The following is a 72089-nucleotide window of genomic DNA, read 5'->3' on the forward strand; positions in this document are numbered from 1 at the left end:
GGTTTTGAACCTAACCTTTATTATTAAATAAAAATAATTAGATTCAAAATGAAGAACTTTAAAAAAGTCAGCCTCCATTGAGTCCTAATAGAGTGCTGGGATACTTTAAATGGCCAATACTGGATGCCAAGCTCAGCCAGTGATTCCTTGGTGCTGAGGTCTCTTAGGCTTAATTGACCTATGAAGCTAAGCAAGGCTGGGCCTGGTCTTTTCCTGGATGGGAGACCATGCTGCCTTGCTAGGAGTTCAAAGCTTTTTAACCAAACCTTAATTTCAAAACTCCACTATCGATACAGTTAAAAGAAGTTCATACTGTGTGACTAACCAGAAGGCTTAAGACAGCAAATAGGAAGTCTGCATGTCTTTGGTTATACATTCTACTGAATTACTTTACAAGACCTGTATTGGCTTCCAGCTTCAGCCAGTATATACAAATCTATGAGAACCCTTGGTTTGGTCTCATGTCAGTAACTAAGCCATGTGGTCAGGGCTTGTATTGAAAATTAACTGACATTAGAAGTTGCGGTCAGGTTTTGACCCTAACCTTTATTTTGAAATTAAAATAACTTAATTCAAAATGAAGAACTTTAAAAAAGTCAGCCTCCATTGAGTCCTAATAGAGTGCTGGGATACTTTAAATGGCCAATACTGGATGCCAAGCTCAGCCAGTGATTCCTTGGTGCTGAGGTATCTTAGGCTTAATTGACCTATGAAGCTAAGCAAGGCTGGGCCTGGTCTTTTCCTGGATGGGAGACCATGCTGCCTTGCTAGGAGTTCAAAGCTTTTTAACCAAACCTTAATTTCAAAACTAACCTATGGATACAGTGAAAAGAAGTTCATACTGTGTGACTAGGCACAAGGCTTAAGACAGCAAATAGGAAGTCTGCATGTCTTTGGTTATACATTCTACTGAATTACTTTACAAGACCTGTATTGGCTTCCAGCTTCAGCCAGTATATACAAATCTATGAGAACCCTTGGTTTGGTCTCATGTCAGTAACTAAGTCATGTGGTCAGGGATTGTACTGAAAACTAACTGACTTTTGAAGTTGCAATCAGGTTTTGAACCTAACCTTTATTATTAAATAAAAATAATTAGATTCAAAATGAAGAACTTTAAAAAAGTCAGCCTCCATTGAGTCCTAATAGAGTGCTGGGATACTTTAAATGGCCAATACTGGATGCCAAGCTCAGCCAGTGATTCCTTGGTGCTGAGGTCTCTTAGGCTTAATTGACCTATGAAGCTAAGCAAGGCTGGGCCTGGTCTTTTCCTGGATGGGAGACCATGCTGCCTTGCTAGGAGTTCAAAGCTTTTTAACCAAACCTTAATTTCAAAACTCCACTATCGATACAGTGAAAAGAAGTTCATACTGTGTGACTAGCACAAGGCTTAAGACAGCAAATAGGAAGTCTGCATGTCTTTGGTTATACATTCTACTGAATTACTTTACAAGACCTGTATTGGCTTCCAGCTTCAGCCAGTATATACAAATCTATGAGAACCCTTGGTTTGGTCTCATGTCAGTAACTAAGTCATGTGGTCAGGGATTGTACTGAAAACTAACTGACTTTTGAAGTTGCAATCAGGTTTTGAACCTAACCTTTATTATTAAATAAAAATAATTAGATTCAAAATGAAGAACTTTAAAAAAGTCAGCCTCCATTGAGTCCTAATAGAGTGCTGGGATACTTTAAATGGCCAATACTGGATGCCAAGCTCAGCCAGTGATTCCTTGGTGCTGAGGTATCTTAGGCTTAATTGCCCTATGAAGCTAAGCAAGGCTGGGCCTGGTCTTTTCCTGGATGGGAGACCATGCTGCCTTGCTAGGAGTTCAAAGCTTTTTAACCAAACCTTAATTTCAAAACTACCTATGGATACAGTGAAAAGAAGTTCATACTGTGTGACTAGGCACAAGGCTTAAGACAGCAAATAGGAAGTCTGCATGTCTTTGGTTATACATTCTACTGAATTACTTTACAAGACCTGTATTGGCTTCCAGCTTCAGCCAGTATATACAAATCTATGAGAACCCTTGGTTTGGTCTCATGTCAGTAACTAAGTCATGTGGTCAGGGATTGTACTGAAAACTAACTGACTTTTGAAGTTGCAATCAGGTTTTGAACCTAACCTTTATTATTAAATAAAAATAATTAGATTCAAAATGAAGAACTTTAAAAAAGTCAGCCTCCATTGAGTCCTAATAGAGTGCTGGGATACTTTAAATGGCCAATACTGGATGCCGAGCTCAGCCAGTGATTCCTTGGTGCTGAGGTATCTTAGGCTTAATTGACCTATGAAGCTAAGCAAGGCTGGGCCTGGTCTTTTCCTGGATGGGAGACCATGCTGCCTTGCTAGGAGTTCAAAGCTTTTTAACCAAACCTTAATTTCAAAACTCCACTATCGATACAGTGAAAAGAAGTTCATACTGTGTGACTAGGCACAAGGCTTAAGACAGCAAATAGGAAGTCTGCATGTCTTTGGTTATACATTCTACTGAATTACTTTACAAGACCTGTATTGGCTTCCAGCTTCAGCCAGTATATACAAATCTATGAGAACCCTTGGTTTGGTCTCATGTCAGTAACTAAGTCATGTGGTCAGGGATTGTACTGAAAACTAACTGACTTTTGAAGTTGCAATCAGGTTTTGAACCTAACCTTTATTATTAAATAAAAATAATTAGATTCAAAATGAAGAACTTTAAAAAAGTCAGCCTCCATTGAGTCCTAATAGAGTGCTGGGATACTTTAAATGGCCTATACTGGAAGTCAAGATCAGCCAGTGATTCCTTGGTGCTGAGGTATCTTAGGCTTAATTGACCTATGAAGCAAGGCTGGGCCTGGTCTTTCCTGGATGGGAGACCATGCTGCCTTGCTAGGAGTTCAAAGCTTTTTAACCAAACCTTAATTTCAAAACTAACCTATGGATACAGTGAAAAGAAGTTCATACTGTGTGACTAGGCACAAGGCTTAAGACAGCAAATAGGAAGTCTGCATGTCTTTGGTTATACATTCTACTGAATTACTTTACAAGACCTGTATTGGCTTCCAGCTTCAGCCAGTATATACAAATCTATGAGAACCCTTGGTTTGGTCTCATGTCAGTAACTAAGTCATGTGGTCAGGGATTGTACTGAAAACTAACTGACTTTTGAAGTTGCAATCAGGTTTTGAACCTAACCTTTATTATCAAATAAAAATAATTAGATTCAAAATGAAGAACTTTAAAAAAGTCAGCCTCCATTGAGTCCTAATAGAGTGCTGGGATACTTTAAATGGCCAATACTGGATGCCAAGCACAGCCAGTGATTCCTTGGGGCTGAGGTCTCTTAGGCTTAATTGACCTATGAAGCTAAGCAAGGCTGGGCCTGGTCTTTTCCTGGATGGGAGACCATGCTGCCTTGCTAGGAGTTCAGAGCTTTTTAACCAAACCTTAATTTCAAAACTCCACTATCGATACAGTTAAAAGAAGTTCATACTGTGTGACTAGGCACAAGGCTTAAGACAGCAAATAGGAAGTCTGCATGTCTTTGGTTATACATTCTACTGAATTACTTTACAAGACCTGTATTGGCTTCCAGCTTCAGCCAGTATATACAAATCTATGAGAACCCTTGGTTTGGTCTCATGTCAGTAACTAAGTCATGTGGTCAGGGATTGTACTGAAAACTAACTGACTTTTGAAGTTGCAAACAGGTTTTGAACCTAACTTATACTTTGACAAGAAAATAATTAGATTAAAATGAAGAACTTTAAAAAAGTCAGCCTCCATTGAGTCCTAATAGAGTGCAGGGGTACTTTAAATGGCCAATACTGGAAGCCAAACTCACCCAGTGATTTTTTGGGGCTGAGGTCTCTTAGGCTTAAGTGACCTATGAAGCTAAGCAAGGCCGAGCCAGGTCTTTTCCTGGATGGGAGACCATGCTGCCTTGCTAGGAGTTCAAAGCTTTTTAACCAAACCTTAATTTCAAAACTCCACTATCGATACAGTGAAAAGAAGTTCATACTGTGTGACTAGGCACAAGGCTTAAGACAGCAAATAGGAAGTCTGCATGTCTTTGGTTATACATTCTACTGAATTACTTTACAAGACCTATATTGGCTTCCAGCTTCAGCCAGTATATACAAATCTATGAGAACCCTTGGTTTGGTCTCATGTCAGTAACTTAGTCATGTGGTCAGGGATTGTACTGAAAACTAACTGACTTTTGAAGTTGCAATCAGGTTTTGAACCAAACTTATACTTTGAAATAAAAATAATTAGATTCAAAATGAAGAACTTTAAAAATGTCAGCCTCCATTGAGTCCTACAAGAGTGGTAGGATACTTTAAATGGCCAGTATTGGAAGCCAGCCTCAACCAGTGATGCAAAGGGGCTGGCTACTCTTAGGCTTTGCTGACCTATGAAGCTGTGCATCGCTGCGTCAGGTCAGTGATTGGATGGGAGACCATGCTGCCTTGCTTGGAGTTTGAAACTTTTCAACCAAACCTTTATTTCAAAACTAAACTATGGATACAGTGAAAAGAAGTTCATACTGTGTGACTAAGCAGAAGGCTTAAGACAGCGAATAGGAAGTCTGCATGTCCTTGTTTATACATTCTACTGAATTACTTTACAAGACCTGTATTGGCTTCCAGCTTCAGCCAGTATATACAAATCTATGAGAACCCTTGGTTTGGTCTCATGTCAGTAACTAAGTCATGTGGTCAGGGATTGTACTGAAAACTAACTGACTTTTGAAGTTGCAATCAGGTTTTGAACCTAACCTTTATTATTAAATAAAAATAATTAGATTCAAAATGAAGAACTTTAAAAAAGTCAGCCTTCATTGAGTCCTAATAGAGTGCTGGGATACTTTAAATGGCCAATACTGGATGCCGAGCTCAGCCAGGGATTCCTTGTGGCTGAGGTATCTTAGGCTTAATTGACCTATGAAGCTAAGCAAGGCTGGGCCTGGTCTTTTCCTGGATGGGAGACCATGCTGCCTTGCTAGGAGTTCAAAGCTTTTTAACCAAACCTTAATTTCAAAACTCCACTATCGATACAGTGAAAAGAAGTTCATACTGTGTGACTAGGCACAAGGCTTAAGACAGCAAATAGGAAGTCTGCATGTCTTTGGTTATACATTCTACTGAATTACTTTACAAGACCTGTATTGGCTTCCAGCTTCAGCCAGTATATACAAATCTATGAGAACCCTTGGTTTGGTCTCATGTCAGTAACTAAGTCATGTGGTCAGGGATTGTACTGAAAACTAACTGACTTTTGAAGTTGCAATCAGGTTTTGAACCTAACCTTTATTATTAAATAAAAATAATTAGATTCAAATGAAGAACTTTAAAAAAGTCAGCCTCCATTGAGTCCTAATAGAGTGCTGGGATACTTTAAATGGCCTATACTGGAAGTCAAGATCAGCCAGTGATTCCTTGGTGCTGAGGTATCTTAGGCTTAATTGCCCTATGAAGCAAGGCTGGGCCTGGTCTTTTCCTGGATGGGAGACCATGCTGCCTTGCTGGGAGTTCAAAGCTTTTTAACCAAACCTTAATTTCAAAACTAACCTATGGATACAGTGAAAAGAAGTTCATACTGTGTGACTAGGCACAAGGCTTAAGACAGCAAATAGGAAGTCTGCATGTCTTTGGTTATACATTCTACTGAATTACTTTACAAGACCTATATTGGCTTCCAGCTTCAGCCAGTATATACAAATCTATGAGAACCCTTGGTTTGGTCTCATGTCAGTAACTAAGTCATGTGGTCAGGGATTGTACTGAAAACTAACTGACTTTTGAAGTTGCAATCAGGTTTTGAACCTAACCTTTATTATCAAATAAAAATAATTAGATTCAAAATGAAGAACTTTAAAAAAGTCAGCCTCCATTGAGTCCTAATAGAGTGCTGGGATACTTTAAATGGCCAATACTGGATGCCAAGCACAGCCAGTGATTCCTTGGGGCTGAGGTCTCTTAGGCTTAATTGACCTATGAAGCTAAGCAAGGCTGGGCCTGGTCTTTTCCTGGATGGGAGACCATGCTGCCTTGCTAGGAGTTCAGAGCTTTTTAACCAAACCTTAATTTCAAAACTCCACTATCGATACAGTTAAAAGAAGTTCATACTGTGTGACTAGGCACAAGGCTTAAGACAGCAAATAGGAAGTCTGCATGTCTTTGGTTATACATTCTACTGAATTACTTTACAAGACCTGTATTGGCTTCCAGCTTCAGCCAGTATATACAAATCTATGAGAACCCTTGGTTTGGTCTCATGTCAGTAACTAAGTCATGTGGTCAGGGATTGTACTGAAAACTAACTGACTTTTGAAGTTGCAAACAGGTTTTGAACCTAACTTATACTTTGACAAGAAAATAATTAGATTTAAAATGAAGAACTTTAAAAAAGTCAGCCTCCATTGAGTCCTAATAGAGTGCAGGGGTACTTTAAATGGCCAATACTGGAAGCCAAACTCACCCAGTGATTTTTTGGGGCTGAGGTCTCTTAGGCTTAAGTGACCTATGAAGCTAAGCAAGGCCGAGCCAGGTCTTTTCCTGGATGGGAGACCATGCTGCCTTGCTAGGAGTTCAAAGCTTTTTAACCAAACCTTAATTTCAAAACTCCACTATCGATACAGTGAAAAGAAGTTCATACTGTGTGACTAGGCACAAGGCTTAAGACAGCAAATAGGAAGTCTGCATGTCTTTGGTTATACATTCTACTGAATTACTTTACAAGACCTATATTGGCTTCCAGCTTCAGCCAGTATATACAAATCTATGAGAACCCTTGGTTTGGTCTCATGTCAGTAACTTAGTCATGTGGTCAGGGATTGTACTGAAAACTAACTGACTTTTGAAGTTGCAATCAGGTTTTGAACCAAACTTATACTTTGAAATAAAAATAATTAGATTCAAAATGAAGAACTTTAAAAATGTCAGCCTCCATTGAGTCCTACAAGAGTGGTAGGATACTTTAAATGGCCAGTATTGGAAGCCAGCCTCAACCAGTGATGCAAAGGGGCTGGCTACTCTTAGGCTTTGCTGACCTATGAAGCTGTGCATCGCTGCGTCAGGTCAGTGATTGGATGGGAGACCATGCTGCCTTGCTTGGAGTTTGAAACTTTTCAACCAAACCTTTATTTCAAAACTAAACTATGGATACAGTGAAAAGAAGTTCATACTGTGTGACTAAGCAGAAGGCTTAAGACAGCGAATAGGAAGTCTGCATGTCCTTGTTTATACATTCTACTGAATTACTTTACAAGACCTGTATTGGCTTCCAGCTTCAGCCAGTATATACAAATCTATGAGAACCCTTGGTTTGGTTTCATCTCAGTAACTAAGTTATGTGGTCAGGGCTTTTATTAAAAACTAACTGACATTAGAAGTTGCAATCAGGTTTTGAACCTAAGCTTTACTTTGAAATAAAAATAACTTTGATTCAAAATTAAGTGTCCTGGTTGTTTGTAGTCTTAGATCGCGATTTGCTGGCCGCTACCGGTTATTGACTTTATAATATGTGGATTCACGTTCTCTTGCGGTTTTCATAGGGAATAAGAGAGTCATATTTCTCTCCTCGTCGATTGATGTTCAAGTTAGTTAGACACAGTTTTCTTTCAATGGCTTTTTTTTCACCACATTGGCAATGCCCATGAGCATAACTTGTTTTCTTTTTACTTCGCGTCATTTTTAAACCTCTGAGAACAAGCAATGTGTTATGTAGCTTTGTCTCAAAAATAGCTTTTCTTTGCTTCCGCAACTAAACTATGGATACAGTGAAAAGAAGTTCATACCGTGGGACTAAGCAGAAGGCCTAAGCCAGCAAATAGGAAGTCTGCATGTCCTTGGTTATATATTTTACTGAATTACTTCACAAGACCTGTATTTGCCTCCTGGCTTCAGCCAGAATATACAAATCTATGAGAACCCTTGGTTTGGTCTCATGTCAGAAACTAAGCAATGTGGGGCTGAGTTAGGGCTTGTACTGAAAACCAACTGACATTACAAGTTGCAGTCAAGTTTTGAGCCTAACCTTCACTTTGAATTAAAAATAGCATTGATTCAGAATTAAGAACTTTAATAAAAATCAGCCTCTATTGAGTCCTAATAGAGTGGTGGGACACTTTAAATGGCCAATACTGGAAGCCAGCCCCAACCAGTGACTCTTTGGTTCTGGGAACCCTTAGGCTTGACTGACTGGATCGGAGACCATGCTGCCTTGCTAGAAGATTAAAGCTTTTCAACAAACATTTACACATACAGATCTCTGATCTCAAGATTAATCCAGTTTAAGGCCTATTTCACACAAAGTTCTTTTGAGTGACAAGAGCGATGCGGCAACAGCTTGTATACGGTGGCCATTCACACATTCACCGTCTGGCAGCTTCATTAAAACCACTTCCTTTCTACAGTCATTGTCCATTTTATCAGCTCCATTTACCATGTAGGTGCCCTTTGTAGTTGCACAATTACAGACTGTAGTCCATTTGTTTCTTTGCATATATTGTTAGCTCCCTTTTTTCCCTTTTCTTCAAAAGTCAGGACCCCCACAGGACCACCACAGATCATTTGGGTGGTGGATCGTCCTCCGCACTGCAGTGTTAGTGTATGTTGTGCTGGAACAAGTAGATCAGGTACAGCAGTGCTGCTGGAGTTTTAAACACTGTGTCCACTCACTGTCCACTCTTCCAGACGTCCCTATTTTCTTAGGTCACCCTGTAGATGTAAAGTGAAAGACGATAGCTCTCATTACAGATATTTTTGGTTGGTTGACTACACTTTTAAACATCCTTGACAGTTTTCACATAAAAAAGTGCACTTGGCCAAGAGACATAAAGACTTTGAGCTGGCTCAGTCTTCTACAGTAAAGAAAGATGCTGACTCCACATGGACTGCATTTCCCTTGAGTTTTGTGCGCACAGGGACATAAAGCTGAAACGAGAAATATGAATTAAACCTTGTTTAAAAATTATATTGTTTATAAAAACATATATACATTTGTAAATTTAAATTTCCAAGCCAAAAGCAATCACAGCACACTGTTAAAAAGCTAAGTCCGTGCTGAGGGCAAATGATTGCGTGGAACAATTTATTCCCCAATATTGAAGAGAACACATCCCCCAGCCCCCCCCTTAAAACCTAGGCCTATGGGCCTTATATTGACCACTGATTAATGAGGTAGAGTTTAAACTGTGCATGGCTACAGAGCTACAGTCTGTAATTGTACACTTTTTAATACAGGAGAGAACTGGTAGGTGTGGTGGAGCCTGTGGTGTAAATATCTAAATAAATCAGAAAACAGTAGAAATCTCAGAGCCACAATTAATGCTCTAAAGTAATATGTTTATTGAAAACTCTTGGCCAAGGAGACGCTCTTAGAAGTTACCCAGAGATCTCCAAAGTCAGACCAAAATTACAAAGGTTATATATCCCCTATGTAGGGTGTTGTCACTTTTCATTGGTTAACAGAGAACAAAGAAGTTACAATTCATTGGTTAAAACTAATTGTGATATAAATAAACATGCAAACATATATGCATAATTAATGACAAGGAAGGAAGCTCTTATATGGTCAAAAAGTCTTCTTACACCTGGTCTCTTCTAGAAGGATCTAGCCTGCAACCTCAAGGCCACTGAACAATGATTCGCGGTAACTCCTGTCAGCCAGCTAGGCCTCAGGAAAGAAAAACATGAGATAAAGCCTGGGCAAAATGTGAGGAGTAGACTATTTGTCTTTTCCCTGCACCCAGTGATAGTCCACCCTAAATTTTCCGAGTAACATATATTTAATCTAAAGCAAAAATGTACCATTAGGATATAAGCATCAGTAGTGTGACTTACTATATAAGCTCTATATATCAATAATGAGATTACTGAATACATATCTCAAGGGTGAAATTTTGTTTATAAAAACCAAAAGCCTTTACCCAGAGATGAGATGTATTGTGACTACCCTGCCTTCTTCCACCTGTCTGGGGACTATTCTTTTAACAGGTAAAAAGTAATACGATTGCTTGTTAATCTTGTGAAATAAATAAATTAATAAATAAAAAACAACTTGGCTCCAATTGTGTCCAGCATACAAAGATGGTCTTGATTTGCTAGGAGTCACGTTGTTGTGGTTGTGCAACTCAGTCACTAGCTTTTTCTTTTTTTTTTGAGGTGTTGAAACTACTTAACTATTAATTTTTTCACTGTACATATTTTGTATTGATGTAAAACTGTCTGTCCTCTCCTGTTTGTCTCTTGTATAGATATTTTACAAGAACAATATTCGAGTTCCAGTTTCAGAATGCACTCTGCAAGGAAGCTGGCCACACTGGCCCACTCTACAGGTGTGACATAACCAACTCCACCACAGCAGGAAAACAAACTCAGGTATCCAGAATGCTTTGCTTTCATGGCTAAACAGATTGAGAAATGTCTGTATTGAGCTCCAATATGCCAAAGTACACTAAAAGTTCATTTTGTTTACCGACAGGCAGATGCTTGAGCTAGGCCAGTCAAAGTCTTGGACACATGCTTTGGAGCAGATTTTGGGGAAAACCAAGATGGATGCCCAGCCTCTGCTGAGCTACTTCAGTACTCTGTACATCTGGCTCAAGGATGAAAATATGAAGTACAACAGGGAACAAGGATGGAATGTGGCTGTTGATCCATGCAGGTGCCAAAACCTATTCAGGTCAAAACACTAAATGGACCACTTTTGGACTCCTTACAGAACCTTTCAATTAATAATTATTTAAAGACCTCAGTTGAAACTACTCAGTTGAAACTACTCAATTGAAACGTTCTTTAGGGAGAACAATTACTAAAAAAATTCTGTATGTAATTTGCCTTCTGTCATAGACCAACCTGGGGTACCCCAAAGGTGTTCTATTGGATAAAAATCTGGTGACTAGGAAGGCCACTGAAAAACATTGAACTTATTGTCATCTTGAAACCAGTGGCATGTAAGCCATGATTTATTGGCATTGATGAGCCCAGAGTGTGCCAAGAAAACATTCCCCACTCCATTACACCACCTCCACCAGCCTGGACTTCTGACACAAGGCAGGTTGGGTCCATAAATTTATGCTGTTGGTGCCAAATTCTTATCCTTCCATCTGTGTGATTCATTAGACTAGGCTAAGTATTTCCAGTCTTCAAACTGTCCAGTTTTGATGAGCCTGTGCCCAAAGCAGCCTCAGCTTCCTGTTCTTGGCTGAGTGGAACCCAATGTGGCCATCTGCTGTTGTAGCACATCCGCCTCAAAGTTTGACGTGTTGTGGATTCTGAGATGCTTTTCTGTTCATCACAATTGTACAAAGTGGTTATTTGAGTTATCGTAGCCTTTCTGTCAGCTCAAACCAGTCTAACCATTCTCTCTTGACCTCTCTTAGCAACAAGGCATTTCAGTCTGCAGAACTGAGACTCACTGGATGTTTTTTCTTTGTTGCACCATTCTAAATATATCTACAGTGGTGCTTTAAAGTTTATGACCCTTTAGAATTTTCTAGATTTCTGCATATATTTGACCTAAAACTTCATTAGATTTTCACACAAGTCCTAATACTAGAAACAAAGAACCAAATTAAACAAATAATAATTAGACTTGGTCGTTTATGTATTGAGGGAAATGATTCAGTATTACATATCTGAGAGTCACAAAAGTATGTGAACCTTTAGGATTAGCAGATAATTTGAAGGTGAAATTAGAATCAGATATTTTCAATCAATAGGATGGCAATCAGGTGTGAATCACCACCCTGTTTTGTTTAAAGAACAGTGATCTATCACAGTCTGATCTTCACAACACATGTTTGTGGAAGTGTATCATGGCATGAACAAAGATGATGTCTGAGGACCTCAGAAGAAGAGTTGTTGATGCTCATCAGGCTGGAAAAGGTTACCATCTCTCAAGAGTTTGGACTCCACCAGTCAGAGAAATGGTGTACAAATAGATGAAATTTGAGACCATTGCTCCCCAGAAGCAACCGAGATCACACCAAGAGCAAGGTGTGCAATAGTCTGCGGGGTCTCAAAGTAACCCAGGGTAATTTCTAAGCAATTAAAGGCCTGTCTCACAGTGGCTAATGTTAATGTTCTTGAGTCCACCATCAGGAGAACACTGAACAACAATGGTGTGTATGGCAGGGTTGCAAAGAGAAAGCCGATGCTCTCCAAAAGCATCCGTCTGCAGTTTGCGGGTCACGTGGACAAGCCAGAAGTCTTCTGGAACAATGTTTTATGGATGGATGAGACCAAAATAGATCTTTTTGGTTTAAATGAGAAGCGTTATGTTCGGAGAAAGGAAAACACTCAAGCAAAAAATCCTTATCCCATCTGTGAAACGCAGTGGTGTTAGTATCATGGTTTGGGCCTGTTTTGCTGCATTTGGGTGAGGATGGCTTGCTGTCATTGATGGAACAATGAACTCAACAATGAATTATACCAGCAAATTCTAAAGGAAAATATCAGGACATCTGTGCTTGGGCTGAAACTCAAGAGAATGTGGGTCTTGCAGCAAGACAAAGACCCTAAGCACACAAGATGTTCTATCAAAAAATGGTTAAAGAAGAAGTTTATGTTTTGGAATGACCAAGTCAAATTCCTTACCTTAATTTTACAGAACTGTTGTGGAAGGACCTGAAGTAAGCTGAAGTTCTGATGTGCAGGACTGATCAAAAGTTACCCGAAACGTTTAGTTGCAGTTATTGTTGCACAATGGGGTCACACCAGATACTGAAAGCAAAGATTCACATACCTTTACCACTCATAGATATGTAATATTGGATCATTTTCCTCAATAAATAAATGATCTAATTTTTATAAATGGTCTAATTAAAATAAATGGTCTAATTTTTTGTCTTACTTGTTTAGTTTGGTTCTCTTTATTCACTATTAGGACTTGTGTGAAAATCTGATGAAGTTTTAGGTCAAATTTATTCAGAAATATAGAAAATTCTAAAGGGTTCCCTAACCTTTAAGCACCACTGTTAGAAACTATCGTGCATGAAAATTCCAGGAAATCAGCAGTTATACAAATCAAACCAGCCTGTCCAATACCAATAATCATGCCACGGTCAAAGTGGAGACAGCTATCTGGTGAGACTTGATCTGCACATGGTTGATGGTTGCAGATAGCAGCAAATTGTTGCAAAAATAATTGTTTCAATTATAATGCAATCTGCTGCAAGTCCAGGACTATCCTGTAAGACATCATAAAATAATGCTGATCTAGCTCAGTCATAGCAGATATATTTTGGAATTTGGGTTATTCCCTAATTCAGTGGGAAAATTCTTGAGGTTTTGCAATTACAGTAGTCACTGCAAAAAAGTGAGTCGGTGGTTCACTAATGGGACAGTTTGACTTTATGTAGCATGATATGTTGTCCATACAGGATGTTTAGAGGACGACGTATTTGAGTTTGAGAGTCTGCAGGCCACCTTGGCTCCCCCTGCTGAGCAGCCAGTCACCATTTGGCTGGTTGTGTTTGGAGTGGTGATGGCCTTGGTGGTTTGCGTGGGAATTTACCTCGTTGTCATGGGGGCAGTGAATAGAAGGAGGTAAGCGTGGCAGGGAAAGCACTGATAAGCATGAAGTCTGAGTCATCACTGAGAACTGAAGCAAGACAACCATATTATCTTTTTTTGACAAACCGATCTCATCTGTTTGTCACTGTGTTGAAGCTGTAGCCAAAACCAATACAACATGGCTTTCATTATAAGCCTTAACCCCTTAAATGGACACTGTCTGCCAGTGGGCCCAATGTTTTATTACACACTTCCTATATTAAGAATAGCTAAACCAATTGTCATTGAAGTCCCTGAAGTTACTGAATAAGAATTTTTTTATATGTAATAAGCATGGGATTTTAAGGGGTTAAACTTATATTCACTCAGAGTTCTAATTAAAGAATGCAGAAGAAAAGCCTTTTTTATTACATTTTCAGCACTAGCACACTGAAGATTTAGGCCCAATCCCATGTCACCCCTTGCCCCTACCACTTAGCCCTTAGCCCTCTGTTTTTCACGTTCACATCTAGGGGGAAATGTGTCCCAATTTTTGTTGAGATAGAGGGGTGGGGTGAAGTGTTAGGGCTACATGGCCCTTTAAACGAAGGTTTTTCAGAGGCACGCTCCAAACGAAGTGTTATGAGAAAAAAAGAAACACCGGCAAGATGGCTGCACAAGCGACCAAAGACACCACAAATGTAAGTATTTTCTTCATTAAAAAATTATGATAACCACTGTATTATCTCAGTTTAATTATGGTCTTTTTCTTCATAACAAGCATAAAAATAGTATGCAAATATCTCGGTAGCTAGCTAGCTAACTTTCCTGTTCCACCTCTTTGAAGGCGTAATATTCCCTAAATTTAACTAAAGCCCAGCAACGAGGTTGCTGAGTTTTACTCTCCTCTACTATCACAAGATGGGCCAGGTTCCCTACAGAGCACCACTAGTAGCCTGTTAATGAAGCAATGTGAGGGTTGTCCCATTTCATAGGAGAAGATTTCAACCACTACCCCTTGTAACTCAGTTGAGCAAGGTGACCCTTGAAAACAAGGTGTAGGGGTAAAAAGAAGAAATGGGATTGGGCCTTGGTAACACTTTACTGCTACATAACACTGACACAATCATGCCATTAGCTAGTCATGGAAAATGTGATAGGCTGTCATTAGTTGTCATGAAAAATACTGTCCAGTAATATAACAGTGCCATGTTACCATTACCTATAAATGTCATAGCAGATGCCATAATGCCTCAGTGTTTGATGTCATGATGGCTAACTGGAGACAAAGTACAAACTAGAGACAAAGTCCAAAGTCCTAGTTAGGAAAGTCTGTTCACTCAATGGCCATCTTTGCAATGCTGCCGGGCAGTTATTTCCAGCCATTCAAGACCCAATTCCTACCTTTCTGAATAGGGAGAGACCTATAAACTCAGAACTGAGGGCCAAATTACAGCTTAAAAACACATTTGAGGCCATAAAAGTTGGTAGGGCTTGGCTCAACAAAGCACAAAAAACATTTTTTTTTAAGTTGTCCCGACTACTGCGCTTGTGCAGATATACACAACTAGGGGAGGCTTTTTACTGAAAGGCAATACAGACGTCATGTTGAGCGCTCTCATTCATATTTCAACCAGTGATTTATGTCCTCCTTTATAACATCTCTGCTAGAGTACACTTAGCAAAAATGAACATGTGGCATTTAAGCAACTGAGCACAAGTGAGGGTCAAGAATAACATTACAACTGTAACAGGCGGGAATTGAAGGCGAGTGCTGTAGATCACTACAGCTGTGATTGTGATTGTGTGTTTGTGATAACACAAATAGTATTAGGTCTAAAGGAAACCACTTTTTTCTACAAGAGATTTGATATGATTTGCCTTCTTTTAGCTAAATATGAGAGAAATAAAATTATAAAGACATCTGCGTTTGGCACTTTGTCTGCAATGACCACTGCTTAAAAACTAATGCTGCAATAACCTGCGTTTCTGAACCATTATGTTCACGATAATAAAGAACGGACATTTTTGAAATACATTTGACTGTAGTTGTTTTGCTGTCTTCTCAGGAGCAAGAAAATATCATGTCTTTCAACTCTCCAGCTGCTTGTTTGAATTTTCCCGTTCCACCTTAAATGGTGCCACAGTTCAGAATGTAACTGCTGCAACATTTAAGGTGGAACAGGAAAGCGTGAACAAGAAGCTGGTGAATGTCCTGAGCAAATGTCCTTAGATAATGTTGCCAGCTTGAATAATAAAATAATTAAATAATAATGGGAAAATAGGAAATTTTGTTAGCCTAAATTATCTTATCAAGGGGTCAGCAGTAATATTAGTCTCTACTGAATTAGCCTGAATGCAGGTAAGTTCGTAAAGCTTTCAAATCGAACTGAGCACAGAATGGAAAGATCTGTCGTGTTTCAGTTTTCTGCCCTCAGTCTGTACATGGAAATAAGCTACATGTAGCAATATTCATATTTTGACTCTTTAACAACCTTGTAATTCAGAGGATCCAGTGATATTCAGGAGAGCATGAGAGCATATGTTCATAGGATAAAATGTATCCGGCTCTGAACATTTTTATCTACCAGGCGGTGCAACGGAGGCGATTTTTCAAAAACCCTATTCATTCTGGCCATAGAGAAATCAAGCTTGGACCCAGAGTTCCTAATATGGGCGTAAGAGAACAGCGCCGACTACAAAATGACGACACAACTACAGTGGTCTCTAGAGTGAACCACTTCACACAGCCAACAAGCTTAACTGCTCACCAACCAATCAGCACATATTTGCAGTAATGTCAAGTCAAAGTTGATTTATATAGTGCATCTTCACAATAAAAAATCCGGGTCCGAGCCCCCACGAGCAAGCCAATGGCAGAAGTGGCAAGGAAAAATTTCCTATCTTATAAGAGCAAGAGAAAGGAACCTTGAGAGAAACCAAGACTCAAAAAGGAAAACCATCCTCCTCTGGTCGACACCGGAAAGCAAACAATAACAGCAAAGTATAAGGTTTGACCATTAGTATATTGAAGTACCATCACTGTGTGCTTCAAGCAAAGTAGCAAAGTGATTTATGTCTTAAGTTATACCTTATTATAAATACATTAATAATATTCCATAATTTTAACTTTTATAATGTAAACACTAAAAGGCAAACTATTTACCAAACAAGTTCATGAACACAGACACATTTTTAGAGTTTGAAACTTTTATTTAAAAAATGTTTAAAAAGTACAGCAAGAACAATTGGAAGGTACAAAAATGACAAGGATACACATAGCACTTGTAACATCACAATTTAGTTTAATACAATTCAACAATGTAACCACCTAATTTATAATCAATACAAGAAACCTGAGGAGCCTGAAAAGCCATATAATGAAGCATCTGAGGATATACCAAAAAAAAGAGAGCGACAGTGAGCAAACAGGATTTTAATGAACTGACCAAAAACAGACTACCAACCCTCACACCACAAAAACAGTATTACCAAGAAATTATTACAGCAACTGAAAGAAAATCTACAGCTATTGTAACATTCATAAACAAATGAAGATATTTTTGTGTGAAAATCTTACAATGCACTGCAGTTTTATATATAAAAATAAAGACAATATAAAATTCTTAAATTGTGTAAAAACATTATATGTAAATATTCTGTTTATCAGCATTATAGATATTGAAAAAAAACTTTTTTTTTCATTTTAGTAGTATCAAAACAAAATGAAGATTTCTGCACATTGGCACAAAAGTAATGTGACTTTTCATACTGAATAAATTTGTTTTATAAATGCGAAGTGTTGTAGCTTACAGCAAAGAGCACAGAAGCTTATAAAGATGAAAGAAGCGTTCATTAAACAAAGGAATGAAAACCAATCAATTGTGGTATGACACATAACTACTTGTTTCTGCAATGGCAGTTAAAATTTGTACCTCAGCTTTTAACCAGCTTTGGGTAGAAGGTGCCTTTTGATCTCTATCTATCAAAAGATAAAGATATGTAAGTTTGGGGGACCTCTCTGGACAAATGATCCAAATGAAAACTCACTTAAAACTCGGTGAAGGTTGTGTCTTCTAGGGATGTTAATGATCTACTACTGTCATTAAGTCTTTATCATTTTAAATTAATAAATTGAGCTTATAGGGAGACCATATTTTAGCATGTTTTGTCCTGACTTAGCAAAGCAGCCTGTTTCAGTTTTAACAAAAAAGAACTTGCAAACTGTGGCTTAAAAAGAATATTTACACCAAAAATGGCACTGTATCTTATAATGAATGAAAGTAAGTGAGAATCATTAATACTGGTGAGGTTAATATTACTCTGTGACGAATATAAAGTATTTGACAAGTCAGTGTCAAAGGGAAACTTCAACCCCTTTGCTACTCCTGATTTATACTAACAACTGTGATATTTTCAGTCAATTCACATTTACAGAATTAATTAAATTCAACTCTGAGCCCCATGTGGATTGGAATGTTGAATTAGCACTGACTCTCTTGGAAAAAGATGACCTCACAGTGATGTGGAGGACTTGGAGGAAATGACGAAATAGAAGCTCCCACTGTTTTGTTCTGTTCTATTTTCCATAACCACAGGGATTTTAGGATATGTAGTCTGGATAAACCAACCTTTGTGTGCAGCTGACTCGAAGTGTTGTGTGCTGTCCTTCACAGTCGTGAAGTAGAAGACAAAAGGCCACGTTTGCTCGTTATCCTTACAGATTTTCTGCAGCTGTCTTTCATCACAGCACTAAAATATCCAATATAATAAGTTTAGTTAGACCACAATTCAAGAAGGAGACAAACAGCTCTCCCATACTGAGGGCTTTAAAGACTGAATAACAAAATGTATGCAATGAATTAAAACAGAATTAAACTGTGAGAACAAGTAAACGATGAAGGGACGATGAAGAGTGCCATGGATATTCACTCATCCTCAGTTTTTAAACCGCACTCTACAGATCACCTGTAATATTTTTATGTTTATTTCTCTACCAGTAGCACTCTTTTGTGTTTGTACTTTTGTGGAATTAAACAGTGTTGTAGTAATTGGGACTGGACAAGGGGTCTCCAGTCCTGGAGGGCCAGAATCCTGCTCAAATACACATGATTCAACTCAGCTTTTTACTGTCAGGTTTAGTAGGTGTTTTTGAGCAGGGACATTGTCAAACTGTGTTGAATTCTGGCCCTTCAGGACCAGACTTTTTACTTAATAATAGTTTGGTGTAATGGGAGCTTGAATCATGATATTATTGGTTAATATTAATTTTCTTGGTCTGCTGGTGCACAGTGACGTAGCCAAATAATACAATAATGCTTAATATGGCCAGGGACATGAACTATCAATGTCTAAAGCTTTTGATTTCAAGTTGATTTTAAGCTCAAAAACTCCTGACTAATATGTAGTATAACACCACACCACTGGTCAGTGTTGATGATCAGATTGACAAGTTTGACTGAACTGCTATGCATAAATTTGAAGACAAACACTTCAACAAATTACAACTTACCTCAGTTTTTAACACTACTTTCCCACTCTCCAATGTGCATTTCAGGAACGTATTAGAGCCAGTGAAGTTCAGTACAACAGGGACACCTCTACCAAGATCTGGTAGTATATTTGAGATGTAGTAGTTGATAGTGATTTTCGCTGAAAGACAAACAATATGCGTATGTGTCACGAAATGTGCTTTATATCATTCATCTTGAAAAACAAAAAAGTAAAAGAGAAGGTGATGTAACAGTTTTTATGAAAACTGCAGGGTTTGCAAAAAAAAAATGCATTATTCTGTGTTTAGTCTTTAGCCCTGTTAATCCATGTCCTTGTGAGCTTTCAGTGAAGCCTAGATTTTGTACTGTTTAGATGGAGCAACTTGGCTCGCTACTTGGCAAGGCAACAAAAATCGCTTGTAAAATGATATAATATGAATGTGTGCTGACCTGAGAAGAAATTTTGTGGGTTTAACTCTTGTACAAGCCTTATCCAGTGTTGTTTTTTGGCAAACTTCTTGATGTATTCCCTGCCAACTGAAAAAACAAAAGTTCAGTGGTCTCTACCACAAGATCACCAGGTATTAATACATTGTATGCATAGCTCATAAATGTAACTATATATATATATATATATATATATATATATATATTATGATAAAATACAATAGTGTGTGGGGAATCACACTTCCTGAAATGACGTTTTGCTTAGACTGCTATCTGAGTTGGTGTCTTCAGGTCTTCATGTTTGACGATTAGTTGAAATGACTGATACTTATCAGAAATTAGCAATGGGTGTGCCTAAAACAGCCAAACCCCCTAATTAGTCATACAGTGTATATTGTACTTTTATACAGCCATATGACCTTTAAGTGTATTAAGTGTGAATGTTATATATTCAACAAATTGCTCTCCTAACCAGGCTGTCCCAGTCATCTGATCTAAAACCAATCATGAAGTGGATAGTACTCAAGCAAAGACAGAGGACTCGGAAGATTTGGAGATCTTCCTCAAAAAGAAATGGTCTTAGACCTACATATGTTTCATTCTGCCACTTCAAACATTATAGGAAGAGAAATCAAAAAAATACAGTATCATAATACTTCAAGAATTTATGATACATGATATGTCACAATATCTATTTTTTCTGTTGAGTTGGAACAGATGGTTAAAAGAACCAATGATGACACTTTTAAAAAATACTATGAATGACAATGATTTTTCTGATTTTTCTGAAATGCTTCACAAACTGCACTGCACTAAATCCAATTAAACATGACTAATTATGCTCTCATTATGATGAAACATTAAGTTGTTCCGTGCTCTAGACATGCTAACAATAATCATGATACGCTCAGAAAAATATATTGTGACATATTTTGTTGTGATTTATCACAATAACAATAAATATTGTTATATTTCCGAGCTCTAGGAAGAGACATTATTTTGGCCAAGAGCTTGTACTGACAGATTTGAGATTTGAGCACATACTGACAAAATCATTTAAGTGAAATCAATTATTTGTTAACCAAATATAACTGTTATACGTTTCCCCCTTATGTCTAAAAAATATTTAAACATGCAAAGTGTGTACCAGTTTTTTTTTTTTTTAACTCTTACCTGATGTAACGTCGCACGTCTCAGCTGTCACAACAACTTCACTGAGGTTGCACCCATGAGGATCACAGCCCCCTTCGCTCACAAAGTCTATGCTGGTTTCATTCATGGACACAAGGAGCAGTTCCTCATCATCAATGTTGCTCTCCCATTCACTCCCATTCTCCCAGTCGCTCTCCAATTCACACACAGCTGGATCAATTCCATTTTCTTCTCCCTCCAGACACTCCTCTCTAACCATAGCCATATTGAAGTGCAAGGTGATCTCCTCCTTGCGGTAAGGTTGGATAGCATCAGACTCCAAGCATTCGTTTATGCCTGTGTCAATGCTTGCTTGGTGTATAGTCTGTGAACAGAGGGAAAAAAAAAAAATTATGTACGTTTAGATATCAATAACCACAATCTGTAGAGTCTCAAAAGTGGCTTCCCTTTAAATGTCCTGATGGGTTATAAAAAGGATTACCTGTGCCACACTTCAGTCCCTTTTGCACTTACTTAGCCGGGTCATTTGTTTCCCTTGTCTGTCGTTCAGTGCTTTTTTAACAGTTCACTGAACTGAAGTGTGTTTGTGTGTGTGCATATGTGTACGTGTGTCTGTGGTTTGTGTATGCCATTGCCTGCGATTGAAAATATCAAAACTCCACATGAAAAATAAAAACAGAACCGATCCAAACACTCACAAACAGTTGTAATTGGCATTACTTTCAATGGCCTCAGCGGCACACTGACACATGCCAGTTGCCCAGCAACTGTTTGAACTATATATCTGAACGTTTCTCAAATATGTGTCGGGCTCAGGTCAGTTTCAAATTTCACGTTCGGATTCTCACAGCCCGCCTCCCACTTTGCCCCTGTTCTATAGTGGATCCGTACATCCATGACCAACGATAGACAACTCTTGAGAATATATTCATATAATTTCTAACGCAGTAACATATAGACTTAGAAAACTTTATCTTCACAGCCTCCAAACTGTGTAAAATCACTGAAACCTGTATAAAACATTTCCACCATTACAATCATTAGCAACATCAGTGCTTTATCAGGTTGGATTTTCAGTGCAGGTGTGGGTGCGTTCTATGGCTGCGTCTCAAACCACATACACAGACAGAATTAAGTACGGAGCTCCACGACACCCACATCACATAGGCATGGATGCCTATTCCTGCCAGGTGTAGAACAAAAAAACTGCATGTTTTTTGCTCTGTTTCTGGTAGTAACATGTCAAGAATTTGACTTGCTCCATATGATGACTTACTATGTCTAAATATGTCAAAATAATGACTGGAAAAATAAGATGCCTGGAAAATAAAACAGTAAATCATTTTTCTGTGTTGAACACATTATATGTAAGATCTTCATGTGAACAAATACAGCTTTAGAATTAAACAAGTAAAGGCTAACTTGATATTTCAGCCCTGCACTTAATTAGAACAGCAAAATTACGAAAAGTGCGGACACAAAACTTGATGCCAAGTGTTAGACTCAGACAGATAGTTATTGAGCTGTATTCAGGTTCAAAACAAAATTTCAACCAGATTAAAGCTCTAACCTCGCTTATCTGTCAGTGTGCGACCAAAACTACTCACCAGGATGGGAGATCCTGACTTTAGCATGCTGGTAAACTTCTCTGGGGGCAAATCCTCAGTTTTCACACCATTTATCATCAGGATTTTGTCTCCCTTCCTGCAGAATAAAAAGGTAGAGAAACCATGAAGTTATTACAACAGCTGCATTGTACATGAAATCCCGTAGACAGTAAACTGGTTCTACAGAGTGTAAACTGTGGACATTGTACACCACCTGTCAAAGTTTGGGGACAAAGTTTTTCAAAATGTTAACAAATAAGCATGCTTTCTTTGTTCATTTATAAGTACCTCACGAGTGATCCATTCTGAGAATCCGAGGCTTATATCATGGACAGCCAAATATCCTCATTTTTTTTAACAAGAGGTTGATGTGGTCTGTAAGTTTTGGTAAAGTTTTACAATGTACCATTCAAGTCTCATTCCATACAGTTTATATATGGAAACTAAGCTGTTTTGAATGAACTGTTTTTGTGATGTCACGAAAACCAGCACATTTGCATACATCTCTCTTTTCAGCTGACAGCAGTTTAGCTTTGCCCATTTATGCTAAAGGTATAAAGAGCCTGAACATTTCAGCCTCAAGTGCTTTTTGAATCAGACACAATAAAGAACAGGTCTAATTTACATATATCAGTCTTAAAGGGGCAGTAATGAAAACTGCTTTCTTAATTCCAAGAAAGGTCAGATAATGATCATTGAAAAATGTTATTATTATTATTATTACTGTTTTTGATATGTAAAACCGCACAAATCTCAAAAAATACAATCTCAAAAATTTCTTGTAAAAATACAAGAAAAAGTGGGATTCGGGCTGTTTAAATCTTCTGCCAGAGGAATTACAGCTCATGTATATGCACGCTGGCCATAGTGAAACGTGTTACAGTGCAGAATCTGCACTTTCTGTGTGCTGCCATGTCTCTATCTCTGAATAAAAGATGACCAAGTGTTCCTTTAATGCATGCTCTGTGATTTTTCCTAGTGATCACACATTCAGAGCAGAATTTGGATTGGTAAAAGACTATTGGTGATTTGTGTAATCAGAGTTATTATAAAACATGACGAATGTGTGTCTTGTGTTCCTATTCATGTGTCAGTTTATTCAAAAAGTAGTTTGTGACACAAATTAGGACTGAATGATTTGGGGAAAATAACCAATTGTGATTTTTCTGACTAATACTGCAGTTGTAAAATTGTTGCAGTGTAAAGACGTAATTTGAGCACATACATCCTGTGTGTTTCACTGGCACGTGGCATGGCATGACTGGTAAAATGTGCAGGTCATCTTACCTGGCAAAAGTACTTTGTGCATGGGTCAAAACATTCTTCACTTTATAGTGGTGTTTCCCATCAACCGCAGTGTGAAGCAGGGAAACCCCCCCACAAAAAGGACTGGCCTAGAAAACAGCAAAAAAACAATTTTTAAACACAATCCTTGAAACACAAGTCAAATTCATTCTGAAACTGAGGAGGTTTCATATCATGTCTAATATTTTCAGTAAAAGAGTGGCTGAATTAGGTGAAGGTATCTACTGAAGTGATGCAAGACAGACAGACAGAAAGGTTGATTATTTATAATGATACATAATGGTATATAATGATATGCTTTGCCATTCAAAAGTTTGGAATCACTGTTTCAAATAACATAAAACCCACTTTGTTGCAGATAAATTATTATAATATTATTATAATATGATGCTAATACTCTATAGGTTTCAAACAATTTGCAGGTGTCTGTTTAAGAAATGTTCAATGATAAACTAAGCTCTAGATCACTGGTTTATGTTTTTGGTTTATATTTCCATATGCACTATGCAAGTTATGATTTAATAAGATAATATAATACACTGATTCCAAAATGTTAAACTGTTTTGTACATCTCTACAAAGCTACAGTAAATAGACTAAAATATACATAATATATGCATAAAATCGCTCTGTACCTGTGCCATGTTGCTGTCTTGGCAGATGCTAACAACTCTGGCAGGAGCACAAGACCTCACGCACATATATACGGCAAGAAGTGGGCAGGACACCACTAAATATGTTCAGAGGTGACCTCATTGGATTGTGGGGCTTTCTCGAGAAAAGAGGAAGCAGCGCACAGCTGCAGGAGAAACAAGCAACGATGCCACCAGCAACAGAAAAAATGTACCTCTGTTTTTAAAAAGGGAAGGTATGCTCTGGGTAAAGGAATATACGGAAAACAATGAATGGAGTGGGATATAAAAATGAGTATATAACACATCTCTGGTGTGATATATATGATTTATTGAACTGTTTTACAAGTAATTCATCTTTTTACTCCTTCCTGCAATTACTACTACACCTGCAACAGGGCCACTATGTTGAGGTTATTTATAAGCACAAGGAAACTGCTCATATTTTGCAGTACAAGTACGAGCTGCAGTTTTAGAGAAAACAACCTGAAGCACTAGTGGGTTTTATATGGTGGGGTAGAAAGCATACACCATAAAAAGAAACAGTACATAACCTAGTTAGGTTTACTTGAATTCTGGTGAAGAGTGGGGTGAAGGTTGCCATAAACAACCCACATACAGAAGGGCAAAGGAAATGTCAAAGAGACAAAAAGGACAAGCTCATGTGAAACTGCTTACACTCTCAGTTGAAACTCTAAACATAGGCTTTAAAAATGGACCATGCCTGTTTCTAGATCTTTCTTTTTTCTGATCCTGTGTGGATGTTGATTTTCTACAGAGGGACAGTTTTGTACTTTCTCTTATTTTAATATACAAAAGCACATTAACAATCTATTCAGGTTTTACTGTGCACGGCATGGAAATGAATAGTTTTACTGTATTGTAGCAATGACAGAGACATCATACAGGTTCTCCAATTAATATCAAGAGAACTTGGAGTTAGTAATGTAGACAGAATGCTTACAGTCTGAGCTCTTCAGTAGGATAATGGTTCCAAGAACAGGCATGGGGTGTAGTAGTGTTGCTTATTTGCAAGTGATTCGTTCCTTCTAGTAATTTGTAAATATATAAATGAAGTGTATGTAGTATGATGACTGCAGATTGAAGTGTATGTAGTGTGATGACTGCAGATTGATGTTACTTGTCCTCTTCAAATGCACTAAGATCACTGAAAAGTAGATGAAAATTGGGCCTCTCGTCTGGTAGCTGGAAACAGAGAACAAAGCACACACATTGGGCACATGTGCTTGATGAATGACCTATTGCATATTTTCTCAGACTCAGTTTAAATATAATTCAGAGAAAAAGCACAGAAAAAAGAGAAAGGAGGAAATGGACAAGAAAGAGGAAACAACAGACAGTAGCTAGGTTTCCTTTCTTAAATTTTTATGTATGGAACACGAGACTCGATGGAAATGTAAAAATATCAGAAAGAATGGTCAGACATAATTTTGGTCAGACCAGGTAAATGATCAGATATTATTTGCATAAAAGCTTGTTCACTTGATGTTCGTTATTTTTTTTTGCAGGTGAACAGAAACTATATAAATATGAAATGACATATGACTGATCAAGTGTTTATATTTTTCCTGGCTGTAGCCACAGAACTTAGCAGAAGGCAGTAGGTAAGAGTGAACTGATAAAATCATAATGCTGATATTAAACAGTAAACAGACACATGCTTCCTGCAGCTGATTAATAGACATTTCAAGAGGCTATACATTTGCCTGTTTGTTCAGTCTCCAGGCTCTTATTTTGTAAAAACAGGTTGGAAAAGACAAAGCAGTGCCACGTTTAAAAATTTACTATCAAAAACTATGACTCCAATGGTTTGCATTAAACATTTTATATACTGTGCAGCACTAAATACAATTATAAAATTCAATTAGGAATAACGGTAACACTTTACATTAAGGGTCGCTAATCAATCATTAAATATATAATAATCAACTATTAGTTTCCCATTATTCAGTTATTAGTTAACTCTTCATTAAGCATTAGCTATTACTTAGTAATTGATTAAGCACTTATTAATTAGTAATTAAGTACACTGTTAGTTGATAGGTTAGTTTGTCGTTAGTTTGTGGCTTACTTACTCATTATCTGTGTGCTAATTGCTGCTTATTACATTGTTAATTAACTAATAAGTATTTTTCTTCATATAAAGAAGTAACATGATAACTTACTAGCACTTATGTGTTAATTCCCCTAATTATCTGTTAATTAACTTTCCATCACCTCTGTATATTCAGTTGCTTCACTTTTCTCACTTTGGTTCTTGTTCATTAAAGATGCTTATGGTCACATCTGACCGTAAAATGAGTGCACACAAATTCATGGACGGTTTTGTTATTCATCACGTACATCTTGGCATATCTGTACTCATATCTGGTAGGAGTGCATGTAAATTTGGGCATAAATGCTGGATATGTGGCTACTTAACCAAAACTATTATCAACATAATCTGTAACAGTAAAAATAAAAACAACAATAGAAAATATCAATAATACTAATTTGTGTGCGTGACAGTCCAGTACAGAAGTGGATGTACTTACTTTACATGCACATTGATAGAAACAAGTGCTGCAACTATTTCATGTTCCATTTAAAGACACATTACACTGTGATTTTGTTTCATACTACTGACTCACAAACACAGCACTCTACTATGTTAACAACACTGAGTATTTAGTTTTATTTCACATTTTATTTTTTTCCAGTTGTTTTCATTTTAATACTATTAAGTTTGGTCAGCAGGGGAGGAGTGCACTCACTGCTGGACATCAAACTCCAGCCATGAGCACGGCCATTAGCTTTCATGCCAAACACTGCCGTTTTATTGGCTGGCTACTGAAATATCTGCATGAATTAGGATGTGCTTCATGTAAATGATATGTAAATGAGGTGCTGGTCGGCTGGTTTCATGCACTGAAGCTGATTTATCATTTATGCTCAAATCGCCACTTGTTTCCACATCCTACAAAGTTGTTATGAATCAGACACAGAGCAGTTCAAACCTTATAAAAGGCAAAAAAACTTGTTCTTTTTCACGTAACTTTGATGATTAATGGGCCCTTTTCACAAGATTCGTGACTACTTCCGGTTTAAGCATTAGCAGGGTAAAACTCACTTCCTCTCCATAAAGCTACTGCAGATGCGATGTCAGAATGTTTAGTAGTGAACTATAATGCTCAAACACGGAGCTACAACAGCTGTATTGTAGTTTTCCTGCACGGCTGTGACAGTGAGAGTAAGAAGTGGACGGAAGCTCTGATTTAACTGTAAACAGAGCTGAGATGCTGTATGTTGTTTTTACTGCAGTTCTGCTGCAGCTGCTTCACATCAGGCCGTCTCTGTGTCTTTGTACAACACGCCAGCGATTCGGTAATATTCTGTTTTCAAAAGAAAGAAGAACTTTTATATGTAGCATGAATTTTATAGACTCTGTTTATATTACCTAGCTATACTGGCTAGAAGCTACTGCTAACCAAACTAGCCCGGCTAACATGAAGCAGCTTTTTCAGATGTTTTTTTCAGCTAGGAGTCGCGTTTTTGACTGAGCAGTGAAAGGTGGATGTTTTCTGAAGTGCTGCTTCAAAAATTGCCTTGAAACCATAAGAATAATGCTGTTTGGCAGATCGCTAACATAGCTAGCGTTAGAGCTAACTTAGCTTTAAAGTGTGCTACTCATTCGAAGCTGGAGCTCCTGAAACTGCTAAAGGCAGGCTAGCTAATTAGCGACTGTAGCCTGCTAGCCTACCGTAAGCGAATACAGTTTAAACGATGTCTATCAAACAGACTTTACATATAAAAGTTTTTGTTTGTGTTATGTCAGAAGTCGCTGCCATCATGTAGCTAAATGTGTCACAGAACCTGCTCCACGTTAGCCGGCTGGTGGCAGCAGCTAATGAAAGCTAACTAGCTTCCTTATTTTGGGAATACAGCTACAGTTAGAAATGGCTTCTAGCGTTGCTAGCTAACCTAGCTACAGCTAAACAACGTCTACCAAATTCATACTACACAGAAGAACTTTAATTTCTTTTGAAAACAGAAATATTACAGAAATCGCTGGCATGTTGTACAGCTACAGAGACACTGCTTGATGTGAGCAGCTGTAGCAGCAGTAAGCAGGGCTACACCACACACAGCATTTTAGCTGTGTTTACAGTTAAATCAGTGCTTCCGTTCACTTCGTTTTGTCATGACAGTGCACGAAAACTAACATGTCTGTTGTAGCTCAGTATTTGAGCATTATAGTTCACTGCTAATGCTTAATCTGGACGTAATCGCGACTCTTTGTGAAAAGGGCCCATGGCCATTAGATCTTTATATTTTGACCATTAATTACTAATTAAATTTCACTTAATCAACCATTCATTTCTTCTTAAATTCCTCTTACTTAATCATTAATTACTGCTTTTGTGTTGTCACTTTACGTGGAGGGACACAAAAGCAGTAATTAATGGTTAAGTAAGAGGAATTTAAGAAGTAATGATTAAGTGAGAGGAATTTAAGAAGCAATGAATGGTTGATTAAGTAGAATTTAAGAAGTAATTAATGGTCAAAATGTAAAGATCTAATGGCCATTAATCATCAAAGTTACGTGAAAAAGAACAAGTTTTTTTGCCTTTTATAAGGTTTGAACTGCTCTGTGTCTGATTCATAACAACTTTGTAGGATGTGGAAACAAGTGGAGATTTGAGCATAAATGATAAAGCAGCTTCAGTGCATGAAACCAGCCGACCAGCACCTCATTTACATATCATTTACATGAATCACACCCTAATTCATGCAGATGTTTCAGTAGCCAGCCAATAAAACGGCAGTGTTTGGCATGAAAGCTAATGGCCGTGCTCATGGCTGGAGTTTGATGTCCAGCAGTGAGTGCACTCCTCCCCTGCTGACCAAACTTAATAGTATTAAAATGAAAACAACTGGAAAAAAATAAAATGTGAAATAAAACTAAATACTCAGTGTTGTTAACATAGTAGAGTGCTGTGTTTGTGAGTCAGTAGTATGAAACAAAATCACAGTGTAATGTGTCTTTAAATGGAACATGAAATAGTTGCAGCACTTGTTTCTATCAATGTGCATGTAAAGTAAGTACATCAACTTCTGTACTGGACTGTCACACACACAAATTAGTATTATTGATATTTTCTATTGTTGTTTTTATTTTTACTGTTACAGATTATGTTGATAATAGTTTTGGTTAAGTAGCCACATATCCAGCATTTATGTCCAAATTTACGTGCACTCCTACCAGATATGAGTACAGATATGCCAAGATGAACGTGATGAATAACAAAACCGTCCATGAATTTGTGTGCACTCATTTTATGGTCATATGTGACCATAAGCATCTTTAATGAACAAGAACCAAAGTGAGAAAAGTGAAGCAACTGAATATATAGAGATGATGGAAAGTTAATTAACAGATAATTAGCGGGATTAACACATAGGTGCTAGTAAGTTATCACGTTACTTCTTTATATGAAGAAAAATACGTATTAGTTAATTAACAATGTAATAAGCAGCAATTAGCACACAGATAATGAGTAAGTAAGCCACAAACTAACGACAAACTAACTTATCAACTAACAGTGTACTTAATTACTAATTGATAAGTGCTTAATCAATTACTAAGTAATAGCTAATGCTTAATGGAGAGTTAACTAATAACTGAATAATGGGAAACTAATAGTTGATTATTATATATTTAATGATTGATTAGCGACCCTTAATGTAAAGTGTTACCGGAATAATTTTAATGATGCTGTCTTTGAAATTGAGCATGCAGCTGGGATTGTTTTTTAAGTACTGATGTTATCCACAATATGCTCTAAAAGCATAACGATAGGATAACAATAAATTTGGTCATATTGCCCTGCCCTAAAATACAGCCAGGAAAAATAATCAAAACAGCAGAATTTCCTGAACATTCAAGAATTCTCTAAAAACTCACACCATATTTTTCAGAAGTGCTATAATGAATGTGACAGTGATTTTTATTCTCTTGTACACAGCTGACAGAAAGTCAGCCATATTAAACACATTTTTGAAACAATTCTTCAAGTTGTTCACTTGGGTGTAATTTGACATCTTGGTGAAAAACTGGTTCATGAAACATATATTTTGCACATGATATACGAATGCCCTGCTTAAAAATTTCTCAGTTTCAATGTTTATGTTTGTGAGAGCAAAAAAAAGATAGAAAAGAAGAGAAATGTCATACTGCTACCTCGTGCCAGCATGCTTTCATAACTTGGTATATCTGATCTGTGGCCAGCTGTGGTCTGTAGAGGCGATGGCCCTGCAAAACTCTCTCTGCTACACGGGCGTTATCGTAGTGCTCATAGGGCTGCTTGCCCAGGCTGTACACCTCCCACATCAGCACACCTACATGAAAAAGTCATCATCATTATCATTATTCACCAAATTTTGCACTGAAGAAAAGATATGGTACAGATTTAAACTCAGAACTAGAAGGCTGATATGCCTTTGCCTTGAGAACTTACTATAAAGAAAGTATACCAGCAATGGATTGCAGGTGATTTTAAGCAGACCACGTTACTGGATAGGCTTTAGAAATAGAGGAACTGAGTCTCACGGCTGTGAATGCAAATCTCACAAGTTTTCAATTTGTAAATGTTCATTTGACAAAATTCTGGTGGGCTATGCAGTAACAGCCTAACACTGGGCACATATATGCATTTGGATTACACCAGCCAGTGTTACTGACCAGATGCCAAGCAAAATCAGCCAGCATCTACACAATGTACAACCCCAATTTCAAAAAAGTTGGGACGCTGTGCAAAATGTAGATAAATGTAAATTAAAACAATGATTTGCAAATCTCATAGATCCATATTTTATTCACAATAAATCATAGAACACGTATCAGATACTGAAAGTGAGACATTTTACCATTTCATGAAAAACATTAACTCATTTAGAACTTGTTGGCAGCATCTCAAAAAAGTTGGGACAAGGGCAACAAAAGGCTGGAAAAGTGGTACTAATAAAGAACAGCTGGAGGAGCAATTGGCAACTAACTCACATGACTGGGTATAGAAAGAGCATTTTAGAGAGGGAGAGTCTCTCAGAAGCAAAGATGGGCAGAGGTTCACCAATCTGCGAAAAACTGCATCTAAAAATTGTGGAACTATTTCAGAAAAATGTTCCTCCACATAAAATTATAAATCTACAGTGTATAATATCATCATAAGAGGGAATCTGGAGAAATCCCTGTACACAAGGGACAAGGCCGACGGTCAATATTGGATGCTCGTGATCTTTGGGCCTTCAGGCGGCACTGCACTTGAAAACAGGCATGATTCTGTACTGGAAATCACTGCATGGGCTCAGGAACACTTCCAGAAATCACTGTCTGTGAACACAAATGCAAGTTAAAGCTGTATCATGCAAAGAAGAGGCCATATGTCAACATGATCCAGAAACGCTGTCGTCTTCTCTGGGTCAAAGCTCATTTAAAATGGTCTGAGGCAAAATAGAAAACTTATGTGGCCAGATGAATCAAAATTTTTAATTCTTTTTGGAAACCATGGATGCCGTGTAGAGGGACCATACAGCCTGTTATCAGCACACAGTTCAAAAGCCTGCATCTCTAATGGTATGGGGTTGCATTAGTGCCTATAATGTGGGCAGCTTACACATTTGGAAAGGCACTATCAATGCTGAACAGTATACAGAGGTTTCAGTACAACATATGCTCCCACCCAGACAGCGTCTCTTTCAGGGAAGGCCTTGCATATTTCAGCAAGACAGTGCTAAACCACATACTGCATCCATCACAACAGCAGGGCTTTGCGGAAGAAGAGTCTGAGAGCTGAACTGGCCTGCCTGCAGTCCAAACTTTAGAAACGAAAAATCTGGCAGAGAAGACCCAGGACTGTTGAGTAGCTAGAATACTACATCAGACAAGAATGGGACAACATTCCTCTCCCAACACTCTAGCAATTGTATTCCTCACTTCCCAGACATTTACAGACTGTTGTTACAAAAGAGGGGATGCTACACAATGTCAATGTCACAATGCTACACAACGCCTGTCCCAACTTTTTTGAGATTCGTTGCTGCCATCAAGTTCTAAATGAATTAATACTGTACTTTTTTATGAAATGGTAAAATCATTGCATTCTGTTTTCATTTACATGTTTGTACATTTTACACAGTGCCCCAACTATTTTGAAATTGGGTTTTTTTTCCTCCATTCCTCATAAAGAAATACACTACCTATAGTCCTTAAAGCCTGTTCCACCAATAAGAGACACTGGGCCTCATTCACCAACTGTTCTTGAGAAGAAATTACTTCCTTAAACCCACAGTTTTCAGTTTTCATGAAGATTCTGACATTCACCAGTGTTTTCTCATTTGGGGTTTGTAGGTATTGCCTGCTATGTGTGCCATCTCTAGACTCGTTGGCGGTCACTCACCACTGCCACTGGTGCTGGGTTGTTTACGTCTACGATATGGCCAAAAATGTTATCACGATAAACAAAATTCATATCGTTTGATATCGATACATACCGCGATAAATGTCAAATCATTATTTCTTTCGGGTTTGAAGGCTGATTTTTGGTCCTGGGGGGTTAATTGCTGTTTTAAACTATACTTTATGGTCGGAACACAACAAACACTGTAACAGTGCTGTAGTTGTGAGGATTGTGATTGTGATTTAACGCTGCTAAAGCTGGTTAGGATGTTAGGAAAGAGGTGAGTTCGCTGAAGGACAGTATAGTTACTCCACTGACCTCGTCACTCACACTCGGTCACAGGAGAACAGATCGCTGGTCGCTCCACTCAAACAGGGAATGTATAACTCCACGTTTCAGCCGTTGCTAAAGACTCATCTTACTCGTGGCCCCCTCCCTCTCTAATCATGTAGAAAAACTCGGAAGTGCGCCCTCTCCTGGCGACAGCAGAGTAGTGTTGCTTTCCTTGCAGTAGAAAACGCCACCAAGGCTTTCGCTGAACGTGGAAGTGTGAGAATGGTGTATTATATCGACCATTTATCGAACATGACGTAACGCTCTATCGAGGAAAATTTAGACCACGATTATTATCGTTATATCGCCCAGCCCTAAGTTCTTCTGAAAATCCTTTGATTACTCTGCAATCTACAATAATATACAACTTTGAATTCAATATTTCTTGTATGTAAAGAATGTGTTAAAAAATATAATTCAGTTATCAGTATCAAATTATACTGATATCGATACTACAGATGATGGTATTGAAAAAAACTGAGCAATGCCCAAAGAGATAGAATTTGAAATTTGTCTTGTGGGTCAATGTTTATGTGTTTATGTGAACATCAGTGTGTTTATGTGGATGTATAAATTAGGTTTTAATGCCAAAAATAATGAACATGCCATTTAGTTATCAGGAAAGATGAAAGCAAAATGTAAAAATGGAATGAGCGAAATGGAACAAACCAAAAGCCCACACGTCAGACTTGCTGCTAAACTTGGTGTAGTTCAAAACCTCAGGGGCTGACCATTTCACTGGAAACTTGGTGCCTACAGAACTGGTATACTGATCATCCAATACGTATCTGCAGATAGGGAATGAACACAAAAACAACCATGCATGTAGACCCCATACATCCCCCACACATGCATAGACTGATATTAACAAACCAGTCCTGAATCATAGAACTGATGTCAGATTCCTCTATATTTACCATGGTCAACTTCACAAAAAACTGACTTTAGATTAGCACTACTCTTTAGGTAGTCTGTGGATACAGGCCCAAGAACCCGCCCAGGCCAGCTGTTTATCAAGCTGTCTTTATCAAACATGCAGTCTGTCATTTCTCAGTGCTTCACCCCCCCGTGTGTTCTTTGTGCTAAATGAACACTACTAATAACACTGTGTTTGCTTAAGAATGTTAGTCAGGCAAATAACAGATTATTCACTGTTCACATCACAAATTCATTTCACCCCAGAAAGAGTTATGACACAACCTAATGTCTGAAAAAAGTCAATGTCATCTGACAAAATTATGTCAACTTGATATCAAAGTTGGCAAACACAACCTTTCTGACAAATGATGCTAACTGGAATAAGTAGCTCTGTGTAAGCTGTCATGAAGGTGTGTAGGTGTCATGTAGCCTTATGTATACTGCCCAGTGTTACTGCTTTTAGTCTATAGACTATTCTATTACTTCTGTTACTTAGTTACATTAATGTTGTAACTTCAGTGCAAAACTACAGAAGCAGACTTTAGACACCAACAATGTTTTGGCTTATTGACTTTTTTGAGGTAAGAGGGAAAACTGGGTTCCCAATCACTGGGCTGCAGACAAGAACCAGGCCACAGATTTTTTGATACTGGGTCGTAATTTCATAATAATTCGGCAGTGAGCAGGGGGTTTGTAGTCTAATAAATCTACTATGTTACTAACATTAATGTGAGTATTATAAAAATAGTATTTTGTATTTAAGCCTCACTAATTATTTTGCCATTAAATTTAAAAGGCTGAGAACCTACTTTAAACTGTTTAATGTAGTTCAACTTCTGGCACTTTGGTCTTTGTAATCCAAAACTGTATTAGTATGTATGTGAGTGTAAGATTGTGTTATATGTTACCTCGCCATTCCAAAGTCAGACACTTTGACAGTAAGATCCTTGTCCACCAAACAATTTCTTGCAGCCTGCATGACAAGAAGAAATGAGCTATTTTGAACATCTAATCTGAAGCCCACAAATGAACACATACATTACCAATCCTTTCGAAAGAATGACCGTTGACCAACAAAGCAAATGCGAAAGTGGTCCTCCAAGTTATATAGTCCAATACAAGACCCAATGAACGATCCAGTTTTACGATAAAAAACAGCTTTCTAACACTCTTTGGAAGTCCAGTCGAACTTTTGTTAAGTAGTTTTTGGAAGCAGTTTTGATGACTTTTTCTTGTAATAAAGTAATGTAACTACAGTTCAAATTTTTTTTTAATTACATTATGGTTACTGACTTCATAAGAATTGCATTACTAGCATTACTCAGGTCTTTAAGAGAACAAAATATTTGTATAGTTTTATCAGAAATACAAATCATTTTGATGCTGGCCCTACATAAAATATATGCTTTGAACTCCTCTGAATCAAACTATACATGCACCTCATCCACTAATTCCCTAGGACCAGAGTATTATGTCTCCTGCTGAATAATAACAATAATAATAATAATAATAATAATAATAATAGTAAGTAGTAAGCAATGTTAACCCATTACACTTTGAGAGAAATAATCAACAACATTTAATGGATTAATGGGCATCACACAGTGAAGGAGCAGAAATTAAACCTCTATAATTTATGTATGTGTGTATGTGTGTGTGCTGGCCCGGGAGTGGATCCAGAAATAATCAATTCCTTGATTCCAGACATTCAGGAGTCGAGAATCAAGAGTTGACTCCAAAACTATGGACTATTCCACACAGCAACGTTCAAGTTCACGTTCAAGTTGCTTACTACTTACACCCGCATGCTTCTCTGTTGTCACTGTCAAGACAGTCTTCATAAAAATAACACAATTCCACAATTAAGTTCAGCTGTACTGTACTTTACATAAAATAGAAAACAAAATTGAATATTTGTAATGAAAAATTGTCAAACACAAATCAAACAGCATAACCAGTGACAAAACATCTACCAATGAAATAGAGCTGATATAAGGCAAGAACACCTTAGCCAGCCCTCTTTTGTCAGCTAGGTTAATTTAACTACCATTAGCTCTCTAAATTTCCTTAAAATATAATTAAATATAATAAAATATAATTAATATTGTACACTTTAGTTTTGCCAGATTTCCTTCTCTACCTCTTGGCATTTGGAATTGAGATAATTGTGTGGAACTGACTCTTGGAAACGACTCAATCAACTCCAAAATCAGAATTGAACAGTCTTAGTGTTAGGTGCATGTTTGCACTTACTAGATCTCGGTGAATGAACTGCTGATCCTCAAGGTAGGCCATTGCCTCACACACATCCAGGCACATGTTAAGGAGCTGTGGAGGCTGCAGTTCTTTTCCATGGCTCTTCAGGTAATCCAACAGACAGCCGTTACTCATGAACTCTGTCACGATGTAGATGGGAAAACGCTCGGTACATACACCGTGGAGTCTCACTAGCTTAGGATGCCTCAGTTTCCTTTGAGCACACACATGCACACAAAAGCCCACATGCACCAACAAAATAACACATTATTGTAATGAAGATGATTGTGTTCATAAATAGTTGCAGTCCAATTCAAATGACATTCTAGGTGTGGGCAATACAACAATATTTATTGTTATTTGTCATTGCATAACAAAATATGCTTCTCTAAGCATATCGTGGATATCGCCTGTTTAACTGGATTTAGTGCAGTTAAGTATGTAAAATATTTAATAAAATTAAAAAATTTTGATAGTAGTTTTTGGATGGCTTTTTTGTTTGTTCCACATTTGGAACAACTAAATATGCATTATACATGATATGCATATCATATTCATATATATATATATATATATATATATATATATATATAAATAGTATATTAGAAGTGTGATTTAATATATTTTTTTGCTGTATAGCCTACTCTTTTATATTAATCTGTCTGGTACTGGCTTGCTTATGAAAAGCATGAAATGAAAAATTATTCATTACCACATCTCTTGTAAACATACTATTAACAGTGATGCAACAATAGACTCTGAAGTGTAGTCCTTTAGTTTAAAGACTATGATATATTTTGATTACAGGTGGGAAGAACTTTTGATGAACTACAACTTTGCCAAGTATACCTGCTTGAAATGTTTGTTTTTTTTTTCTGCTAGCTGGCTACGCTGGTAACCCAAATATCACCTCTGTATTTATTAGCTTCTATGCCAATGGCTGTGCTAGCAGTCAGTATTTCTTTAATGCTGTGGGGAATAGGGTTACGTGTATTTTTCCTGAACTGTCATGATGTACAGATGTTATGGTTTGGTGCATGCAGTTGTATAAGGAATACATGGTAGGTGCCAAGACTGATTAGCTTAATGCTGAACCAAATCTATGCACACAAGCTCCACCTGAAAACCTTAAGCTGTAGGCCATTAGCAAATAACAAAAAAAAAAAATTAAATTAGCTGCAAGCAGCGATCTGCGGGGTCCAAGCAGTAAAAGAGGGCTTATGTGTTGGCTTGTGGTCGCAGAAGACAGCAGATTGGATTTCTGAGAAATGCTTAAGATTTGGTAAGCAATATTGTAACCATTATTGTTTTCTTACTTTAATCTCAGACAGATATAATGATATTTTAGATTGTTGCCACAGGATTGACCAATGTAAGGTCCACCTGAGATGAATTCAAGCCAAATTTCAAAAATCTCCTCAGCTCATTACTTTGTACATGCATATCAAATTTAGTTAATTAAGCTTAACTCTGAAGGGCTTAATTAAGGTCTTATGTAAGGTCAAATTAAAGTAATTTCACTTGCCTGCGTAGTGGGGGAGATACTACACCTACCCTCCAAGTTTCATGTTTGGATGACTTACGGTGTCTTCTCCCCAATCAGTTTTAGGGAAGAAAAAGAAACCTACAGTGCTTGGACCCCTAAAAACGCTAGCAAAAGCAAGAGGGTTCCATGCACCTATGGTGCTTGGACCCCTAAAAACAGGAGGATATTTATAGGATATAATAGTGCACCCATCATTCTGGTATTTGACTGGGAATCGAAATGTACCCAAACAGAAAATGTGTTCAGGTACAAACTGATGAAGTTATCCTCTTACTTCCTCAGACACCACAGTGTAACTGATGCACCCATTAAGGTACAATGGAAAAGTCGGGTAAGAAGATGGCAAATAAGACACTATTTTCAGCTTTGTGCAGCGTAGGCTTACCAAACCATTTTTTCCAGTTCAGAGAGCTGCGCAGGTTAAAATAACATGTGGAACTATCATGGATGTTAAGAGGAACTATAGCATTAGAAAGATTTCCTGTTATCGTGCATTTTACAGCCTGAAATCTAACTGAGATGCCTACCATCTTGCAACTCCCGTATCAAAAAAAAAATTTAAATGTACATGCATATTGTGACACATAGTGAGAGAACGTTCATGACACGAGAAGTACACAAAATTGATCAGGCTGAGGAATACAATGCTGTAAGCTAATTCAGAATATTATTAACATGACAAGAAACATATTAATTGCTAGTTTTAGGCTGGAATGTCCCAAATGTGGCTGCATGCAACACTATATTTGAAATCAAAACAGGAAGTAATTCTGTTTATTTGGACCTTTCCACCATTTGACCTATACTGAAGTACTACCATGACCCAATGTTACCAAAGTTTACTCTAAATCTAACCATTATCACACTAGTTCTTATAAGTACAGAAAACCACACACAAACATCCAACCACAGAGCCCAGTGATATTAAAGTCAGCCAGAGTGGAAAAGGGCAATGAGAAAGGAAGCAGAAAAGTGTCAGTGGAACCCACATCATGATCTGGGCTTCCTCTATGAAGTCATCGGACGACATGCAGCCCTCTTTCACCATTTTAATGGCCACTTCGTGCTGGCCTTTCCACATGCCTAGCTGGACCACTCCAAACTGCCCGCTGCCCAGCTCTTTCACCAGTTTAACGTCATCACGAGACAGCTCCCACTCCCCTAAATGCAATCATAACATATGCACAAACTTCTGTGGAAATATACAGAGCTTCTCAATAATGCAATCTACTGCCCTGCCCTCATGACCCCAGTATCCACTGTGAATTGTGAAAAGTACAACAATAAAACTACAATTCAATGGGTTAAATTTAATTGAAATTGCCCCATAAAAAGCAAGGGGATACATTATTGTGCAGGAGTCACAGACCACCCTTTTGTTAATTTAATTTTCAAATAGCCATTAAGAACAAATTAGTCAATATTTAGTGTTAGAAGAAAGCAGGAAACATATTTATGCACATAACTGTGCACCATACTGCCATCTTTCCTATCTTAAAAACAAGTTACAGCAGCTTCCTCCCAACCAAAGTTGTTGCCAAAGGTGTCACTGACATTATGTTGCCTTTCAGACAAATACTAACATTCACACAGACAACACAGCTACCCAAGCACATCTTATCTGCCCTGGAAATTTCTATTGCATGCGCATCTAAAATGCCTAAAGGAAATATATGTAAAAGAATATATAAATGATTGATACATATAAAAGAATAGAGCTGTAATAAAGGCCAAGGGTCTTTGATATTATATTTAGTTGTTGCTTTGTGCAGTTATCTGTTAAAAATATGTTTTCTGTGTTTTTCCCGATGCTGTAAAACAAATGATTTGTACTTAATGGCCATTTGGACTGCATTTTCAATTCTAACTTTTGCACAGTACTGTGCAAAAATCAGTACAACGTTTACTCTAAATCTAACCATAACCATACTAATTCTCGTAAGTAGAGAAACATGTTTTGAGACATGCCATTACATATATAAAGTATGTGTATATCAAACAGTGTTTTTGTTCTTTTGCTTTTCATAATCTGCATTGTTAATGAATAAAATTTGCTTATTAGCTTTATGAAGTAAATGTGTAGGTTGTCCCAGGGTGTTCATGGGCTCAAGCAGTGGCTATTAGTCTGACCCACCGTGTGCTGACGGAGATGTGATATCAGATTCCGTGGCAGGGTGACGCAGTCTGGTCAACAGGCCTAAAAAGGCATACATTGTTAGCTTGTAAGAAGACCTAACAACAATATTCTCACATATGCTATCCCACACAAGTACATGCATTCACATACAACCCCCCCCCCAACACACACACGCATACACACACACACACACACAAACAGTTTTGACATGTGACCAAAAAGAATGAGGCCTGTATTAGATGGATTTTGTGCGTAGTATTTAAATTAGATGTGGATCATATGTTAAACATTCAAGTGTTTTTCCAATTACAACAAAAACATAACTACACCAGACTTTCTAAAAAGATGCAATTTTTCACAGAGAACCAGTCACGTGGATGTGGGCGTGTATGCATGATATCGTTTTATATTTATGTACATGAGCCAAGATACAAGAGTGTGTGCTTGGGGATGTCCATGTGTGAGGACTGAAAAGAACCCACACCTGCTGCATTATGTTGATGGTACTCTATCATTTGGGGGATGGAGTCAAATAGATGGTTCTCGGCCAGGTAATATTTGCCCTCGGCATTCACGTTGATGAGGTAATGCCTTACAGTCCCATTTACCTCACTGAAAAAAAAAACATTATGGTTAAAATTTACAGATTGGCAATGGCATTTCCACAACAGATGAAAGGCATACGTGGCCCATAAGTGGGTGGGGAATTTCAGACACCTAATGTGAACAAAGCAACATCAAACAGTGGCAAGGAAAAACTCGATGTTGCATCATGGCAGCATGATGCAACATCTAAGGGAACTCTCGGTGCATCTAGTGTGAAAGTGTAAGTCTGTGTGTTTGTGTGTGTTACCTCTCCTCTCTACTCACTCAAGTGCTCGACTTAATAGTGAAACTGTGTAGGATCCTTTTTGACTAGAGTCTCTCACCACAAATGAGCCCGCTTTGCCCTGCAATGTGGTGACACAGGCAATAAAAGTAGCACATTACTCACTAAAGCCATCTTAATGTAAATCTTGCATAAGCATTTTTTTTAATTCCATTAAGAATGATGGCATCAATGACAATGACAATGCAAGATTTAAAAAAAAAAAAATAAAAAAATAAAGAAACTTTCTTGTGGATGGAAAGGCTGGGAATGCACTAAGAGCAGGTTAAAGATGTTGCGCACCTTCTCACGTAGCAGTTGCTCAGTCTTTATTCGAGACAGGTTTCCCACATACCAACTGGAAGAGTTCAAATCAGCATGTGACAGATATGCTTGAGAAATGCATACGTCATACATTTGATGAATTAGCAAATTCTGTATTTTCCGTTTAATATTATTGGTCATATTATTTATGCTTTGTTATGCGATTTTAGAATTTTATGTTTGTTTTCTCTTATTTACATATGAAAGAATAAAAATGTGTGAAGGTGTTTCACACATTTAGTATCAAATCACAGGGAAGATTCAGGCAAAAATGGGTTAATTTAAGTTAATCAACAAAAACAAAACAATAATAACAATAACAATACAAACAACAATTTACTACAACCCCAATAAAAAGTTGGGATAGTAGGAAAAATGCAAATAAGAACAGAAAGCAGTGATTTATAAATCTACTTTCACCTGTATTTGAACAAACACAGTACAAAGACATATTAATTAATGTTGTATCTTATCAACAAGGAAAAGGCCAAAAATCACAAATGAAACCCCATGACCTTCGATCCCTCAGACGGCACTGTATTAAAACCAGTATGTTTCTGGGACGGCAAAAAATAATGAGGAGCCACTTACCTTAATGGCTGAGCTGCTTCTTTCAGTAATCACTCGCCTGCTGCTGAGAGTGCGGAAGGAACCGCCAGACTCTTGGCATATTGACAGGGTAGCCCATTTCATACCAGACGCTTGGTATTTCACACCGGACGTGATACACACGCGTCGCGAAACAAGAGCGGTTGCTGTTTGTGCTGTGTTTTCACGTAACATAAATGGCCACATTGTCCGTTTATCTCAGAAAAACTTTATGTAGATGACATAAAAAGATCAACAATAACAATTTGATAGCTGTCGTGACTGTTGCTGGCTTTCTCACCAGGTGGTGTAGCTCTATATAAAAAGGAGGAGATGACTGTGTTCACAACATTAACCTACTCAAGGGATTTCAGTCAACCTGTCAAATAGTTAAAAACAGATTTGTTGGAATTGTTTATTAGCCTAGATTGTATATTATAGCATAGACATCGCATTTCTTTACTGTTTCTGCATAGAAACTGCTAGCAGAAATAGATCCAAAGCGCATTTTTGCGCACGACCCGTATGAAAGGCTACACTGATTAATATAGGAGCATATCGCACGCGGCACTGTGCAGCGCGTCATGTGTCACGGATACCGTGTCTGGTGTGAAATGGGCTTTAGCCTTTAGCACAGCAGCTCGCTAGCTGGGCATGTGCGTCCACTAGCTCCGCTTGCGATGCGCCTTTGTAGGTCAGGTGAATCACTCAGCAGCATACTAATTATATGCAGTTAATAAACAACAATAAGTTTTCTTAAGCATCTAATAAACATAATCCAACAAGTAAATGCCATCTAGACAAGCTGAGTGTGTTATTTGTGAAGTAGAACATAGATTAGACCAAAATAAAATATAAAATAATTAATTAAAATTATGTAATTAAGCTTTCTGTTTTTAGCAGCATTTTACATACTGTCCCAACCTTTTTTTGGAATTGGGTTTCTCATAGCATTATTATTAGGATTACTGTATATGTTTACATAAAGATTGACAAGCCATTACCTAGGCTATTTCTGTAGTTCTGTTTAATTAAAGAATGTCACCTGAGTCAAGGTCAGTGAGAAAGAGGTGAATAAGATACTCACGGATAGTCTTCTATGTTGCTTTTCTCTGGTGAGGCATTTGAAGCTGATTCACTTGAGATTCTCATGCTGGACAAAAAAAGCACATGGACTGTTGAACTCATCATAAAGTGTTATTCATTTCTTAACCAAAGTGAAGTTCCATACTTTCATTCAGTGAGACATGCATTTGAAGAAACAGTCATAACCAAAAGACATTCCATTTTGTAGTAGCGACAATACATATACTGCCATGCCTCTTTTCAAGTGTGATTTAGGAATTGAATATAGTCATTTGCAAAAGCTTGAACAAAGTTTAAATAGGTTAAACAAACTTAAAAATGTCATTTTCTGCAAATATTAGTGGACAATTTCTGTTTATCTATTCAACATATTTGGAAAAAACTAAAATATTAAATGTGCCGTAACTTTTGCACAGGACACATTTTGTGTTTTATTTTTTCCCAACATGTTAAATTCAGCAAATACACAGTAGCTGTGCATTAAATGTGCAGAAGTGTGTTCTCTGTAGAGGATGTGTACTTATTTTCACTTCAAAATTCAACAAAAAAAAGAAAATTAACCAAACATGTAAAATGACCAAGGGCACCCACACTTTTGCATATAACAACGGACAAAGCACCTTCAGTGAATGCATGCAATGTCTCCCTCTGGTGGAAAGGAGAAGAAGAAAACAGTAGCTGCAACAGTTTCTGCTCTTTGCAGAAAACTCACTGTGTTTTAGTGCTGCTCGGTCTCTCTTTTATCATCTTTCTACATATTTCACTCTTCATGCTGGAAAATATAAAACATAAGTTCACATTATAGTTGTGAAAACAAGAAGTCACAGAAGAGCAAAGCTTGTAGGGAGGCTTACCTGTAGTTGTCTTTGATTGCTACCTCCTTTATGTAATTAGAAGGGACGCGTCCTTCAGACCTAGGCAGGAAAAAAAAACAGATAAAAAAAGTGAACCTTGCTAAGAACACTGGTAACTTTACTACAGTCTCTCACCTGAAACAACATTTAGAAGTCTCATTTAATAAGCCAACTATAATGAATTGTAGTTAAACAGTCTTTGAGTTTACTAGCAGACAGTGATGAAAAGTAACATTATTTTAATTAGATGTGATATTGGTTTGCACTGAATCTTGAATTAATCCTGAGATTATTATTAAAATCTGAATATTATGACAACTGAATTTGGATATTCTCGATCTAGTACTGTCCAGTGGAACCCATTTGAGACCATGGTGTGCTCCTACCCATCTGTATCTCTGACTATCCACCAGTCATCCGAGGGCTTTTCCAAAGAGATGTATATGTTCCCCTTCACCAGACTCAGCTCTCCAGGTCTCTCAGCAGAGTAATCATACAGAGCCACGACCTCTGTGGGACTGCTACCTTCACTCTCTGGGATAGGGGGCAAAAGGATGCTCTCCCTGCGCTGGAAAAGAGCCTCAAACTGTATTCTTTGTATTCCTTAGGGTTTACTGGTAATTTATTCTTGTGAACATGCATCATGAAGTATGAACATTTTACTTACCACTGAAGACGGCACAGGAGGTAATCCAAATCTGCGAACAGATGATCTGAATCCATCTGTAGAATCTGTAAAAGACAAGACTGAGATTGCTACACTTTTCCCCCAGCTGATTGCACACTTTTCTGAAAAATAAGGCAACTGCTAATCTGTTAATACATTCAGATTCAAAACACAATTGGTTCTTCACTAAAGATGTATAGCAGATTATGAAACATTGCCTATGATGAAGTTATGTATTCAAACAATTTGATACAGGAACAGTTTAGGCAAGGGTCATACCCCACTAAATCGACTATTTTGTACATGCTTCTACAGCGTGTGACAGGCTCCAGTCCTCACGGACCAAAACACTGCAGACTCCCTCACTAAACACACCTCATTCTGGTCATCAGCTAATTAGAAAGGCCTTCATGAACTAGATTTTGAGCATTAGATGATGGTAAACACTAATCTCTGCAGCACTTTGGCCCGGAAGGTCCCTTCTTTGACATGCCTGCTCTATAGTGACAAGTGGCAAAAAGGAATCAAAGTAAAACTGCATAAATATAAATAGGGTTTAGTCAGTCATGGAATAACCACTAAAATCTGTAATTTAATCCATTTGTATTAGATTTTTTCACAATTACCTAAGAATGAAGTAGGTTACACCAGTGACTTCAGCTAAAAGCTTCATATTAAATCATAAGCTAAATGAGAAAATTTCTGATAACTGAAAAGACATAGTGAACTTACCATGTGCTTTTTTCATAGATGCTCAGAAAATATGTAAAAGGAAGTAAAGTGATGTCATTGGTGTGATTTTTATTTCAAAATAAGAGATTTTTTGTTACACGGTAACACCAGTGACACAACTGAATAACTTTCATTATATTTTTTATAATATTTGTTTGGCATTTGTTTTCTTTGTCATTTACATTGTATATTCTCTAGTCATGTATAGATTTTTGCAATTAAAATTGCAGAAAAATGTGTTTTTTATTGTATAATATGGCCCTCAACCTTTACACATGACTGTTGGGATGAGCAATTCTGTGACACTTGGAATTCTAGATTTCCTAATTGATTTAAAAACCAATATTGCTAGATTGATGGCTCAAGAAGGTGTAATTGTTAAAATAACTTATTGTTTTATTTTAAAATGTAAATAAATTGTAACCCTGACATGTTTACATATATATGTATATAGCTACCCAGCACAGTGGGTAGTGCTGTTCCCTCACAGCAAGGATGGCCTGTGTTTGATTCTGTGTGGAGTATGCATGTTCTCCCCATGTCTGCGTGGGTTTCCTCCGGTTTCCTCCCACAATCCAAAGATATGCAGTTAGGCCAATTGGACACGCTAAATTGCCCCTAGGTGTGAGTGAATGTATATGTCTGTGTGTCTGCCATGCAATGGACGAGTGACCTGTCCAGGGTGTATCCTGCCTTCCACCCAATGGCTGCTGGGATAAGCTCCCGCTCCACCGCAACCCAGAAGCAGAACCGGCTTAGAAAATGTGTGTATATATATATATATATATACACACATTTTATGTGTGTGTATATATATATATATATATATATATATATATATATATATACACACACAAATATATACAAATATACATATATATGTATACAAATATACATATATACACACACACATGTATATATACATATATATATATATATATATATATATATATACACAAAACACACTAAAATACGATGTCTGTGCGCAGTTTGTGAAATAGCAATTAAAAAGTCAGAGGTGTCAGGCTGGACTTTGCAGGAGTTTTTCAGACCATGTCATATGTCTTTACATATTAATGTCACATTCACAGACTCAAAAAGAAGATTGATGTTTAGGTCTCAAATGTAAAATCAACATGAATAAAATAAACTAGATTTAATATGAGGAATTAAATAGAAATTATAGTTTTCGCCTATTGAGTCTATTAGAAGGAAAGCATAATTTGATAGTAGTATTTTTAGGAAGTGCATTTATGAGTACACTTTTTCTAAAGTTTTAAGAACATAAACACAATCATAAAGGTGTGCAAACGTGCTAATCTACTATATGCATCTGATATTCACTAGCATGTATAAGTTTGGAACTTCTGTTTTTAATAAAATTAAACCAAATCGGTTGCAGAGAGGTGTAGAAAATGATTTTAATACTTTAGTAATGTGCGGTCCTCTCAGGTTTCAAATAATTAGTAGGACACTAATTTATATATATATATATATATATATATATATATATATGCGCCAAACTTTTGTTATTCTATATATCATTAATTGTGAGTTTGGGTGCCCCATCATATGACATTTTGCTGATTTTGTTTATGAAGTACACTGTACTTCTGTATAAGGTACAGATGATCTCTGCATGTTTAAATGTGCAATTCTGTTTATTTGCTAAATTTAACATTTTAGAAAAAAATATACATAAAATGTGGTTTGGGCAAAAGTTATGGCACATTTTATTTTTATGTTTTATTTTTTTTCCCCAGTTTCTTAAACTGTTTGCAGAAAAATTATGCATGTAACTTTGTTCTCTGTAGAACATGTAGTTATTTCCACTTCAACAAATCATGTTCAAAAGTATACATTCAGTTTAGATTTGTTTGATCAATTCAAAATTTGTACAGGTATTTATCTTTAGTTTTTTCATTTTTGTAAAAACAACAAAAAGGACAGGGGGTTGCTGCCTAGTGGCAAAAAATCTGAAGTACATATGCTGTAGTTTTTGAACTCACCTTTGTGCCACTGTATGCAGCCTGGAGCATTCTTCATAGTCTGTCCACAGCACAAGAATTTTCCATCTACCCAAAATCCTTTGTGGTACTTTGCAGAGAGCTTGGCATTACCCTTTATTACTGTTAAAAAATAGAGAGTCCTTTCTGAGTATTTGCTTAATCCCTGTAAATATCAATCACAGTTTTTGGTCAATGACAACTTGAAAGTAATAGTATAAAAATCTTGCCATGCATCAGTGCTTCTAACCAGTCTCTCCGACTTGGTTCATCATTTGCAAACAGGTAGAGGATGCAATCATCGTATGCAATCTAATGGGAAAAAAATAATTATTTACCCCTTACATAATTTCCTTAAAGCAGGAGCTCTGAAATCTTCTACATGTGGAGCTACTTTCTACCATTAACAACAAAAAACATGAATATTTCATGCTGTTGTTTACAGTGATGGTTAAGCAATCTAAGACGATAGTTTCACAGCATGTTAAAGTTTTAACAAAGCTGCGTTTAATACTGGGGATGGTGGAGAACCATTAATAATGTGCAGAGCAGAGATTCTGCAAAAGAGGAGTTGCACCCTTTGTCTTTAATGGAGTTAATGACTATAAGAGAGCAAGGACACCAATACGAGGCAGACATGTTTCACTTTGTCAAGTGAATTTTAGAATATAAACCTCAATTCTAAAAAAATGATACTGTCAATGTGAAATGCAAATAAAAACAGATGCAGTGATCTACAAATTCTCTTTGACCTGTATTTAAACAAAAATACAAAATATTTAATATTTCATCTAATCTTTATCTAAAAGCTTTTTTTTGGAAATATACACTTGTTCTGAACTTGATGCCTACAACATGTTCCAAAAAATCTGGGATGGGCAGGTTTAAGAATAGGAACATTGTGAAATGCTCAAAAACATTTTAAACAAGCACTGATTGGGTATCAAGCGAGCATCCAGGTAAGGTCTTTTATGAGCAAGGATGGGTTGAGGCTCACTACTTTGCTAGTAAAAAATGCATCAGCAAATAATCCACCAGTTTCAGAATAATGTTTCTTGGCGAGGAACTGCAAGAATTTTAGGGGTTTCAGCCTCTAAAATATCTTCAAAAGATTCAGTAAATGTGGAGAAATTACTGTACGTAAAGGGCCCAAAATCGTGGTCTGACGAGGCAACCCTTCAGATTGTTTATTGAAATAATGGAAGTTGAGTTCTTTGGGCCAAAAAAGAAAAGGCCCATCCAGATTGTTGCCAAAGTTCGAAAAAGTCTGCAGCATGGTATGGGGGTGTATTAGTGCCCATGGTATGTGTAATTTGCACATCTGTGAAAGCTGTATTAATGCTGCATTAATATATACACATTTAGGAGCAATATGTGCTGCCTTATATCCTTATATGTCTTTTTCAGGACTGTTCACATTTATTTAAATATGACAACACCAGGCCACAGCATGGTGTGTAATCATTATGAAGAGCAAAATATGACAACAAGGGCCCGGTATGGTTGCACAGCTGACAACTTTCATAATGGAAGAATGGTAAAAAGTTCTGCTTTCAAAACTGGATCAATTGGTGTCTTCAATCTCCAAACAATTTTTAAGTGAGGTAAAGCAAAACAGCATTAAACAGGCTCCTATCCCAACGTTTTTTGGACATGTCTCAGGCGTTTAAGGAACTGGTAGGCTTGTATACAGCTTTCTAAATTGTTGTACGGTTTCTGAGTAGCATCTGTTTAAAGTAAATTTTTTTCCATGTGAATGGTTGATAGAACTTTGTGGCCAAACATTTGTCCACCCCACTTGTGTTACCATTATACAAGAACATTAGAAACACCCTAACAACCACCTGATATACCACAGCAACCACAACAGTAACACCCAAGCAACTGTCTGGGATACCATAGCAGCTGCTAAGCAACACCCCAGAAACCACAAGAAATGTCATAGTACCTACTTAGCAACTCCCTTGAAACCATCTGTGATACCACAGCAATCAACCTAGCAAAACCCTACCAATCACCTTGTATACCACTTAACAACAGAATAGCAACTACTAGTAACACAGCACCACCTGGAACACCATAGCAACTGCTTAACAACACAGTAGCAACCACTTTGGATACCATAGCAACAACCTGGCAACATCTTAGCAACCACTTGGGATAACACTGCAGCCACCTAAAGACACCATAGCGAGTTGCTTAACTGAGCAATCACTCTGCAGTTTCTTTAGGAGATGCACTTTTCTAGTTTTTAAATATAACTATTGTCTGCACTGGAGTTACCTAGAACGCTACGCAAACAGTTAAGTGTTCATGCATGTATTGTGTGGGGTCATGCATGTGTATTTATGTATGTGTATCATGAACAAAAAAAAAACCTGAAAGGGAAACTCTCTTTGAACAGGTGCATTCTCTTCTGGCTCAACGGTCTCCACACAGAAAATTCTCTCTGCTGGCACCACCCCTTTCCTTGCCTTCTTCTTCTGCAAGAATGAAAGTAAAACACAAGTAAAGTAACACAAGTAAATTAAAATTAAACTTCAAGTCCAATAAGATTATAAATTTCAATTGTAAGAGCTATGGTAAATCTATGGAAGTTGATGTTATTACCATGCAAATGTTCTTAAACACTCTCACTGGACAGATATCTACATAATATATTATAAATTGGATAACTGTAAACAACAGTTCGCTGATACCCTTACCCTAGTTGATAAAGTAATGAGCCTGGAAACATGGATTAAAAAGCCCTACCCCTTTTTCATGTTCGTAGTAACTTAGAGTCTGACTGGTCAGAATGAAGAGCCGCTCTTTATAGTTTTTGGGCGAGATTTTCTTCTTCTGCTGAGACATCTTCAGCAGGACGCCTTCCTTAATGACCTTCTCCTCACTCATCTGGCCAACTGAACATTCATATACAGACATACACATGCACAGCCTCAGGTGGATTAAGGAATGCAGCACTGTCTAAACTTCGTGAGATTATTTTTGGTAACAGTAAAGAGAATTACTATTTTATGACATGTAATTATAAGAGATCTAGTAATAATTTCACTTCATGTGTGGTTCTCCTGTTTACACTTCTGCAGTACTGCTATATACAGCTTTAGTAAACTGGGTAACTGTATCTACCACCCAGGTCACAATACTATTCATTAGAGAAAGCAAAAACTGCTGTTCCGTTACCTTTAGATTCTCTCTGTAAGCACTAAGATCATCATCATAATATGGTTACATACGTTTCACCTTGACTTAAATAACTTTAGAATCTTATTAAAGTAAATAACATACCTGTTCAGGCAGAAAAACTATCCTTTGGCTTCTTACCTCCTGAATTCAATTAGCTGCAAAAGCAAGCCGGTGCAGTTTCCTGATAACTGCTAAAAGAAGCTGCTGGTTCACAAAGGCATCAGTGTGGCTTCAGGGCACTGTTTGCTTACTGTATTTGCATAGCCCTGACACCTCTCAGAAGAAACACTAACTTCCTTTGTGTGAAACCAAAACCTACATGGTTTAACTTGTATGCTTCAGACCATCAAAGTCTCTATCAGTAAGAGACCGGCCACGGTTTAATACTGCAGCAATGAGAAACTTTCAAACAACAAAGTAATAACGCAAAATAAAACTACTGTACTTTGTTAAGTAACAGATTCAGTTCTGGGAAAGCAATAGTGCTCTCGTGTGCCACATAATTATTGATTCTGCTTTTGCTTTCTTTCTGAGATATGCTTTTCTAGTTCCAGAAAGGGAAAAATACACTATGTGTCCAAAAGTTGCTCATTCTAATCAGTGAATTCAGCTACTGCACCAATTACTGACACAGGTGTTCAGTTTTAGACAACCAGTTTAATCTCCATAGAAAAGCATTGGCCTGTAGGACAGGGGCTGCTGGAAAATAGTTAACTGCTGTCATTACTGTTGTGCTTATGTTGTTGACATCATTGTTATTTTTTAACACAGATTGCAGTATATTTTTAGCTAGAGAGGCTTAAAACTTAAAACATGCTTTGGCAATAGTCAGTGTTGGGCTAACATAGCAACATGTTACAGTAATAAGTTTCCTTTTTCCTGGAACAAAGTGGTGAAATGCAGCAGACGATTTCTCAGTCTGTATGCGCATAAATAGATGGCCTTGTATCATCTGTTGGATGGAAGGAGTCCAAACAGATGATGGCATGGGTGAGTGGAGTTCTTGCTGATAATGGCAGCTTTCCTGTGATAATGTGGGTTATAAGGGTTCTCCAGGGTTGGGAGCAGTATTCCAGTGATCTTCTGTGCGCTGGAGAAGACTTGCTGAAAAGGTTTCAGCTGCTGATCAGCTGTGATATCAGTCAGAAATGTAGTATTAGTACATTTTTATAGAATGAATAAATATGTTTTCCTAGATTTAATGTTGAGCTACAAGGTGTCAATAGCACCCCAATCACTTGTATATTTTATGCACGTAGAGATATGTGCATTACATGTCTTTTCAGTGTGTCTTTTTCATTAGTTCTGTCATCCTCTAGCTCTTTATTAGTGAACAGTTTCTGACCAAAGGGCCACTCACTGTGGGCTGGAGATTGGCTGACTGTTATAAATAAGTTTAATACACACTATGACTCCTTTCAACACAGTCTTTAGGCATCATACTAGAATTCAATACATCTCATAGTATAAAAGATGACTTTTTTTTTTACCTTAAATCATTAAAGTCTATTTTTTTAAATAAAACTAGAGTAGTACTACTGTGTGTATGTGCATGTGTGTATGCATAAACAGCTTTATACAATGCCATTATTCTAGGATTCATAAGAAGACAATGAACACTGAGGATAGGGAAATGAAAATTTGCATGACTCTCACCAGAAACATGAATTTCATTTGTGTAGAAGTACAGCCTGCGTGCTATATTTGGCTGGTTAGTTATGGATTCACTGAGACAACTCAAATAAAGATACAGCAATCAAAATACTAATTTAAGAAGGTGTAGAGCCATGTTTTAATGATAAATGTAGAAAATGTCATCATGACTAGTTTCAGATGCAAGACTTTCTTTTTACATTAAAACCAATCAATTGAATTAATATTATATACTTAAGTATCATGGTCAGTGGACAGTCATGTGTGATTGATCTGTTGGTAGTTTGCTAAGAGTTACAAGCTTGTTGTGTATGTGTGTCTGGAGCTAAACTGTCTCTCTGTTGTAAGGCATGGATATTTTTAACACTGACGTGCAGCTCTTGGAGCCAATCGGAGTCCAATGAATCTAAAGACCCAGAACAGATAGAGTTACAGGGCTCGCATACAGCCAGACAGTTTTCAAACTTTACCTTGTGCAGCAGTTCTCTTTCTCTCTGTACACTGTGGAAACATCTTTTACCAGGTACAGGCCAATCTCTTCTGACATTCAGGAAAGTAACTGAAATGCATGTTGTTATACACTCTTATAGCATAAAAATATTCTGCGCATTCTGGGGTAACAAGTTTTCATGCCACAGTGTTATAATTGTACAGGCTGTAAAATAGCCTATGTAAAAGAACACACAGAATTATCAATACTGCACAGAGAAAACAATGTCTCAGGCAACATGCAGCATATTGACAACCATTTCATATAATAACTCTATGTGAGGTAGATTTTAGAGGTATTAAATGCTTTACACAACTGGTTCCTATGACCACTGTAAAAAATACTGAAGAAGTTTATCTAGAACGGAGCATTTCACAGCAAACCACTCTTACTTATGACTTTGTTAACATCTTAACTATTAAACTTTGCAGAAATGTTTAAAAACTTATTTAAAAAATGTTTTAAAAAATCAAAATGTCTACCTAATTTAATGGTTAAGATGTACACACAGTCATTCAGCGTGGTTTGATATGTAATGGTCCATGCTAGAGAAACGTAATGAGTTAGAATTGTTTACAGTGGTGGTGATTGGTCAGTTGTCCCACAGGAGGCTATTACACAAAAAGGTTACTAGGTGCCAGATGCCTGAGACATTGTTTTATATTGGCTTTGATATTAACTTTTGGCCAAAAATGTATATTTTTAAAATATACATTCATGTGGAGAGATACATACAGGATGTTCTAAGGCAAAATAGCCCCCAAACTTTTTAAAGACTTACTAGTATTTCACCTTTAGCAGCATTAAATATAAAAACAGGAAATAGCAAATAAAATGGCTACATATATGTCACAGCCATCGTAAACTCTGTTTCCTATCACGACCATTGTAAAGGAATCAGAGTTGCTAAGTTTGCATCATTTCACATGAAAAGCTATGAATTACTTTGTTTACATCTCAATGATTAAATTATGCAGAAAATGAGAAAAATCCATTCCCATTTATGGGATGCCCAAAAGCCATCCAGCACAGTCTGGTCATTTCCCTACTCAAACACATCTGATTCAACTCTTCGATTAATTTCCAGGTTTAGAAGGTATGTTGGAACAGGGAAATCTTCAAATTATGCTGAACTCCAGCCCTCTAGGACCAGAGCTAGCACCTCTGTTTAGAATGACATGAACTTTTGTCGGTAAAGCGCTTTGTAATGGTTTTACGCCCTCTGCTGGTGAAATGAATAACAGTCCTGTGTCTGTAAATGTACAAATACCAGTGGCGTCACTAGAGCTTTACGTATGGAGTTAGTTTTGTGCCAAAAGAGAAAAAAGAGAGAAGAAAGAGAGAAGATCCTGATGTTTGAAGGAGCTAGCTAATGAACTTGAATGCACCTTGTCAGCATGAAGTGCGCAGATAAACACCTTCGAATTTGCTCAACAAAACACTCTGGTTTCATTCAAAACGTGAAAATCTGCACAGCAATGCGTTTCCCTCTCAGAGCTCGAACGTGCAAAACACTCCGGTTTTCACTCAAAACTGGAAAACCTGCTCAATCAGGCTCTTCACCTTCAAAACTCGCACGTGCGCGAAAATCATTTCTGCTCTCCGCTCCGCAGTGCGCGCTCAACTTTCACACCTGCTCACTGTAAAATGTCTGAATGTTTGTGCCAAAACTCCAGCCAATCAGAGCTGCCGAGGGGCGGTTCCTGCCAGCGCACCAATCATGGCATCTTTTCTTAAGCAGCTTTATGCCAATTGGTCAAAGTACGTTCGTGGCTGTGGTATTGAGTCGGCTAGTGTGCCTGTAGCCTCGACGTTAGCTAGATGGTTTCTAGCTTTCTCGAAGCAAATGAATAGGAACGATTTATCAGTAATGCTCTGTCATAAATAATAACGTATTAATATAACTAACATTGGTAGCTCGGCCATTTGTTCCCTACCAGAGGCTTAACGGTAGCTAACTTCAAATAGCTTAACATTAATCAACTAAGCTGACGTTAGCAAGGTTTCTTTGACTGTAGCTAACAGTGTCTAACAGTGTTCTACTGAACTCTCCTATAGCGCTTGTCTTCATAGGCTCATCTTGTTAATCCTGTATATTTATCTTCTATAGTGGTGTCATCAAAAAACAATACTGATGCTGTGCAGTTTTATATGGACAAAAAAAATTCAGGGAGTAATAAAGTTCATCCTATTTTGTTTACTAAACATAATACTGTACCTCTTTTCTAAAGCCCATACATGTTGTTATTTAGCACCCATCAACAGTAGGTTGGTTTGAAGCCAAACGTCAGTGCGTTTTGATAACCTAAACTTAGTGTCCAGGATATTAACTGCATTAACGCTGTGAAATGCTGACAAAAGATGATAAGTCAGTCAATTAAGTCTTTTAACAGTGAGTTTCAGAATCATCCGTTTTTTTATGTTTGCGTTTTAGAGTATACTGCTTATTCAACAGGGATGGTGGAAATCCAGAGATGGTAGTGAAGAGCTGAGAATGAGAAGAAATATCCCTTGAAATCATTTGAATGAACCTTTTAGCCAACTGTGCCTGAACACATCGGAATAGACCTCCGCATTTAACCCATCCATGCAGTGAAACACCACATACACACTAGTCAATATACACACACTAGGGGGCAGTGAGCCTTCCGGTTACAAGGCTGGTTTCCTAACCTCCAGCCCACGACTGTTCTAGATAAACTTCTTCAGTATTTTTTACAGTGGTGATAGGAACCAGATGTGTAAAGCATTTAATACCTCTAAAATCTACCTCACATAGAGTTATTATATGAAATGGTTGTCAATATGCTGCATGTTGCCTGAGACATTGTTTTCTCTGTGCAGTATTGATAATTCTGTGTTCTTTTACATAGGCTATTTTACAGCCTGTACAATTATAACACTGTGGCATGAAAACCTGTTACCCTAGAATGCACAGAATATTTTTATGCTATAAAAGTGTATAATAACATGCATTTCAATTACTTTATATTTATAGTTTGTGTGCTTTATATTTTTAGTCAATGATTTGCAGTAATCGATGTGTGAACACCAGACAGAGGAAAAAACATGTATGGTCCTTAGAAAACAGTATTATGTCTAGTAAACAAAATAGGATGAACTTTATTACTCCCTGTACTCACTGAAAAGTTTTTTTTTTTGTCCATATAAAACTGCACAGCATCAGTATTGTTTTTTGATGACACCACTATAGAAGATAAATATACAGGATTAACAAGATGAGCCTATGAAGACAAGCGCTATAGGAGAGTTCAGTAGAACACTGTTAGACACTGTTAGCTACAGTCAAAGAAACCTTGCTAACGTCAGCTTAGTTGATTAATGTTAAGCTATTTGAAGTTAGCTACCGTTAAGCCTCTGGTAGGGAACAAATGGCCGAGCTACCAATGTTAGTTATATTAATACGTTATTATTTATGACAGAGCATTACTGATAAATCGTTCCTATTCATTTGCTTCGAGAAAGCTAGAAACCATCTAGCTAACGTCGAGGCTACAGGCACACTAGCCGACTCAATACCACAGCCACGAACGTACTTTGACCAATTGGCATAAAGCTGCTTAAGAAAAGATGCCATGATTGGTGCGCTGGCAGGAACCGCCCCTCGGCAGCTCTGATTGGCTGGAGTTTTGGCACAAACATTCAGACATTTTACAGTGAGCAGGTGTGAAAGTTGAGCGCGCACTGCGGAGCGGAGAGCAGAAATGATTTTCGCGCACGTGCGAGTTTTGAAGGTGAAGAGCCTGATTGAGCAGGTTTTCCAGTTTTGAGTGAAAACCGGAGTGTTTTGCACGTTCGAGCTCTGAGAGGGAAACGCATTGCTGTGCAGATTTTCACGTTTTGAATGAAACCAGAGTGTTTTGTTGAGCAAATTCGAAGGTGTTTATCTGCGCACTTCGTGCTGACAAGGTGCGTTGAAGTTCAGTAGCTGCACTCGGAGCACCGCTGTCCTCTCAAACCGGAACATTCCTCTCTCAAACATCAGGATCTTCTCTCAGACATTTTGGCACAAAACTAACTCCATATTTACGCATAGAGGGGCTAAGCCTTTACTATCTGGGGCCTGCTCCCCAAGGGGATTGTTAAATGGCCCTAAAATGTCGCTTTTCATCATGACCTTTTAGAGTTGCAATGGGCTACCTCTTAATTTGTATATCCATCTTACAGGTGTAGAGATATAAAATTGCGTCATGATCAACATGTGACCTTTTCACTAACATTAGCTAACTTACTGTAAATAGCGGTATATAGCTACTGCCAATGTGATTGTATCAAAAGCTAAATAGCATTTTATTTCTTTTGCTTGTTCACACTGTTGCTTCTAAGTTTCTTACATTCCACGCTTCGACTAAAATAGTTGGCTCTTCAGCTAGCTAAACTAGCATTTATATAGCTTACACCCTTTTTCTTCACCTCACGTAAGTCTAAAGTTAGCTAGCTAGCTAGCTAACAAGCAGTGTGTAAAATTCAATAGCAAGTTTACACCGTTTGTCACTCATATTGTAGATAGGTATCTTCACAATGTAACTTACTGTTTCACTCTGTACATAATGTTGTTTGAATAATGCCGACTGTTCATGTTAAAAAGTGTTTCATGAAAATCCTCTCAGAAAAAACACTTTTCCTGAGGTATTTCTCATTCTCTCGGACTTTCTCTTTCTGCTTGGTGCCTATTGTTTTATTTATTATTATTTCATTTTTTAGATTTTGGTCCAATATTTCTGACATTGTCACAATTTTTCCGTACACGGCTTCTCGTTTTTGGTTGTAATGCCACTAAATCGACCATTGGTAAGCACGTCACATAATAATTCTAAGACAGGGGTCTCAAACCAGCAGTGCAGCCAAGGGGGTGGCTAGGGGTGGCCAGTGTAGTCCTTGCATGACATATGGCCACCCTTCTTGCCACGCCCAGTTATGCAAAGAGAGACCACCGTCATCAATAAAGCAGTCACCAGAGAAATGTTCTCCTACCTGTTGGAATTCTACATTAGGGAAGCCCTGTTAAAGGCATCTAAATAAATTTAGTAATCAACATATTACAGTATTTTTGTTTTGTTATTTATCATGTTGTGGATCACATGATTTTAATGACAGTGTTCAGCAGCAGAAATAATACAAGGAACACAACAAGCAATATTTTTCACTGAATCGTACACTGTAAAATGTAACAATTGCACTAACGTATTTTTTTTTGGGGGATTTACTTTACTCATCTGTTATACTTACTAATGTAAATCTAGTAACACATACTATTTCTTGTATACTCCTTAGTTACTTAGGTAAAGTTAGTTGAAATCAATTAATTTGCATAAGTCCTACAGACTGAAGAGTATTTTGCCAAAGTTAATACAACTTAAATACTACAGAAAGTTGGAGTAATTTAATCAGACAAATTTACATAAACTCAAATGTATTGTTGAGGTAGTAGCTCAGTCACTTTGAGTAAAATCATTTGTTAGCATATTTTGAGTTAAGGTAACTTTATTCAAGTGTTTTATGTTCACTATTTTTATTTAAGTTGACTTTACAGGTGGGTACACACAGGGTTGGGTTTACATTCAAAAGCATGACTTCTCATGCTTTTCATGTCACTTTTGACAACTTTGGACATTCAAATGGGATCTGAGTTGAATCAACCTCTTGCAGTTTAGTTTGTTAAGACTTCCCAGCTTCACTTGATGAAAGCTTGGTCAATGCAACCTTGAGTAAAACTTGTATCATTCCTATTGGCTCTTGTGGTATGTATTTGCATATTGAGTGCGTCTTTCCATCTTGTTTAACCTACCATCTGTGTGTAGTCATTCTCCCCAGCCTACCTTCCCTTGGGTGCTCAATTATGTTATAAATTCTGGGAGCTCCTTTAATATCAGTAAGTATTGATTGTAGATGAGTGTTGAGCAAGCTGAACTACTATAACTCCATTTGCTGAGTGTGGTTGAGACCACTTATGTATTTTGGGCTGAACTGTAAGTATTGGGCAAAATGGTTCAGAGCAGTATTAAGTTAAACTATTCAAGGTGTTCTTTTGAAAAATGTCCTGCAGTTCAGTATAAATTCGTTAAAATTAAAGCCTGGTTTAGCTTTTAATGGAAGAAACTGAGTTAGCTGAACTTGAGTGGCTAGAGTTGAGTAAAGGTGGTGAATAAAAGTTAGAATGACTTAATTGTATTGAGTTAGTACCATTATTATATAAGTCCAAAATACTCAGTCATATTAAGATCAAAGGAGTGATTTACTCAATTTACTTAAGTGTATACAACAATAAACAAATGTGTTGTTCGTACTCACTTCAGGGAATTACTAATAGTCAAATGATTTGAGTAACCTAAACTTAAATTGTTTAAGGCAATCGGTTTCCTCAAACCATTTAAGTTTGCCCATCTCATCAGATTTGAGTGACTTACACTTAAATGGTTTAAGGCAATCGGTTTCCTTAAACCATTTAAGTTCACTGAACTCATTAGGTTTTACAGTATATGAAAAACGTTTTCAGCTGTGATTTACCAGTTAATAAAAACAAGTTACTTTAACAACATAAACTTAATAAAAGTTCAGAATATTGTTATTAACTGCTGTTTTATTTAGTTTTTTTCCCTCAAGTACTTTGCCACCCCATTAAAATCACTGGGTCTAACATGGGTGCCCCATTGTAAACGTTCTGGCTATGCCTCTGTCACTTTTTCATTTTTTCTGCAACTAATTTATATCACAGTTAATTTAAATCGTGTAGATATACTTCATCCACCAGACACTGTGGCTGGTTACCCAACATAAGCTACAGTTATATGCCAAACTTTGAACACTTTCGGTCAAATGTTTTGTTGATTTTCTAAGGGAAATATGTTAGTACATCCTCTATAGGGAACAAATTTAAATATAGCATTTTTCTGCAAATTATAGTGCACCATTTCTACTTTTTGCAAAGTTTAACATATTGGAAAAAAACATGAAATATAACGTGTCATAACTGTGTAACTGCTTGTCTGTCTTTCTCTCTCTCGGTCTAAGATGCTGGATGTATTGATAGTAGGAGGAGGCCCTCATGCTCTGATTTTGGCTACACTACTCTCAAACCCCCAGCAGCATGTAAGCTCCTCCAAAGATGACATTCTCCAAGGGATACAGCTCAGCAAAAGCAGATCCAAAAGCGGACGGCCTAAGAGCAAGAAGCGTCCTACTGGTATATTTTACTCCTGGACCATCCTCATCTTCTAACATTCTGACTGACTCGAGATCTACCAGGCTGGTTGTCCCAAACTTCATGCAATTTATACTGATATAACAAAACCTAATTTTAATCCAAAGAGATTCTACTGTTCCCTAAATCATGTGAATTTTGTGCTGTGTTTCCTTAAGATTTTCCCAATACCCTTCTGTTCTTCTGTTTTGAATTCCTTCTGCATGGGTGACTAAGTGTAATTTTTCCACAGGGACAGTGTTGAAGGTGCACAAACAGTCAGAACCTCCTCCCTGTCCTCCTTTGCACTTCAAGGTGGTGGACTCTTATGGAGAATGGGCTTCCCTCTGGGAGAGTCAATTCACTGCCCTCAGTATCCCTCACCTTCGCTCACACATGCTGGTGCACACGGATCCTCTCAATAAGGTAATTTCAAACCGATTGACCATCAGCTAATCATTATCAAACTGCTGACAAAAACAGCATCTTGTCATCTTGCAGTTACCATGCTGTTACAACTAGGGCTGTGTTCAAAATATCGATACAACACTATACTTTGTATTGAAACAGCGATGACTGTATTGTTTTTTCAGCCATTGATTTTGCAACGTTTACAACCCAGATTTTTTCCTCAAACACCTTATGACACATAGAGACACAGCAAAAAATTTGGACCGTCTAGGGGCCTCTGAGGGCAGTTTTGAAAACCACTGTTAGAGTTTTGCTCCTATATTGTCATTTGTGTAAAAGACTGCATTGGAGAGCTGCACTTTAGTCCCTTCTGTGCATTGCACGTTTAGGAGAAACAGAGCATAGAGTGAAGTTCATTCATTTGTTTAACATCTGCTGTTCTGAGTGTGAATGAGGTGAGTATCACTTACGACCTGTTGTTAAGGCATGTATGATCCTTGTTAGTTCTGTCCTAGAAAAAAACAAACAGTTAAAAATGTCTTCCAGTCGGAGCAACTTACCGAGTGAAGCTGACTAGAGCAAATGCTAACCCAACATAACCAGGCAAGCAAGCTATCTCATCTGTGGAATTTTGGTATTTTTAACAGGAGTCTTAAGTCATGCAGTGTTATTGGGTATGAATGAATCAATATTTTCTGATGTTATGTGCTTTCTTGCCATTACACTGGATGGGTTTGAAGGGGAATGGTATTCCTGAATTTTCTTTATGTCCTTGAACCACTGTCCACCTCATTGAACTACCAGCAACAAATAGCCCAGCCCAGTTTCCCCAAAGTATCTTAGCAATAAGATTACCTTAACTGGTCGAGAGAGTATTCAGTGTTATGCTCACACCATTTAAGAATCATTTTAGTACTAAGATGCTTTTGGGAATTCTAGCACTGATCAGCATTTTTTGAAGTAGTATTTTATTATATTTCTTGTTTGTTCTGTTGATTATTTAATGTTTGCTTGATATAGTGCTCAATTTTAACGTAATACAAACATTTTTAATGTTTTAAATTGTATTTACTGAAAACGACCATGATGTAACCATCAAAAGCATGGTGACGCCTGTGTCTGTGTGCAATCCCAGAAAGCCTTGCAGGAGTTTGTAATGGCGGAGGATCGCGTGGCTGAGCTTCATTGTCTTCCTGATAAGATCTACATTCAGGACAAAAATGCCTTCTTTAATGATAACCGACTGGGTAAGCGAGAAAGAAAGCTCCTGAGTGCTGCTGCAGGCCTGCAGAAAAGCCTCTACTTTAGCCTGCCGGGAACACAGCTCAGTGTGGACTTCTTCAAAGAACAGGTCTGGGGTCAGAGTGGCATTGAGCAAAGTCATGACCTTACTAATATATACTGAAGAGTTAACAGGTCTGGGATGTGTGTGGCATGGGAAGCAGACATAAACTGGCTACTTACCGAATGATTAACAGGTGTTCTACATATAAAGCATGGAGTTTAACCATAATTCATGGAAACTGGAAGGATGGAGGATCAGTTCAGCACATCTGGAAGTCAAAGTTTGTGTGCCATCACTGACACTTGTAAGCTGATGACTAAAACATTGTGTAATGTCAGTGATATTGGCTTTTGTGCATGGTAACTTACACCTCTTTCTTTTGAAGTACTCACCGAAATAAGCTTTGAGTTACCTTTATGCATTAAGTATTATTTAGTACTGCCTCAAACAGGTGCACAAGTACAAACTGGATAATGTCCTGATCAAAGGCACTGTGGACAGAATCACTCCATTTCTGTCTGAGAAGCAAAAGAAAGTGGAGTTCTTCAGAGTGACTCTAGACACCGGTGACACAGTTGATGCCAAAAGGGTCATCATGGCAACAGGACCCACGAGGGCGCAGATGGCAAATATCCCCTCGTGGGTGACTGCCATTGCAGAGAGCTATCCAGAAGAGAGGTTGCAGCACACGGTGGAGCTGATGCACCTCTTTTCTCGTCATAAAGTCACAGGCACTCACTTCACAGGTGAGTTCGTTAGAGATTCCAAATAAGCTTTGAGGAATTCCCAGCCATTCCTTATTGTCTTTTTTCACTTTCCAGCACTCCTGAGCCAGGTAATTAAGGACTGAAAAATGTTGATTACCTGGATTAAGTGTGCTGAGAACTACAATAGAGAAAAAACAGAACAGAACCAGAATAAAGAACAGAATAAAGCTCATACTGTGCCCAATAGCATGCAATGCAGCTCATACTGTGCCCAATAGCATGCAATGCAGCTTTCGTCTCAGGTCCTTTTTATTTTACAGACATCAAAAAAATTTCCATTAAATATTTTAAAGAAGTTTCATCATTTTAGCTAGAGAGGAAGATGAAACATTCTGTTTGAGATTTGAGCTCTTTTTTAAAGTACATTGATCCTTTTGTTAAATCCAAATTTTTATTGACTTTCTTTTCTTTCAAATGAGCTTTTAAACATCAAACATTCTTAAAGCTGCACTATGTACGTTTTGGGGACCTCTCTGGTGTAATTACACTGAATATGTAGAAGAACATTTTGTAATGTAGGTTAGGCTTTGAACCCCTTCGCTGAGCCCATGAAACTGATGATTGTGAGTGCGTTGAAAGAGCATTCAAAGAGAACTCAAAACTTGAATGAAATGTCTCCCAAGGATGTAAGTGAATTATCTACTACTGTCTTCATTTAGACTGTATCAAGTTACTATGTAAAGATGTCTAATCCCACCTCTGATTTATTTCTCCTGACTCAGTAATGCTATTTCTTTCAGTTTTTTACCACATATTTGCATAGTGTAGCTTTAACTCTCAGAGCTTTCTTAGCCATTACATGATGTCAACAATGACCATCTGTAATCTGGGCTTACTGACTAGTTTGTCAATGGCTTTTTCATACTTCAGTGCTTTTTTTAAATGTGGTCTTGTCCCAGGTCCTCCTCCTGTGTGCTCTAGGGGTCAGAGAGTGATGGTGATTGGTGGAGGCCTGACCAGTGCCCACATTATTTTCATGGCTCTGCAACAAGGTGCAAGTCATGTGACCTGGGTCCTGCGTAAACACTTACAGGTACATAGAAAGACTGATTAGTGTGATTAAAGAAAGCAAACAACAGTTTTTACTTGGCTGTCACATTCATGAAATTTTTGCTCAATTGTCACATAAATAATTGCCATTAACAATTTGTATTTTTTTTTGGTCATTGTTTGCAATCATTAAATTACAAACCTAAAGTGGCCAATATGCCTGATTGACTATCTAACTTCCTAGCTGCTGGTACTCAATAGCAGCAAAGTACTTCGAGAGAGTATTCACAAAAGAAGCATCCGATGCCATATTGCTGACATTTCATCAATATAATGTATATGAACAGTCAGTGCTGGCTATGGCTTCCAAATTAAGATATCAAGAAAAAGTCAGTTTGATTGGAGATGGTAATCCGTACCAAATCAATACGTTATCTCTGAGTCACGATTACACATTACTGCTCATGATCACATATTCAGACATCTATAATTACCTTAAATACAGCATCAGTCTATACAACGCAAGAGCTAAAAGCATACAAATCTCTGGAATCATTTATTCCATCTGCGAAAGGGTCAGTGATAATGTGTTTCCCATCAAATACACTAACAACCGTTGTCATGATTGCAAAAGTGAGTAATAGCAATGTGCTGCTTGAAAGTTCCTGAACTCTTTCACATTATGTAAATTTCTGCATAAGCTTGACCCAAAATGTCACCAGGTCTTCATTGTGATCATAACAATGGATAAAAAGAAGCGCAATAAAACAAATAACTTAAGCAATTAGATATTTTTAATTCATTTATTGAACAAAGTGATCCAATATTATAAGTATGTGAATCTCTATAATTATCCGTTTGGTATAGGGCAGAGGTCGGCAACCCAAATGTTAAGAAGAGCCATTTTATCCATTAACAAGAATCAAACCACCTTAACAAGAATCAAACCACAACATTGTATGTTCATATTACTATCTTGGCTGTAAATATGTCTCATTATGTGCTAATGTACTACTATAGGCTAAAAATATAATCTAAACACAGACTTACTTTGCTCTGCTTTAAGCTTTAGCTCAGGTATAGCCACTTTTCTTGCATCTCGGCATTTCTCAACGTTTGACTTTTTACGAGGCTGGAGTCAGCTTCTTATTCGCCAGCTTCTTGTTCTAGTTTTCTGTTTCACCTTACATGGTGCCTGAGGCGCCAGAATGTAACTGCTGCACCATTTAAGGGGGAACGGGAAAATTCAAACAAGAAGCTGGCAAATGAGAAGCCGACTTCAGCCTCATGACTTTTTATTGTTTGACAGTTTCCTGTTGCTCTTAAATGCAATTAAGTCCATTCGTCTCCAAATTATTGACTGTTGTCTCAAATCGTTCTCTTTGACTTTTCATTTGCTACTAGCTAGGTGAGACTGTTGTCTGAGTTGCTGTGGTGACCAGCAGTCTGCACACCAACCTTCAGGGTTAAAGGGTGAATTAAAAGCTATAGCTTACATCAACTCTATCATTTAAGACCATTTATTGTTAAAACTGTAAGAACGATCGGCAGAGGTTTTTATTTTACTGCAACTGAACATTATTTTATTTTTACCTAAGAATCTAATAAAAGTAAAAGAGCTGCATGTTGCCAACCCTTGGTATAGAGGATAATGAGGAGAATTTTTAACACTGTTGTTACCCTTCCCAGAAGTGGTCATCCAACAAAAGTGACACCAAGAGCAAGGTAAATAATAATCTGGGAGATTACAGAATCCCTAGGGTAACATCTATGGATCTGCAAGCCTCTCTTACACTGGCTAATGTCAGTGTTAATGAGTCCACTTCTAGGAAAACATTGAACAAGAATGCTATGTATAGAATGATAGCATGGAGAAAGCCACTACTCTCCAAGAAGAACATTGCTGCCTGTTTTTAAGTTTTCTAAAGGCCATCTGGATGAGCCAGAAGACCACTGAAATAATATAATGTAGACGGGGAAGGCAAAAATAAATATTTATGGCTGTACTGAGAACTGTTATGTTTGGCAAAAACTGAACACTGCATTCCAGCATAAGAGTAGCATCCCAGCTGTGAAACATGGTGGTGAGAGTAACGTGGTTTGGCGTTGTTTTGCTGCCATTGGATCAGGACAGCTTGCCTTCATTTGATGGAGCTCTGAATTCTGGATTGTTTCAAGAAATTATACAAGAGAATGGTAGGGCATCTATCGAGAAGGGTAGGGCATTGTGGTGCAGGTATCCGTGAACTGAACTTCGAGAGAAGGTGTCCTGCAAACATGGCCATAACTTCTCAGGGTTGCAGCCACGGCATCACAGGCCCACTCAGTCAAATGGGGACACAATATTTATTATGCCGCATTTTTAGGATAATGAAATTTGATTTATTTTCTATGAGCGCCGTCACTATACTATGGTCAGTCAAAATCTGCAGTGCTCCTTCTTATTTTCTCAAACCTCCAATCACGGCTTACTAACCATTGCTGCTCGCAATTGCTTTAGTAGTTTATCATTGCCTGTCATGTTTGTAACTAGCCCTCTCCAATGGTTTTAATGAATACATAAATAACTATGAGATGTGCATTTCACGTATATTTATGAGAGCGATATTAGGCGGGAAAAGGCTGGTATGTGTGCAGCAAGTCAGTGCAGGGCACAACATAAAAAGGCAGCTGAGAAGGAGAGGAGTGAAGGGTAGAGGAAGAATCTGACCTATTCAGCAGAGTATTAAAGGTGGTCACATTAGTGAGGGAGTGACTGGAGTGCTCCAGGAACATCGACAATATTTCAGCAACCAGAAGATTAGTTAAATTTCAGCTGCTTGCTCCTGGCCATTCCACCAGATAATGAAAAAGGAATAATCTGACCTATTCAACAGAGTATTAAAGGTGGTCACATTAGTGAGGAAATGACTGGAGTGCTCCAGGAACATCGATAATATTTCAGCAACCAGAAGATTAGTTAAATTTATTAAAAATTATTAATTACAGCTTAACTAGCCAACAGGTGTACCAAGTAAGCCATGACATTTTATGGTGGTTTGGACCCTGAAGTTTGAAATAACTAAATAAATAAATTTAATTTGTGATTTCATTATCTTTTTTATTAGATCTAGTTGTATTGCACCTAATTACTGCCCCAATCCGCCTCACCTCAAATACTCGCCAAACAAAGCACTTCAGTGTGAAGTACTGCCAGTCTCTTTGTGTCTGTCTACAGTACTAATGCCTGAGTTTTTTGGACTGTTTCTCTGTTATGACCTCTTTGCTCTTACCTTTTGACTACGAGTTCTGGATTGCCTTACTCTTACTAAACCTACAAATGGATCCATCTCAACTCTGAGTCCTGATTGTCACAGAATACTTTGCCTTCTTCGGATCCAGTGGGCTTTCTGGAGCTTCATGAAGCAGTATTGGCTCAGGGGAGGTGACTGGGTTGCCATGAACAACACTTGCAGCAATTGAATCTCCACTCCAGCCCACCTCCCTGCTATAAGCTATCAAAAGACCACAGCTCCACCTTCCATCCCTGACAAGTATGATGGAACTCCAGATTTATGCAAGGGCTTTCTAATGCAGTGTTCACTTTTCAGCTGCTTGCTTCCGTTCCATCAGATAATGCTAAAAGAGTGTTTGTACTTTAGCTACTCACTGAAAGAGCTCTCAGGTGGGCCATCATAGTGTGGAGTTCTCAGCCTTCAGGACAACAATTTAAAGACGTTTTTAACCTCTCATGTACAGGGAAGGATCCGGTAGAGCAACTCCTGCACATCAAACTGAGTAAAAACACTGCTCAAAGGTATTCACTTACCTTTTGTACCCTGGCAGCTAAAAGCGTCTGGAATGATCACGCCTTAAAAACAGCGTACCGCGACATTCTCAATGAATCATTGAAGTCAGAAATGGCATGCAAGGATGATGCCCTCACCTTGGATGAACTTATTAAATTCTCTATAAGATCAGACACCCTCAGTGCACTCTCCACTCCGTTCCTCTGAACATGAGGCAGTGGACATCTGCCAGGCAAGAATCACCCCCAAGATGTAAAGAAGGACTTTGTCTGTACTGTGGGGAAAAAGGCCATTTCAGACATGATTGCAAAGCCTTGAAGAAAGCTTCCTCTGTCCTAAAGGTAAGTGCAAACGACATTCCACTGATTAAAAGCCAGTCACTGTCCCTGTCAAACTAACCTGATATATTGACTGACTCCCTTTAGTACCTTCAGCCATTGAACAAGTTCACTGACCTGGACTTCTGTAGTGCCTATAACTTAGTCCGCATTCGAGACGATTCAAGAGGATGAATAAAAAAAATTGTTTATCACTGCAAGTGGGCACTATGAATATACAGTGATGTCATATGGCCTGGAAAACGCCCCCTCCGTGTTTCAGTGGTTTATCACTGAAGTACTTCGTGACATGCTTAACAGATGGTTCAAAGTTTAAATTGATAACATCCTGATCTCCTCTAACACCATAGAGGAATGCATCACTCATGTCAGACAAGTCCTGAATCATTTACAATCAGTTGTATGTAAAGATAGAAAATTGTGAGTTCTACAAATTTGTGATCTCCTTTTTGGGCTACATCATCCATGTACAATGTGCAGAGGTGAAAAGCCGTTACAGACTTCCCATCACCCTGCTCCATTAAAGAGCTACAAAGGTTCATGGGGTTTGCTAACTTTTATTGGAGATTTATTCGGGGCTTCAGCTCTATAGCCACACCACTGACATCATTGTTTCAAGGTAAACCCAAATCCCTAAAATGGAATGAGGACACTGATAGAGCCTTCAAGGAACTCAAGTCCATGTTTACTACTGCGCCCATTGTAAAACATCCTGACCCTATGTTACCTTTCATTGTAGAAGTTCATGCATCGGACACTGGGATAGGGGCAGTTCTGTGTTAACGCCATGGCACACCTGTATTTTACACTCACCTATCAACCAGGATGAAAGAACACTGAATGCTCTCTCTTGTATCCATGAACCAGCTTATGCCCCTGAGCTAGACAAAACCATAAATTCCTCCTCCTGCATAGTGGTGCCCATATGCTGGCACCAAATACAACAAGCGCAAGCATCTGATCCAACACCCACCAACTGCCCCCCGTGACAGGCTCTATGTTTCCCACGCACTTTGAAATGCATTCATCCACTGGATACATTCGTCACTTGGCTCGGGGCATCCTGGCAAGAAATAAGAAATATGTTTTGGTGGTCTTTGATAAACAAAGACCTAACAGATTTTGTTAGAACCGCTTCCCATCCCCCACCGACCATGGTCACATTTGTCTGTTGATTTCATGACTGATCTCCCTTCTTCCCAGGGCTACACGGTCATCATGGTGGTCACTGACCGTTTCCCCAAGTATAGGCTCATGCCCTGAGTGTCCTCAGTTCACCTCCTATGTATGGCAAGCTTTTTGCAAATTGCTAAATATCACAGTCAGTCTGTCTTCGGGCTATCCTCCACAGTCCTCCAATCATCCAACGGCCAAGTTGAGGGACTCAACCAAGAAATTGGCAGATTTTTACGCTTCTATTGCAGCAACTCCCAACGTGACTAGAGCCGCTATCTACCATCAGCAGAATATGTACAAAACTCACTAACCCATATCTAACCCATATCTCTACAGGTCTATCCTCTTTTCAGGGTGTCCTAGGGCACAAACCTCCTCTCTTTCCCTGGCCTGGTGAGAAATCCGAAGTTCCAGCCATAGATGATTGGATGAGATGAAGTGAGCAGACATGGGATGAAGTTTATGTTCATCTCCAGAGCGCAATATGGAGACAGAAAATCCAGGCTGACTGCCATCGCAGAGACTGCCCTACTAATGAACTGGGTCAGATTGTATGGCTGTCCACCAAGAACTTGAAACTGAAATTACCAAGTAAGAAACTCAGTCCTAGATATATAAGACCTTTTGAGATTGTCAAGAGGATCAAAACGGTTTCCTACTGGCTTCAGTTGCCCCCGTTGTAGAAAATCTCCCACTTCATGTTTCTCTATTTAAACCTGTTTCTGCTACTGGTTGTCAGATCCCAACCCTTGTAGAGGCCCTGCTGCTCATGGACATGGATGGGTTCCCTGTGGACCTGGTTCAGACCCTGACTCTAGGTGGTGCGGTCGGACCCTCCAGTACTTGGTGGACTGGGAGGGTTATGGCCAAGAGCAGCAGTGCTGGGTGGGGTCAGAGGACATTCTGGATCCCTCACTCATTTGAGACTTTCACCGTGACCAAGCTGACACTCAAGCTCTGAGACTGCAGGGTTGACCCAGGCGGCAGGGCTCCTCAGCATCTGGAGCTGACCATTCAAGATGGGGTACTGTCAGCAATCCTCTATCTGGCCACCAGAGGTCTCTTTCCCCTGATTATTAGCTCCGTTTCTGTTTACTGAGCGTTTCCATTTGTTTTTTGGTATTTTTAACCTTTGCGTGACTTTTTGGACTTTTTGTTCTATGTTTTATCATCATTTTGTACTGCTGCCTGAGTTTTTTGGACTGTTTTTCTGTTATTACCCCTTTGCTCTTCCTTTTTGACTACGAGTTCTGGATTGCCTTACTCTTACTAAATCTGCAAATGGATCCATCTTAACTCTGAGTCCCAATTGTCACAGTCACCAAATAAAATTAAAATGCATTAGCAGGTATAGAATTTTGCAAGCCATGAAAAATATGTTATTATATCAATTAATAGATCAACATGAAAGCCAAAGTATCTCCCGCCTCTTACCAAATGCAGGTAAATGTTGGTGAGAGATTTGCCTCATCCACCAGACATGTGCATTGTGCAAACTTCAAAGTTATTAAATGCAAAGATAGAGTGCTGCATGTGGGATAACAGATACATAATGGCAGTAAACATAATCCAGTGGTATTCGGGAGAAAAATGTACACAGGACAAAACGTATTGGGTTCTGAACATCTTTATCTAACACAGGGTGCGACAGAGGTGATTTTTCAAAAACCCTATTCATTCTGGCCAGAGAGAAATGGAGCTTAGACCCAGAGTTCTTAATATGGGCATAACGAGGACTACAGAAAGACGCACGACTACAGTGGTCTATGAATGACTTTTATATTTAAATATAGTCTTCTAACTCTTCTTACTAGTCAGAATTATATTTTCACTAGTTGGAATTATGTTTTTACTTTTTTACTAGTAACAGGGTTATAACTTCGCTGGTGTCCTTTTAGGCTAAAACATACAAAATCATGAGAGCAGGAGAGCAGACTTTGTTGTAGAGAGATGGCTTTAAGTTCCTCCTGTTTATTCTCGCTATCTAAAGATTCTTATTTGCTGGCTCAGCTCTTCACTTCACCTCACCTATTTTCTCCTTACGACGTCAGACAGCCGGGACTAAAGCATATACTGTTCTGTTTTCTGTTGCTATTGTTACTACACCCATGAACCACGTTATTTATTTACTAACGATGTACAAACAATGGCTCTACAAACGCTGCTGTTATCGCCGCATTCACCAGTAGTATGTCAACAATATGGCAGCGGTGACAGGTGTGACGTCAGTCGGATACTATCAGAGCTGGTTTTTCTTCTTCCTTTTCTCCTCACTACACGTTCTCTGATACTATCCACAGGAAAGTCTGTCCACTCAACAGCCACCTTGGCAATGCAACCAGGCAGTTATTTCCACTCATACAAGACCAGGCTCTTATCTCAGAAATAAATGCAGCTGAGAGCATAGCCAGCAATCCAGAGCAGGAGGAAAAACATTTGAAGTGCACCTGGCATATAAAACTGACATTATCACACAAAGTTAAAGGTACTGGTAACTTCTTATTCCAATTTTAAGTTTCACCTTTAATAGTGTAGGTGCTAAAATACCATTTATAGCAGATGCAGCACCATTTAAGGTGGAACAAAAAATTTGAATAAGGTGCTGGCGAATAGGAAAGGCAACTCCTCCTCATCATCACCTCAAATTAGAGGTTTGCAGTCCATGTAAAGCAGTAATAAATATGTGAGCTGAGTTTGTTTTCAAAATCATGAAAAAACAAGCAGTTTTCTCGGCTCTGAAATGCTTGAGCTGTGTCTGTTGAAGGCACTTAAACCATGCCCAATCGCAGGAAAAATACAGCCTCTCTTCTGCTGTGTTTGTCAAAATGTAATTAAATGTAATTTCAGTATTATGGCTCCAGTGTTTCATCAAGTTCACAATTCAGAACTGCGTAATTCACAGTCTTTTCACACATTTTCACCAGTTATTTTCTAACATGTATAATGTGTTTAGAAACAAATCCCCTAATTTACTTTACAAAGACTTTAAATCTGGCGGGTAGGAACGAAGTATCAACAGTACTGCCAACATCACCGTGGCAGATTATTTAGCCCTCATCAGATCTGTTGCTACTGTTGTTTTCTGTTGTTTTTATGCACTGAATGTTTTCTTTAAAACAGTTAGCTAATGTCAATTTGTGTTTTCATTCTCAAATATTTTAAGTATTGAATTTATAGAATTGGATTGAATATTTGTTGCAGCTCTACCCCAAAATCTTCTCTCCCTGCAGCTGAAGCAGTTTGATGTGGGAGATGTGGAGAGTCTGATCGGTCGCTACTCACATGTGGAGCACGGCATCAAGTTGGATGGCCTGGCCTACCTGCGGCAGTTCTACAGTGAGAGGAGTCTGCACAGGAGGCTTGCCATGATCAAACAGGCTCGCAAAGGAGGAGCAGTCACCCCAGAGGCATATGCACACCTGCAGCCTTTCATTAAGTCAGGCCAGCTTCTGGTCAGAACATACTGCCAGGTATTTCATCTGGTCAGCTCTTGATAACTAACTCTGCGCAATCGGTTGCCGGATTACCAAAAAAAGTCAGAACCTTTTTGTTCTATTATTAGTCTGTGATGAGTAAACAAAGACATGAAAAGTTTGGAAAAAATATGAAATTCATGGTCAATGAGAGGAAAAAGGAGTATTTATATATTTGTACGCATTTTAAGGAGCGGTGCTGACTCCATGTCTAGAGGCCAGTCCAGTACTGCAATAATGTGTATCTTAAAGTAAACAAAACCATTCAGTGGTTTTGCTGTAGATGTTAAGAGGATGCATAGCTTGTCCTTTTTTGCAAAAATGACATACGATAAGATATGCAGCCATCAGAATTCTATACTCATGCTGAGAACGTTTGCATTTGATTGCTGTATTTTCCAGCACATCTGAGATAAAGTGAGAACTCAGTTTGGT

General features: G+C 38.0%; 3 protein-coding genes across 4 annotated transcripts in view; 1 reads left to right on the forward strand and 2 right to left on the reverse strand.

Moving 5' to 3' along the window:
• Positions 1-16662: 16662 nt before the first annotated feature.
• LOC118802712 lies at positions 16663-25127 on the reverse strand. Its single transcript, XM_036563166.1, has 7 exons — positions 24126-25127; positions 23474-23580; positions 22187-22283; positions 20601-20943; positions 19431-19517; positions 19001-19140; positions 16663-18240 (listed from the first exon to the last, which is right to left on the reverse strand). Exons 1-7 carry the CDS (start codon positions 24189-24191, stop codon positions 18004-18006), a joined length of 1077 nt encoding a protein of 358 aa, XP_036419059.1. The 5' UTR covers positions 24192-25127; the 3' UTR covers positions 16663-18003.
• A 7-nt stretch (positions 25128-25134) lies between these two features.
• Positions 25135-50316, reverse strand: LOC118802710 (cytoplasmic tyrosine-protein kinase BMX-like). 2 transcript variants are annotated; one of them, XM_036563164.1, is made up of 20 exons: positions 50185-50283; positions 49648-49796; positions 49272-49376; positions 47124-47205; positions 46897-47016; positions 44156-44220; positions 43875-44056; positions 43489-43548; positions 43347-43406; positions 42636-42701; positions 40940-40994; positions 40639-40718; positions 40253-40380; positions 39766-39828; positions 38621-38792; positions 36083-36299; positions 34738-34802; positions 33581-33699; positions 30364-30521; positions 25135-25328 (listed from the first exon to the last, which is right to left on the reverse strand). In XM_036563164.1, exons 2-20 carry the CDS (start codon positions 49786-49788, stop codon positions 25260-25262), a joined length of 2007 nt encoding a protein of 668 aa, XP_036419057.1. In that variant the 5' UTR covers positions 49789-49796; positions 50185-50283; the 3' UTR covers positions 25135-25259. The 2 variants fall into 2 exon arrangements, with proteins under 2 accessions (XP_036419057.1, XP_036419058.1); XM_036563165.1 differs by having other exon boundaries at positions 25260-25328; positions 50221-50316.
• Positions 50317-52190: 1874 nt separating this feature from the next.
• Positions 52191-72089, forward strand: part of zgc:113276 (uncharacterized protein LOC553748 homolog) — a 25862-nt gene continuing 5963 nt past the window's right edge. Inside the window, exons 1-7 of the mRNA XM_036563171.1 lie at positions 52191-52258; positions 59258-59429; positions 59680-59852; positions 60973-61188; positions 61574-61868; positions 62789-62922; positions 71412-71651. Of these exons, the coding sequence (XP_036419064.1) occupies positions 59258-59429; positions 59680-59852; positions 60973-61188; positions 61574-61868; positions 62789-62922; positions 71412-71651 (1230 nt within the window). The 5' untranslated portion in view covers positions 52191-52258. The remainder of the gene's footprint in view (positions 52259-59257; positions 59430-59679; positions 59853-60972; positions 61189-61573; positions 61869-62788; positions 62923-71411; positions 71652-72089) is intronic.

Source organism: Colossoma macropomum, unplaced genomic scaffold (genome assembly GCF_904425465.1).
Source record: "Colossoma macropomum unplaced genomic scaffold, Colossoma_macropomum, whole genome shotgun sequence".
Lineage (NCBI taxonomy): Eukaryota > Metazoa > Chordata > Actinopteri > Characiformes > Serrasalmidae > Colossoma > Colossoma macropomum.

Bases quoted from the DNA above. Each gene is read 5' to 3' on its own strand.
- LOC118802710 (XM_036563164.1), bottom strand. From the start codon at position 49,788: ATGAGTGAGGAGAAGGTCATTAAGGAAGGCGTCCTGCTGAAGATGTCT. The intron at 47,017-47,123 runs GCAAGATTTTTA...ATTTTTTAACAG, and splicing joins GTTAGAAGCACTGATGCATG to TAATAAAGGGTAATGCCAAG. The intron at 40,719-40,939 runs GTGCGCAACATC...ACCACATTGCAG, and splicing joins AGCAACTGCTACGTGAGAAG to GGCAAAGCGGGCTCATTTGT.
- LOC118802712 (XM_036563166.1), bottom strand. From the start codon at position 24,191: ATGTGCGTGAGGTCTTGTGCTCCTGCCAGAGTTGTTAGCATCTGCCAA. The intron at 23,581-24,125 runs GTACAGAGCGAT...GCTGTTTTCTAG, and splicing joins AAGACAGCAACATGGCACAG to GCCAGTCCTTTTTGTGGGGG. The intron at 22,284-23,473 runs GTAAGATGACCT...TTTATTCTGCAG, and splicing joins GCACAAAGTACTTTTGCCAG to GAAGGGAGACAAAATCCTGA.